The following is a 72,089-nucleotide window of genomic DNA, read 5'->3' as shown; positions in this document are numbered from 1 at the left end:
CAAATGTATCACAAGCCAAAGAACCACTGAGGCCAACTCACTGGTCTTGGCATCCAGGGGATATGCTGCATTTTCTTGTGAGCCAAGTTCAGGGATGAGCAGAAAGGAGAATGCAAGAAGAGAAACAAAATGCATCTGGGGTAAATTTAGGACAGCTGAGTTCCCAAGGCAGTTCCAAATTCAGATAACATGAGCAGGCTTTATTTGGTAGTGAATTTTGTTCTTGTTCTACTAGTATAAAACATCCACAACATCTTCTACAGCTGCTTTCCCCATATCCCACAAACCTAGATATTCTCTTACTAGTACTGAGATACATGAAAACTATGCATGAAAAAGATTTGGAGTTTGAAAGACTCAAGTTTCAACTAAAGACCTAAGCTCTTGCCTTTCTTTAAATTATGATGATATATGCTGCAAAAAGTTCTTACACAGATTAGCTGTAACACATCAAACAGTGGGTATGACACATAGAAGGGATAAAATAAATAAATTTCTTGTAATTAGTACTTAGCCCCAACCCTTTTGTCCTGCCTTTCACTCAGTACTCTGCTGCATAAATGTCAGAATAGCCAACTGTCAACAGTGATCATCCGAACTGTGACACTGGGGGTTGAGAGCACACCTGCAGTATAAATTATATTTGTAAGTTGTTATGTGCTCTTTGTGCTTGATGGGAGATTAAATCTGAGAACAAGAGACAGGTGCCTTTGCCTCGGATGTAACATGTTTGTCTGCACTGTCCCCTGAGATCCCTTGTCTCTATAACAGGGAGGAAAGAAAACAACAAAGGTCTCAGGATATTAAATACTTTGTGCCTTTGTGCTAACAAGGTGGCACAGTGACTAAGAGGGCTTGCCACCAAGGCTGATGACCTGAGCTCGATACCTGGGACCCACATGTAGAAAAGCATTATTGACTCCTGAAAGGATGTCCTCTGACATCCTTGAGTACACCATGGCACGTGAGAACACACACACACACACACACACACACACACACACACAAATACATCAAGTAAATAATATGTAATAAACATTTTAAAAATTAAGAACATCTATAAGGTACACCATTTCCAGCTGAGGTTATTATGGTTTATCCCATAGCCTGTGATGGGAATGAGGATGGTGGAGAGAACACTCTGCTCTGTCTGTAACTTACTCGGGAGCCCCCAGAATGACTGTTTCAGCGGGGCTACCCCATTCATCTCTGCTGGATACTGTAAGTGTCCACTTTGATGATGGCCTACTATCTATCTGCTATCCTCAATTTATTCTTTTACCTTTGCTTGCTATGCATAGTTAAGAAACTCAGCCATTTGAAGCTGAAAATACGATGCTCTTAGCTCATTCTCTGGAGAGAGAATGTCTGGAGAATCTTTGCAGGTCAGCAAGCCTTGCTCTAATTCTTCTTCCATGAACCTATAGTATGTTGTATGTGCTAGAAGAAACACAGATATGGACTTTCAAGAACATATGTGTGGGATTATATGATCCTGCCAGGGTGCTTCAGGTCAGTGGGATTTAGAAGCTCTCACTCTCCCTAAGAGAGAAGGTCCTCATCAATAACCTAGTTTTTGTTGATTTCCCCTGCAGTTTCCTAATATGTGTTGTCTTAGGGAGTGGCACTATTAGGAAGTATAGCTTTGTTGGAATAGGTGTGCCCTTGTTGGAGAAAATGTGTCACTGTGGAGATAGGCCTTGAGGTCTCCTTTGCTCAAGCTTCACTCCATGTGACACTCAGTTCACTTCTTATTGTCTTTGGATCAAGATGTAGAACTCTCAGCTCCTTCTCCAGCACCATGTCCGCTTGCATGCTGCCATGAACTACCATGATGATAATGCACTAATCCTCTGAACTGTAAGCCACCCAATTAAATGTTTTCCTTTACAAGAGTTGCCATGGTATGGTGTCTCTTCACAGTACCAGAAACCCTAACATACATAGCATAACAAATTACAGTAAAACTAGGCACAGCCTCTCATATCAAAGCTGGATGAACCCATCCAGTAGAAGGAAAAGGATCCCTATTGTATTAGCCTGCTTTCTTATAGGACCCAGGACCACTATCCAAAGCATATCATCACCCACAATGGGTTGGACCCTCCCCCCATCAAATCACTAATTACAAAAGTGCCCTATAGAGGCTTAACTACAGCATGATCTTATATTTTCTTAATTGAGGTTCCCTCCTATCAAATAACCATCACAAATGTCATAGTTACAATTTGTGAATAGATCATGTAATTATTTTTGAAAAGGCCCAGTTCATGTCTTGTTAGTACTTGGTAGAGCAGGTGCTAAATTAACTTTTTAAATTATGGATAAACTTGAGTTTTAAACAATCTGAGGACTTCCTAATTAAATACATACTAAGTCCGGTGATTTTACTTATTGACTCAAAATGCATTCATTACTGTCTTATATCTCATCTTTAAACTATTACTGCAAATGATTGTTAGCCTAAGGTGTTAATACTTGAATTATAATAAACTGGTCTCTAGTGATTTATTATGCAATAGCTGAATTTTCTACTTGGTATGCATAATGCAGAATTTCAGTTAAAGAGAAGAGTACTACAATCTAAACAAAGACAAATTTGAATTTATAAAATGAAAGGAAATGTTTAGAGCTACCATTATTCCATAATATGATTTTAAAACAACAGGAATAAATTTTTTTATTTAATTTATTATTTTACATGTCGATCCCAGTTCCCTCTCCTTTCCTCCCTCCTTCCCTTTTACCCTCTCTGCCCCCTCACATGCACCCTGACCACCCTCCCATCCCATCCCTCCTTCCCAATTCCACATGTAGGGCAATGCCATCCAGGTGGGGTCATGTAGATCTGTCAGGTCATTTGAAGTAGGGACTATGGCTTCTCTCCTGTCTGTAGGTCAAGGCAGTATCCCTCCATGGGGGATGTGTTCGCAAGGTCCTTTTGTGCACCAGGGATACATCCTGGTTCCACTGTCTAAGGTCCCTTAGACTGCTCAGTCCTTCCGGCTGAGACCCATATTCAGGAGAGCCTGAGTCAGTCAGTCAGATGCTGGATTCCCAACTATCAGTCTGGGGGCCCGTTAGCTCCTCCTTGTTCAGGTCAGCTGACTCTATGTGTTTCTGAAACCTGGTCTTGTCCTCTCCATCTGCATCTGGATTCTAGTTCAACTCAGTGTTTAGGTATGGGTGCTTGCTTCTGTTTCCAACATCTAATACGATGAGGGCTCCATGAATAAGTTAGTTGTTCATCTCACTATCCGGGAAGGGCATTTATGGTAGCCTTTCCACGGTTGCTCAAATTGTTAGTTGGCAGCAGTCTTGTAGGTCTCTAGACCTTTCTTTAGGTTCAGTTTTCTCTTCAAACCAATATTGGCTCCCTCTTTTATGTGCTCTCTCTCTCTCTCTCTCTCTTTCTCTCTCTCTTTCCCTCTTCTATCCCTACCCTGACTCAATCTTCCTAGTCGCACATGTTTTCCTCTCCTCCCCCTCTCTTTCTCCTACTTCTCTCTCCATTCACTGCCCCCCACCTCCCCTGTGCTCTGGGGGGGACTTGTCCCTTCCCCCTTCTGTGAGGGACTTTATATGAATCTCTTAGAATACACCTTGTATCCTAGTTCCTCTGGTGGTGTGAATTATAGGCTGGCGATCCTTTGCTCTAAGTCAAAAATCCATATAAAACGAACTCAAGAAACTAGTCAACAAAACACCAAATAACCCTATTAAAAACTGGGGTACAGAACTGAAGAAAGAATTCTCAATGGAGGAAATCAAAAAGGCTGAAAGACACTTAAGAAAATGCTCCACATCCTTAGCTATCAGGTAAATACAAATCAAAACAACTTTGAGATACTATCTTACTCCTGCATGAATGGCTAAAATTAGAAACACCAATGACAACTCATGCTGGAGAGGATGTGGAGAAAGGGGAACACTCCTCCACTGCTGGTGGGAGTGCAAACTCATACAGTCATTCTGGAGATCAGTATGGTGTTTCCTCAGGAAAACAGGAATTAGTTTACCACAGGACCCGGCAATCCCCCTCTTAAGCATATACCCAAATGATCCACATCCATGTTCATAGCAGCACTATTTGTAATAGCAAGAACCTGGAAGCAACCTAGATGCCCCTCAATTGAAGAATGGTTAATGAAGATGTGGCACATCTACACAATGGAATACTACTCTGCAGAAAAAAATAATGGTATCTTGAAATTCGCAGGCAAGTGGATGGCACTTGAAGAAACCATCCTGAATGAGGTAACCCAGTCACAAAAAGAGGAACACAGTATGTACTCGCTCATATATGGATTTTAGACCTAGAGCAAAGGATCAGCAGCCTATAATTCATACCACCAGTGGAATAATTTTTTTAATTCTAACAAAACTAATATCACTGACCTTAGACTTATTTTCTCTGTTGCAGTTTCTTTAGAATATAAATAAGATATTTGTCAAAAATTTTGAATGACTATCATAAAGTCAGAATTCAGAATTTGAACTGAATTAGTAGTTGGTAGGTTGACAAAGAATTAGATATACACAAACTGATGCAGATAAGCATAGAGAGAACACATTCTGATTTGTTGCTCAATATTGTGTACTATACATAAACTATATTTTATATGTAGTTTTGTATACCATGAATACAATGCAAAATCTAATTTTAAATAATGCATAAAATATGAAGTGTCTTTTTGTGGAAAGGTCTCTAAATAGTATAGTTTTAATGAAAATTATATAATGTCATATATGAATATATTATATACATTTGTGTATCCACAGAAGAAATTAGCAAAACTGAAGTGATTTTGCATAATGTAATAATAATATTGTTTTTTCTTCTGTCTTTCAACACTACATGTTAAAGAATGATCATTTATTACAACCTTTATTTGCACTGTTTCAATTACTATACAGCATCTCACTGTGTGTATTTACTCTATCCTCTACTGTCAGATACTAATGATATTTTTAAAACTTTATTGCTATGCAAAAGACAGTAAAGGTTGCAGGAGCTGGCAGCTCCTTGATTCTCCCATAAACAGACTTTGAATTAACTAAATAGCTATTGCTGAATTCTCAAGCCAAGCTAATTAGTCAATAATCAAACTACAGATTGGCTGTTCCTTGACCAGGTATGAATCCTGATTGAAACAGTAAGAACCAGCGAAGATCATTCTATTCATGGGTTTTGTGTGACTTCTGCTGGAGACAGGTAAAGACGGTTATCCATTCCAGATAGTGTGGACCTCTGAAATGATGGACCTAAGCAATGATTCACTCAAGTCTAGCTCAGTTGACTGTGACTTTATTTGGAGGTACTTACAGAAGCTTGGCTGAGGAGGTCACTTACAGGGTCAGATCACAAAAGCTACATCTTTGATGGTCCCTACACAACTTGGAGTCAGTGCCAGATGACAGTCTCCTCTTCTCCCAGCAATTACTTGTAGATTTTGTAACTTTGTGAGCATTCTAAGCCTTGGATCTATCTTCCTGAGTCTTGAGCTTCTTCCCACCCCAACAAACCCTCATCCCACCAGGAATATTTCAATTTGCTAGACACAGTTGCACAATGAGGTAGAAAAGTGTTACTCAAGGTCCAGCACCCACAGAAACATTCAGAGAATCTCAAGACAACTACAGGTAGAATATGAATAGCAATGCCTTTTCATGAACAATAAATTCCTATCAGGCCTGGGCAGATGGCTCAGTAGGTAAAAGTTCTTGCTGTGAAATTCTGAAGATCCGAGTTCTAACCCCCACAACCTATAAAAAGCCAGGCATGGCTGCTTGTGCCTATAACTCCTGAAGGTGGATCTCTAGAGCTCACTTGCCAAGACAGTATATCCTAAATAACAAAAGTTCAGTTAAGTGAAAGGCCTTGTCTTGAGGCAATAAGGTGGAGAGCCCTAGAGACAGATACCCACCTATCCTGCTTGGTCTTGCCCATATGTGCCACACCAGTGTGTGCACCTGTATACCCATTCACCACATGCATACAACACACACACACACACACACACACACACACACACATTACAATATAACACAGGGGAGGAACTTTTCTAGTGATGTTTTAAAATTCATTTAATGAATAAATATTGAGATGTTGTATGTATCAGGGATGCTACTGTAAACAGAATAGACAAACCTTCTACCCTTGGGAAGGTGTGAAAAACAAATAATGGAGTAAATAAATATTAAAGTTTAAGTAGTGAAGAGAAACATGGAAGGAATATCAAAAGGTAAAGGAATGAGAAATGGCTATACTGATTGACTTCAGTTCACATGATATGGTCTGGGAATGTCTTTGCTTTGAAGGCACCCTTTCTCCGGGATAAGGAAATGAGCCTCGTGAAGAACTAGGGGAGCATGATTCTGGGCAGAACAAATGATAAGCACAAAGACCTAAATGGAGGCCAAGAGGGAGCAAGCCCTGACATCTTGGTTTAGTAGACTGAACAGGGTGATTGACAGTTGAGAAGGCTCCACTGCTGTGATAAAACATGGTGACCAAGACAGCTTTAGAGGAAGGCATTTACTTTGGGGCTCACGGTTCCAAGGAGTTAGAGTTCATGACCATCTTGATAGGGGAGCATGGCAGCAAGCAGGCATGGTACTGGAGCAGGTGACTGAGCTCACATCTCAACTCACAAGCACAAAGCAAAAAGAGTTCATTGGGATTTGCATGAACTTTTGAAACCACAAAGCTGGCTCCTAGTGATACACCTCCTCCAACAAAGCCACACCTCTTGATCCTTCCCAAACAATCACACTAACAGGGGACCAAGCATTCAAATATTTGAGTCTACAATAACCCCTACAATAAGCTTGGGCAAGGACTTCCTTGTTCTTGGTTTCACAACAAGCTGTGGGAGAGTATTAAATCAAGTTGACCAAATACATTTATGTTTTGAAAAATAATTCACCCATGTGTGGAGATTTTATTAGGAATACATAGGAACAAAAATAAGAAGGTTGTTGGGCATTGGTGACACATGTCTTTAATCACAGAGACAGGTGAATCTCTGTTAGTTTGAGGCCAGCCTGATCTACAGAGAAAGTTCCAGGACAGGCTCCAAAATAGTACAGAGAAACCCTGTCTCAAAAAAGAGAAAGAAAAAAGAAAAAAGAAAAGGAAGGAAGAAAAGAAATAAGGAGGTCAGCTAGAAAAATTAATCTTACTTCACAGCCAGATACAGTAATGATGAATTGGCCTTTGTCTTAGGATTTTGCTGTTGAGAACAGACACCATGACCATGGCAATTTGTATAAAGGATAACATTTAATTGGAGCTGGCTTATAGTTTCAGAGGTTTCATACAGTATCTTCATGGTGGTAAGCATGGTAGCATGTGGACAGACATGGTGCTGACAAAGGAGCTAGGTGTTCCACATCTGGATCAGCAGGAAGCAGGAAGTGATGTTATACTAGACCTGGCTTGAGCATTTAAGACCTCAAAGCCAGCCCCACTACTGATGCACTTCCTTCAACATAGCCATACCCACTCCAGCAAGGCCACACCTCTTAATAGTGTCACTCCCTATAAGCCTATGGGGGCCATTTTCTTCTGAATCACCACAGCCTTGCACAGTAGCATCTGGGATGCAAAGGCAGGAGGATCTCTGCAACTTTGAGGCTACCCTGTTCTACATAGCATGTTCACATGCCACCCAGTGAGACTTTGTCTAAAAACAATAATGACAGAAGTGGAGATGGTAAGATGGTCACAATGATAGTATGTTTTGATGGCTGAGCTGTCAAGACTTATTGATGGAAACAATTTTAAGAAAACTGACAAAAATAAAGACTGGGGCTGGGACTCATTGGCAGCATACTGTCTACACAGCTCTGAGTTCAATCCCCAAGGGTAAAGAAAGCATGGAATGAAGAGGAGGAAAAGAGAGAGGTTGAAAGGTGGGCAGACCTAGATGTTTGAATGTTTGACTGTGTAACTCAGAGCATAGTGATGCCATGTGCTTGGCAGGGAATCTCTGTTAAGAGCAGACTTGAGAGAAACAAACAAACCACCTCTGATTAAACCATGCAATGTCCTTTATACAAACCAGTAGGTCATCATGTACTCAAACCTGTAGCTCATCCGAGAGGCTAGAGGGAAGCACCACCATGAAGATGCTGTTTGAAACTGTGAGCCTGCCCAGGGAATGAGGCCAGAAGGGGATGCAGTACCAAGAGCCTCCTGCTTGAGCACCCAACACTGAGAGCTTAGAGGGTGTTTGCAAAGAAAACTTGGAAGCAAGAATGTCTATGTGATATGGAGGCATTTAGGACACTGAGATGCCTACACCCAAAGGACGGTTTAGGAGGAAAGTGCTTCAGGGCAGTGGTTATGTCAAATTTGATGGACGGTTGCCTAAGTCTCTGAATCTTCTTCAGTTGGAGAAGGGCAGAGGGGTACAGTCCTGTCAACTGTGAACTGCAAGCCACCCTGGAGATCTCTGACTCAGCTGTTAAATGATCTGAATCACAGGACTTAGGAAATTACATTGCAATCACCTGTTCAGATGTCTGCCTGTAACTGCCCCAGCAGAATTCTTTCTCTTTTTACTCATGGAGTCCAACAGTCCAGTGCAGTGCCTGCTATGGATCAGGTGGCTGGTGTCTGATACACCAAAGTTAACTGCAGGTGAAGGGAAAGACAATGTTCTGTTGTGTTATAGTGAAATAAAGACAGAGGCAATTTTTTTATGATAGCATTTCTGGATTGTAGTTTCACCTGGTTGCAACTATTGTAAGTATGCTAACATTTACAACCATAAACTGTGCTTTTTTTTTAACTCCTGGAATGAAATTAAAATAGCTTCAGCCAAGACCTGATGCATTCATATGTGTTTAACATATAGGAAGAAATCAATAAATCTAGCCTATAGCACATATATTAAACACCATTTGATTTAAGAACACAGGCAATATATGAGATTGCAAGAAGAAATATAAATTGCAAATAAGCAAAACAGCAAAAAATTCAAAAATTAGTTTTTACTTATTGAATGGTTATATAAATGCTTCTGAAAAGATGCTTGAAATACATTGCCTGAAATATTGTGATCCAGAACAATCATTTTAGAAAGTTATAATTTAATGTGATTTCATACAAAGTTCATGTTTTACCTTTAGCAATTCTACTTGCTATGCAAAAAAAATCAATATAATTAATTCAAAACGTTTCAAGATGTTCATTCATACTTATAAAATAATAGTGTCACAGATTCTAAAAAAGAGCATTGCAATACGATCCTGTAAAAGATGAATGACAATTTTAATAGGTGTAATTCAACAACTCCATGTAATTCCTAGAGATCACACTTATGAAGTTTATATAGCAATGTGGAAAGGATAGTCAAAAATTTTTAAAATAAGCTTAAAATTGTGTATACACTGAAATTACATCCAATAAAAATAGAGACTTCTATGAAATGAACCATACTACTAAGATGATAGCTTAAGTCTGGTAATCAGGTAGCTAATATTTACTGAGCACTTACTATGTAACAGACCTTACTCTGAGAGTTTTTGGATATTTAATACAGGATAATCCTCAAGCAAGCCTATTAAATAGTATTGCATAAATGAGGAAAATGGATTGAAAACAAGCTTATGACATTTTTCAGAAAATCACGGAGAGAAATCACACTCGGCTAACCAGCCCCATCACAGTAGAACCACAGGTTATTTGCCCTTTGCAGGCTGTCCTATACATGCTTGCGGTGCTGATGAAATGGCTGGAGGTGGGAGTTGATGTTTCATTTTCAAGAATTTTCAGAGTAAAGAAAAAAACAAAAAACAACAACAAAAGGCTCTGATGTTAAGAGCGCATGCTGCTCCTACGAAGAACCTAAATCCAATTACTACCACATCTTGGGCTGCTCACAACAACCAGTAGCTCCAACTCCAAAGGGCTGGATGCCTCCTTGGAGAATATATTTTCATGTGCATGCCCACACTAGGGCATGTGCACACACACATGCATACATACACAGCAAACATATACCACACACACACAATAAAATCTTGAGAGAACTGTCTTTAACTTTTTCCAAACAGAAAAATTAAAGTGATGGAAAACAAATTTTTAAATTACATTTATTTTTTATTAATTAAATTTCTTTATTTTACATCACCACCATATGTTCCCCTCTTTCCTTCCATTCTTTCTTCCACCTCCTCCCCGGACCCCCAATCCACCTCCTTCATTTCTGTTCAGAAGGGGGCAGACCTCCCATGGAAATCAGAAAATATGGCACATCATGTAAGACTAAGCACCTCCCCATGTATTAAGGCTGGGCAACCCAGTATGGCAAATAGGGTCCCCAAAGCCTGCCAAAGCATTAGCGACAGCCCCTGCTCCCACTGTTAGGACTGCTGAAAGTAGACCAAGCTATACAACTGTCACATGTATATACAGGGCCTAGGTTGGTCCCATGCAGGCTTCCTGGTTGTCAGTTCATACTCTGTGAGCTCCTATGAGCCTAGGTTGGTTGATTTTTGTGGGTTTTCTTGTGTTGTTCCTGACCCCCTCTGGCTCATACAATCCTTCCTTCCTCACTTCGGCTGGATTCCCCAGGCTCCACCTAAGGTTTGGCTGTGGGTCTCTGCATCTGTTTCCATCAATTACTAGACGAAGCCTCACTAACGACTATTGGGGTAGGCAACAATCTATGAATACAGCAGAATATCATTGGGCATCTTTACATTGACATTTTTTTCTCCAATAATTTTTGTTCTATCCTAGGTCTCTGGGCCATCCAGCTTCTAGGTCCTGGCACTCCAGACAATGTCAGGGGCAAACTTACTCTTGTGGCATGTGTCTCAGGCTGGACTAGTTATTGGTTGGCCAGTACCACAATCTCTGGACCATTCTTATCCCAGCACATCTTACAGTCAGGACAGACTAAAGTCGGATGTTATGTGGCTGGGTTGGTCCCCCAATCCCTACAATGGAAGTCTTGCCTGGCCACAGAAGATGGCCATTTCAGGCCACGTATCCACTATTGCTAGAAGTCTTAGCTGGGGTCATCCATGTAGATTCCCTTGCACCTTGAAATGTTCCCCTTGCCAATCATCTCTTTCAGTACTCTTCCCCTCCGCCTGTTCCCCAATCTGATCTCTCATGTTCCCATCCCCACCTGCCCCCAGTCCACCCACGAGATAGATCTCTCCTATTTCCCCTTCCCAGGAAGATGCATGCATTCTTCATTGGGCCCTTTTTGTTACCTAACCTCTCTGGGTCTTTGGATCATAGCATTGTTATTCATTATTTTACAGCTAATATCCACTTATAAGTGAGTACATACCATGTTTCTCTTTCTGAGTCTGGGATACCTCACTCAGGATGATTTTTTTTTTCTAGTTCCATCCATTCACCTTCAAGTTTCATGATGTCATTATTTTTAACAGCCAAGTAATACTCCATTGTGGAAATGTACCACATTTTCTTCATCCATTCTTTGGTGAGGGACATCTAGGTTGTTACCAGATTCTGGCTATTACAAATAAAGCTGCTATGAACATTCTTGAGCAAGTATCCTTGTGGTATGACTGAGCATCCTTTGGGTGTATGCCCAAGAGTAGTATCACTGGGTCTTGAGGTAGATCGATTCCCAATTTTCTGAGAAACCACCATATTGATTTCCAAAGTGGCTGTACAAATTTGCATTCCTAACAACAATGGAGGAGTGCTACCTTGCTAATGGAAAACATACTAATAGTGCTTTATAAAGCCCCATGATTTCTCTTCGAGAATGTTTAAGTTAGAAAAGCACCTGGGAAAATATGCATTACCACTCCACTATGAGCAAAGCTCTCCTACTGAACTTCATCTGTAGGTCCACCAATGGAGGGTTAGTGCAGCTGGCTGTGGGGGACCATCAGCTCCATAGTGCCAGTCATGAACAGACTCTGGCTATGTGCTTCATTTACCTGGTGAACACTCTCTGTGCACACTGCTGTGAGAAGTCCCACTCTGGAGTAAGAACTACAGTAAAACTAGAGTCAGCCATGACTTTCCTGAGACAGAGGCATAGATTATGAAAAGGTTACGATAGCTGGGGTTTTCCCATTCATAAATTAAAAACTGTTTGGAAATTTCTGACAAGCTTGTACCTAGATGACATAATGATCAGTTTTGCTCTCACTAATGGCGCTGCCTGCACAAACACCCACTGCAGATGTGATTAGGGTACAATCATCTGATTCCCTCTCACCCTATAAGAGCACAAGAGTGGAATGACATTTTGGGGAGATCTCGGGTATTTATTCACCATTGAAATGACTGCTTTCTTACCCATGCCTAACAACAAATCCTTCGTGTTTTTATGTTTTAAGGTGTTAAGGTTTAAATATTTCAAAGGTCTTTCCTACAAGTTTTCAGCCATAACGAGAGGTCTAAGATAGGAGAAGGAAGCAGCAAATGCCCAAAGATCAGTCTGCCTTTGAGATAATTAACATTAACACCCATCAAGAAGACGAGACACCGCTCTTCCTGTTGAGTATCTCCAACTGCTTGGACTTGGCTGGTTTGTCTCTTAGACTTCATATCAGTGACTCAGAGAGTGTGTAATACCTTCAGCAAGTGGGGAAAGGAAATAATCAGTTCAACCCACTTCCGAACTACCAAGCAAATTCCCTTGCCACTGAAATTCCATAAATGCCTTCCTCACAGCACCAGAAATTAGTCAGCCAGGCTAACAGAACGAAAGTGTCTGTGGCCAGTCAGGCTAGCTTTGCTTGGCCTTGTTCACTTGGCAGAAGTCTCTTCAACTACTGTTGTTGATTAGGGGGCAGAAGAGAAAGGCAATCAAAACCTAACAGTTCCTAATACATAGAAACAATAATATTTGAAGAGATGACAATGCTAATTGCCCTGATTACTTTTGTTGTTTATTATTCACTGAAATTTTCATATATCCATATACTGCGTTCTAAGCATTTTCACATACAGTCCTTGCCCTCTCTCATCCATCAGTCCCCCTCCCTGGATCCCTTCGTCATCTCACAATAGCCCTCCTACTTTGATGTTTGTTTTTTGGCCCCTAACTTTGATTAAGGCTCCTTGCATAAGCACAAGGTGCCATTATTTACTGGAACAATTTATCAGTGGCTATGTCACTAAGGAAAATGACAGCCCTTCTATGGCACCCATTAACTTCCCATAGACCTTCAGTGAGGGCTGAGGTCTCATGAGCCTCCTATGAGTGTAATTAAATGATGATAGGCCCAAGATCTTGCAACAAGTTAAGTTCATTGAGTGTAATGGCTGTGTCATGTCCACAAAGCACTGTTTTAAAGTATTCTTCTACAATCTTAGTGTCTTAATTCTTTTTGTCACTTCTTCTGTGATGCTCCCAAGGCCTTGATGGAGGATTGATTTAGATGTTCCATATAGGGCCAAGCCCCCCCCCCCCCAGTCACTTATTCTCAACAGTTTGGCTAACAGTGAGACTCTGTGTTAACCACTACAAAATGCAAAAAGAGGCTTATCTGATGACAGCTGAGAGCTGATTTGATTTTCTTCAGACAAGGACTCTATGTAACCCAGGCTAGTTTTGAACACCAGGTTATCCTGCCTCAGCACTGAGATTACAGATGCCCATTCATACCATCAGCCTAAGTGCCCTGATTTATGCCCTAAGTGTCATATAAATATTGTATACACCTATTTAATTATACTATAATCCACAGCATATACGAATAGTATATGACAGCTAAGACATGTGTGAGAAAGGAAAGCCTACTCTTGACCTACTTATATAAAGACACTTTGAATGCTCCTGATGGTATTTCTCCTACAAAGTACAAAACAATAAATTACATCAACCACATTGAATGCTACACTGAGGGAAAATTACATATAATTTATGACAGGTTAAATTTAATATGTATAAAGTGATACTGCTGTGCTGAACAGAAAATTTACATATAAAACACATGGCATAATATATTACTTAAAGGTATATAAGCTAGACACCTGGAAGTTAAAACTTTCTTCTAGAAAGCCTAATGTCTTGCATTTACAGTTTTTAAAGTTCTACTTGGAAAGGCCATAAAGAAAACTTCCCCTAAGACAAAGGAATATTTTTCTTTTTTTCTTTTTATTTTTTATTTTACATATCAATCCCAGTTCTCTCTCTCTTCTCTCCTTCCCTCTCTCCCTCCCTCTCATACCCCCCACTACCACCCTCCCATCCCATTCCCCACCCCCCACTCCACAGGGAGGGTGGTGCCTTCCAGGAGGGGTCAACAAAACCTGTCAAGTCATTTGGAGTAGGGACTAGGCCCTCCCTCCTACCTCTAGGCTAAGGGTGTATCCCTCCATGGGGAATGTGCTCCCAAAGTCCAAAGGACATTTTTCATAATATATTATTCAGCATAAAATCTGTAACAGCTAATCTGAACAAAGATTTATGAACAGTATCCCAGACTTCAATTTTGAAGGCTTAAAGTGCATTATTTTGGGTCAGTATGTTTGTTTTCCTTGGCATGGCCATGGGAGATGTGGTTGTGTCTGCTGTATTGCAGCAGAATGGAGACATTTCTCAAAGTCCGTGGGAGAGGGAGTACAGCTTAAATTCAATGTCAGATAGAGGCTTAGACTACATTCCCACCTAGTTGGCTCTATCCAAATGTCAGGAGCCAGAATCTGGGGAGTACTGGGGACATCCTCAAAGAAAATTTGGGGGAAAATAATATTCATTCCATTTTTTCTAAAAAAAAAACTCACTCAAATTAATTCATGAATCAAAATTAGTTGACTTCTGGGGGTGAACTCTGTTTCTACCCTCTCTTCTGATCTTCTGCTTTGATTATAATAATCTGTTTGTAGTCTGATCTCCTTCACTAGATGGTAGGAACCTTGAGGACAAATATGTGACAGTCATTAATAGAAGCCTGCAGCTTGGAGGCCATATAATTTAATATCCAATTTTGGACAATTGTGAAAGCAAAAGGAGGATTTAAGATCCATTCATTCATCCATTCATTCATGTGTGTGATTGGATGAGTTTATGTACACATGATGCATACAGTAGCTCTAGAGACCAGAAGAGGATGGCAGATTCCCTACAACTGGAGGGACATTGATGTGGGTCCTTTGAACTCAACCCAGGGTCAATGCCAGAGCAGTAAGTGCGTTTAGCTGCTAAGCCATATCTCCAGACCCCAAAAAGAGGAGTTAATAAATACTCAAAAACAATAGGTATGAACCTGGACTGGCTCTAGTGGCTCAGCCATGTTTTCATCTTGCCTAGACATCTAGAAGACAAGATGCTGCATAGGACTGTAACCTCTGGGTCTAGACATAGTTGATTCAAATATGATTCTCACACCAGCCACCAACTTAGTCTTCAGATGCTGATTTTCTCCATGCTGCAGTTTCCTTGTCTGTACATTGGGTACAATTTTGATATTACTTTTTGAGATTAATTGGCTTAACTTTAGGGGCTGGGGTTCTGGAAACGAAATGGCCACCAGAGCCACCCTGAGACAATGATTTCAAGTATGTTGACTTGTGATCAAAAAGAGTAAGGAAAATGGACAAGGAAACACAGTCAAGGAGTAAGAAGGACAGGCATAGATTTATTAGGGAAAAGTGAGAAAGAACTCCCAAGAGTGTGAGTGGCTTCAAGTTAGGAAGAGCCTTCCCAGTGGTCTTTGATGAGTTTTACTGGCAGTAATCAGATGGAAACTGATTTCATCTCTATTGTGCTTGGTGGGTTTTCAGCCTATCATGGTCTGAAGTAGTAAAGAGACAGCTCACCCCATATATGCCCCTCAACCTAATCAATTCCTGCATTTTGGGGAGGAGATCACATGTTCTCCATGATTAGCGCATGACATACCACAGGCCTAGCCCCTACTGCCTAAGAGAAGGCAACTCTTGTGCCAATATTCCTACTAATAGAATAATTCAATGAGATAACTTATAAGAAATGCTACATATCATGGTGTTCCATAGTCCATTCAATACTTTTCTCGGGACTATAACCAAAACTACCTGACATGAAGCAACCTTAGGTAAGATCTCCTTTGCATTGTTGTTTTAGGGGTACAACCCATGGTGGCTGGGAAGGCAAGCTGATGATAGCATTGTGTGCAGTCAAGAAGTGCAAGAATGATAAAAGCTGCTGCCTCTGGTTTCCTCCTTTTGTGCTTCCCATTCTGTCTAGTGCCCCAGCTGTGGACTGGGATGGGACTGTTGGCATTCAGAATGGGTCTTCCCTCCTCACTTGAGCCTCTCTGGAAAACCCTATAGACACACCCAAAGGCATGTGTCCCAGATGATTCAAAATCTAGTCATGTTGACAGGATATTATAAACCTCACTTACAGCAAGGGTTGGGGGTCAGGGAGCTGAATATTTCAATTAAATCAAATCCCTTATTTCTCTTTCAAATAATTGGTTTTCTTTCAATGCTTGCTTCCTGTCCTTCATGATCTTCAATGGCTTTATTACTCTTACCTGAAAATGCTTTGGGAATTTGTGGGGTTTGTCTTTCTGTTTTGCTTTGTTATAGGAAGAGACAAATTTTAATTCATTCACTTCATGAATGCCTGCAAGGGATTGCTGGTGTGCTCCAGGCAGTAACAAACCTGTATGCCAAGAAACTTTCCACACTATAGGCCTTCCTATACATCTAGCTCTCTCATCTTTCCCACATCTCCTCTGAGTAATTCATTTTGAAGTCTTCATTTCCTAGGTATACTAGCCTGGCATTTACAAACTTTGGCTTTCTTGAGTATGATTCCTCATGGCTGTGCTGGCACAGTTCCATGAAATTGGTTTGCTGACTTAATAGACCATGAACTGATCTATGTAATCTCTACCTACAGATATAAGCAGCTGAACTAACCATACTCACATAATGTGGTAACATCATCACTATTCTCCAGTAATAACCTGTTCTTCTCTAGTCTCATAATCTTGCTTTCTCTGAGAATGAGTAAAAAACTTGTTGGAATAAATTGGTTTTGTTGGTCCACTTTCCCAAGCTCCATATAGAAAGAGAGTTCCCAGTATTAGATCTCCTGCAGTTGCTGACTACTAAGATATCTGTTATAGTGATGCAGGTACTATTGAGTCTTCAATTTATGGTCAAGTCAAAACAATGATGGTGAGGGGGGGGCCACCTGCCACCTCATGACTCAGGTGAGCAAGTATATGGGAATGGAAAGGGGGAGGGGTTGGAGAAGTGGATCAGCGCATGTGCTGTGGAGAAAGGCGGAACTGGCTAAGTGGTGGTGGTGAGTACCAGGTTGATGTGAGTGGCTGATGCTGTCATCTGAGCACATGGTGATATCCAGATCCATGCTGCTGCAGGGGACCATGTCTAGGACTGAAGCCCTCCTGCAGCTGGGGTCTGTGTTGATGTCAGTTGCCCACTGACATCTCCAAGCCATAGAGATATCCATGGTGTGGGCTGCTGCCTGAAGCCATAGAGATGTCCAGATCTATGCTGCCACTGAGAGCCATGTCTGGGGCCATGATCTTACACAGCTGAGTCTGTGAAGATGTTGGTGGCCCATGTTATCATCAAAAATTTTATGGATGTCTGTCACTAAAAAACATGTAGAAGCCCATGATCATGTCCCTGCTGACTGTGAAGAGCAGGGAAGCTACTTCTGCAGTGATGCTGATGACTGCAGATGCACAGTTGAGAGAGAGGGGCATGGAAGGCTTCTGTGAGAACCCCTCCCCCCAGCCGCCACTGAAAGGAAAATAATAGCCAAGACAGGAACTCTTAAAGGTGTGATAAGAATGCTAAAGTGTAGGCCTCCACAGTTGATGGCTTCTGGTGGGAGTATGGGAGGGGAATGACTCAGTTCTGTTTGAGGGGCAGGCCACTGAGAGCTTGACCATGCTCTAGTGTGTATAGGAATAACAAAGATTGTTTTAAACTTTCACTTTTTTGTGGGGGGGACAAAGGTAGGGACAGATATGGAAGGACTAGGAAATGAGTGTGACCTGGATGCTTGATGTGGAATTCCCAAAGAATCAATACAAATATATAAAAATAATTAAGGGCTGGAGAGATGGCTCAGTTGTTAAGATCACTTGTTACAACTGACTTAGTAAAGCCCATTCTGTATGGAGAGATAACTTGCTTAGCCTAAACACAGGGATGTGGGGAGTGCAAAGGTGCCTTGGTCCTGCCTCAACAAGATGTTGGGATAGACTTAGTAGACTTCCTAGGGGAGGCCTTACCCTCTCTTTGCAGCAGATGGAAGGGGAAAGTGGGGAGGAGGAGGAGAGGAGGGAGGGGGAACTGGGATTGCAATGTAAAAAATAAATTAATAAAAAAAGTTTTTAAAGATCACTTGTTGCTCTTGCAGAGAGCTCAAGTTCGATTACCAGAATCCACGTGATGCCTCAAAATCATCCATAACCCTAGTTCCAGAGTTGCCAGTGCCCTCTTCTGGCCTCCAAGGAGATCAGGATCACATGTAGTGCACAAACATAAGAGAGAATAATATACTCATTCACATATAATAAAATGAATGTTTAGATGGCAATGTCTCTGCCAATGCATTGGGTAAAGCAAGTAGAGGTATATGGGAAGATTTAGAGGGAACAAAGGGAAGGGAGAAATGATACAATTATATTCTGATCTCAAAAAATAAGAGAAGTAATAAGGTCTTCTAATTCAGTCCAGTAACCAACACCTTACTGAATTAGGAGACCTTATTACTTTCCATTAAATCTTAAGACAGTTATTATGTCCATTTTTGAGGTAAATTTAATATGACTTTAGAATATGGTGGCTTTGGTAAAATAGATTCAACAAGGAGTGAGTGAGTACCATATGGTGAAAACATTCAACTTCACACCAAGCTGGACTGACCACTGATATGTCTGGCTGGATCTGCTCTCTTTCTCCAAGTAACTAACACTAACAATAGAACTTTTAAGGCTGAGAAATGACAAAGATCTTCCACAAGCAGTTTCTCTATATGTGTCTAGTGAGTGTTGCATATAACTATCCAGTTGACATTTGTTTCTCAGGGAGGGGCATAGCTCAGTAACAGTCTTCCTCTCTTCACCAACCTATATCACATAACAAGTCTACACCCAGATGTGAATAGCATGCATCATTTTGTTTAAGCTATGCTTCTCAGCTGTTCATCAACAGTCTATATGTTATTGTTAGCTTGTTGTTAATGTGATTAATGTTTAATTCATCAGCCTTGGAAGGAAGCAGATTCATCTTCATGATGTGGGCAAGCTTCATGAAGCCAACTGAAGAATTTAAAAGACTGGAATCCACCAAAAAGAAAAAGGTTCTATATCCAGACTTTTAAAGACTTAAGACTTCAGTATCAGCTCTTTTGTTGGCCTCTGAAATGCTGACCTGGGACAGGTGAGATGACTCAGTGGGTTAAGGCACTTGCTGTGCAAGCATGGCAACCTAAATTCAATCCGCAGAAGCCATGTGAACATAGGAGAGAAACAATTCTACAAAGTTGTCCTCTGACCATCACATAAGTGCTATGGCATGCACACACACACACACACACACACACACACACACACACACACACACACACACTAAAACAGTAATAATAATAATTTCAACATAAAATAATTAGATACAAATAAATAAAATTCTGGCCTGCTCTACAAATTTTAGACAACTCCCACATGACCAAAACTAGATATGTGTACAAATATTTATATACACAAGTATCATGTATATGCATGTATACTATAGGTTCTATTGATTATGATAGACAGTCTCTCTGTTCTCTCTCTCTCACTCAATGTATGTGCATCCAATTGATTTCTCTTTTTCTTGAAAACCCTAATATATCTAGCATAATTCTCCCATTAAAAGCCATCTAGTGTTGTTACAGAAAGCCATATCCCTGTGGAAACCAACCAGTGTTCCAACAGAAGGCCATAGACTAAATGCAAAATTACTTCATTCCCTTCTCATCATTTACTTCCTGCCTTCCACTCACTGGACTAAAGGGAATGGATGTGCAATGCTGTATCCTGGTCTGCATCTTTCCACAACCCAATCCAAACACAACCACTTCTGTTCTGTCTCCAGGAATTCCCAGAGGCCCTAACCACTCAAGATGGGAGCCCTTTGGTATGTCTATACAGCAGTCCAGTTTAAAATAATACCTCTCCTCTACAAAGTCATAAATTATCCTAAATGAGAAGTTACCTTTACGATTAAGAGCAAATTTTAGGTACAAATATCACTCTACATGACGCATTTTACTACCTTTTAATAAATGTTGTGTTGTACCAGCCCCTCCCTTATTAAATACATCAATTCCCTTTAATCCTTTTCCAGACATATCAATATCTGAATTTTAGTTCTTCATTATTAATTCCCATGGAGCCATCTGTTGATGTTTAAAGGATTTGCCAAACTAGAATGAGACTTCTTAAAGGGCTCACATCCATCAAAAGGAATAAAATACACTTGGCTGAAAAATGGATCAATCCTCCTGTATCGCGTACTGTTTTTTCTGCCGCCGCCTGGTCTTGTCCCGCCGCTGCGCCAGCCCCAAATAATACACAGAGACTCTGTATAGATATTATACTGTTGGCCAGTTACTACTTTCTTATCGGCTAGCTCTGTCTTAAGTATTAACTCATTTCTGCTGATCTATGTATTTCTCTTACCGGGGAGCCGGCGGCATACTGCTTTCTTCAGTCTCTCCATCTTGACTCCTCCTTACTACTTCCTATTTCCTCCTTATCTCCTAGTCCCTCCTATCTTCCTTTCCTATTGGCCAACAGTGCTTTATTATTAACCAGTATGAGAAACATATACAGAATGACATCTCCCATCATCTCCTCTTTTCTGTTTAAATAAAAAGAAGGATTTTAACCTTAGCATAGCAAAATATATAACACAACAGTTATCAAATAAGAATCACAGTTAACAATATTTAGTTCATTAACATGTAGCAAGATTAAAAGAAACTATTCTATTATCTATCTTATCTTTGTGAGTCTAAAGTCTATGTGTAACTTATCTTTAATCCTAACTAAGGAACACTAACTATAACTATCTGTCTTCAACTCCTTCAAAGACCATAGAAGGATAGTATATAAACTCTAGAGATGACAGAGACAACTCACTGCCTGGTCACCCAAAGTTCTTTTGTAATCTTCCATCTTCAGCCCATAGGCCATAGTGTGTCTGGCAGACTCTTCAGCAACGCAGGAAACTTTAAACTGTCTTCTTGTATTGGCAGTTTGTCAGTCACTTTCCTCTGTGTCCTGCATACTGTCTCGAAGACTCTTCCATGAAGCAGGATCTCTGTAGCAATGTCCATCTTGAATCAGGAGTCACTTTCCTGTGGGTCCTGCATGTCCAGTTTATACATCACAAAGTCAAACAGTCCAGACAAGAGCAGTATCTTGTCCAAATGGCTAGTCTTGCCATATTGGAAGCAAACTTCATAATGCATTTCTTCGATGTCCATCTTCCTTTCTGGTGCAGGTGGTATTGCCAAGAGCAATTATGTCTCACTGTCACAAAAACCCTAAACCACTTTAAATGCCATATTCTGTAGGTCTTTGAAAGGTTTGAAGAATGCCTATCTATCTCATCTCTGTGTATCTTGAAAAACCTAACTAACTTAACTCTAAACTTTGACTATCATAGGTAATTATCTATAATCTGTACTACATTATACAATATGTTTCTGAATGAACTATATAAACACAATACCTAAACAAAAAGAGAAATATATACATCACAAAATTGACCTTAAATTGTATCAATAAATGAAAATCCATTACAAAACAAAGTAATCAATAAATGAAAATCCATTCCAAAACAAAGTATTCATATCTATACCATAATTCCCTTTTTACCTTTAAAAAGAACTGGCTGTGATCATTAACCATTTATAACCAAGTCCATTTAAATGAAACCAAACATTTATAAACAATATTTGGGAATTTGGGCGTCGTTCTTTCCAAACTACTTCCTGCTGATAGGGGGCGCTGTCATGGGGATCCTAAGAAGTTGCAGAAATCTTGGCTGTAGTCTGCGAGGCTGCTTTGTCCAAGCTGTTTTGAATGTTGGATCACCAGCGACTCTGTTTCAGGGGGCCTGGCTTGATCAAACCACATTAGTCTGGAAGGAATCCACAGCTTTTTATTTTCTGTGGAAACAAAAATAGAAATCCTTTTCCCCAGTAACTTGTCCTTGAACTTAAATGTTGGAGTCAAAGCATTTTTAAAATATATAAATTGAATTAATCCAGCAGCATTTCCTTCAACAGTTGTTTCCTCAGCAGTCAAACAATACAAAGACAATATAATACCATACAGTAACCAGATTCTGTCTGAGCTTTTCATCTTTACGTGGCTTTATTATTACTCCATTTCTTTTACTTTTTATTTTTTAAGACAGGGTTTCTCTGTGTAACTCTTATCTGTCCTGGAATTTACTCTGCATCCAGGTTTACTTTGCAAATCACAGAGATCTGCTTGCCTCTGTCTCCTGAGTGCTGGGATTAAAGGCGCATGCTACAACACCCAGTTCCTCTTTGTCTCTTTAAAACCATTTTTCTTTTCATGTCTACGTATATTTTAAAACACACTGTAAACCTTTAGAGGTTCTTCTTAATATGAATCTATCTTTACTGTAAATCTTTATCTTCGTCTGGCCACAAGTCTTTTATCTGGTAAACAACAACATTGCTAAAATGAAAGTCTTTGTTTCTGCCGCAGTTTACCAAAGATGGTGGCGGGTACTTTTACCGCCAGCACTGAGAGCTGTGCTCACCGCCTTGGTCTGCGTTGCCACCCAGAAAGCATGCTGCCGGCTTGGAGATGTGGTCACTGCCATTGCCATCTCTCATACACACCAATAAATTGTTAACAGAATTATTTAAAAGCTGTGCGGTTTTTTCCCGCTTATGCTGAGTCAGGAATCTTCCCTAAAAGGAGCCGCGCAAATATCTGCTTGTCTCTAGCAAAGCAGAGTTCAACTGAGAAAAATGCTGCTACCAAGAAACCTTGCTTATCTCTGTTCTTTTGTTTCTAAAACCCATTTTTAACCTTTTGTTAAATTTTAAGTGGAAGTTCTTACTAGCCACGTGGGCGCCATTTGTAAGGTGTACTGTTTTTCCGCCCGCCCCACGTTGGGCGCCATTTGTATCGCGTACTGTTTTTTCTGCCGCCGCCTGGTCTTGTCCCGCCGCTGCGCCAGCCCCAAATAATACACAGAGACTCTGTATAGATATTATACTGTTGGCCAGTTACTACTTTCTTATCGGCTAGCTCTGTCTTAAGTATTAACTCATTTCTGCTGATCTATGTATTTCTCTTACCGGGGAGCCGGCGGCATACTGCTTTCTTCAGTCTCTCCATCTTGACTCCTCCTTACTACTTCCTATTTCCTCCTTATCTCCTAGTCCCTCCTATCTTCCTTTCCTATTGGCCAACAGTGCTTTATTATTAACCAGTATGAGAAACATATACAGAATGACATCTCCCATCATCCTCCACAACAGTATCACAGACTACAATTTCCAAAGACTAGAATGTATTGTCTAAGAAAATTTAGCAGTAAAATGTAATGACCCTCAATTGCCCTTACATGTAAACAGCCATAACTTATCATGAAGCTTTTGTTAAAAGATTAAAACAATTTATTGTCTCTTCCTTCAATTTATCCACCAGACAAAACTATAAATCAGAAGACTGACTAAAGAGCATTCATTTCCTGCATGCCCTGTGCAATAAAAGCAGAGCTCCTTGAAGGAACATAGAAAGATCATAGATGCCAGTGTGTGGGGGACTCAAAGTAACATAGATGGCTGAAAAGGATGGGGACAGTCTGGAACCAGGTGGACATTGAGTGCCATCCATGGATACTGTGCTAGATTGCAGAATGAAATCCTAAAATTCAGGTTTTCCTACTTAAACCATGCCAAATTTCAGATGTTGACATTTCTTTTGTGAATGGGGGGAGAGGGTGCATGCCCATGCATGTGCATTTACATGTGTGTGAGCATATTTGTATGCCGGTGTGTATTCATCTTACCTTTGCACAGGCATACAGAAGCCTCAAGTTGATGCCTCATGTCTTTTTCTGTCGTTCTCCACCTCCTATACTGAAGCAGGGTCTCTCAGTTGAACTCAGAGTTCGAGATCATCTAGTCTAGCTGGCTAGTTTTGCCCCAGGGATCTGCTGTGTCTGGCTTAGAATGGCAGGTAGCTCCCACATCTGCTCAGCTTTTATATGGGCTCTGGAAATCCAAACTCCTTTCCTCAAACTCACCTGCCAAGGGCTTTATCCAACAAGTCATCTTCCCATCCCAACATTAATTTAAAACAAATAAACAAAAAAAACACTGGATGAGCCAAAGAAAACTTGTCTATTTCAAAAATACTGCCCAGGCCCCTCCCACAGTGGGCCACTCTGACCTCTGGCCACTCACAGGACTTCATTTCTCACCACCCTCTAAAAACATAGCCCACGGTAAAATTGCACTTCAATAATGGTGGTTCTGCTTCACACTTCGCTGTCTTCAGTTTGTGTACAATTGCCTGGCTTCAGTCACAGGTCTAAAAGCCCCTCTTTGCCTCTTTCTTGTTTGTGAACATATAGACAGTCTCTCTCACCATCCTTTGTGCTCCTCAGCTGTAATCTCTAGAGCACCCCAAGTTCACCTATATATAATATTTTGCTCTTAAAAGCCAATAAACTTCCCCCAAGTAGGCAAAGTTCTCTGTCTCTCTCCATATTCACAACTCTCTCCCTTAAACTTCTCTTTCTCTGTTCCTCCTTCTCCTTCAATACAGGGTTTTTCAATACAGGGATTCCTCTGTATAGACCTGGCTGTCCTCGAACTCACTCTATAGACCAGGCTGGCCTTGAACTCAGAGACCCACCTGCCTCTGCCTCCCAAGTGCTGGGATTAAAAATGTGTGCCACCACTGCTGGGTCATTTTCACAACTCTCTATGCAACTCCTGCTACGGCAGCACTGTCATGTACTTAGCAGGATCCAAGTATCTCACACTAGCTCTGTACACTCACAGATGAAGAAACAAAAGCTCAATGTGATGAGCTTCAAGAGCAGACAGCATCACAGACCACGGTTCTAGGCCAGGCTTCTGTATGGTACTTCTTCCCACAAATCCAATCTAAGTCCCTAGCACCCAGCCATTCTTCTACATTACCAATCCCTTTCTTGTATGTCTTTCAGTTGGTAATCAAATATAATATAAGCCTCAGCAATAGTCTTTCCAGGAGTGATCTTATGAAAACAGAGTTCAAAGAGTAACCCCAGCTAGCCTTCCTGAATCCACATTCACCTGATTCAGACTCGGTGACCCTCTGATAACCCCACTAGGCAGTTTCTTTGGGTGCAAACAAGCGTTTGACCAAATATGCCCTCTTGTTTTTTCTAGTGCTCTTTGTCATTGCTGTGAAATCCAAGTTGAGCTTCTCATGAGAAATCAAACAGCAAAGGCTGGGAGGGTTTTGGATCTTTTTTTTTTTTTTTAATACATAAAAACACAGCGGAATGCCTTTTATTCCCATATCAAGCCGGTATTACTTATCTACATGACTAAGGAATGGGGGGTCTAAAGGAAAACTCAGGACAGTCTGGTCTCTGTTTCTGCACTAGGATAGAAGTTTCACAGGCATGTTTGAAGTTTCGGGTCACTCTAAGAAACCAGTGTGTGTGCCTTTTCCTTTGCACTACAAGCGCTCATACTTCAGACATCACTCCTTGTTTTATCTGATTACAAATATCCAACTAAACTAGTTAAATGTTTAGAAAAGGCGAAGACCTGAGAGAACATGAGGTCCTCTGTTGACATTCAAATGATTTAGTCAGGAACAACAGGGAAGTCAGTCCACACTATTAATCACCAATCCAAGGTCTTTGTGTCTGTGCATTGTCTTTCTCTGGCTCACATCTGTGAACTACCTGGTCACAATCTGATAAAGGAATGTTCTAGACATTTATGATAAAACATAAATGACTTCCATCCATTACAGTCCACCTTTTCTAAAGATCAACCTTGACTTTTTAGTTGTCACTTGCTTCAAAATGAATTATGTTCTTGTGGTTAAAATACTACATCCCTTTGTTTTGCACTTCCAATATAAAAGGTTTAATCTTCTGTTTGATGTCACTTTTACTTCTCTAGTTTTTAAATAAAGCTTCATTCCCTAGACATGTTTTATTTCTCCCTCAATAATCTGATTTTTATTCCTGACTCGGGAGAAATGCTGCCACCTGCTGACCCATTGGTGTACAATGTCTTATGAACTTCGGTCAGGCTCAGTAAAAAACCATGGGACTGGAGCATTATTCTATAATTAACTAAAATACATTACAACAAAATACATTTACCCTTTAGAACCAGCCTTTAGGTTAAGCACTTCTCACACGATTCCTAACTAATTTCCATTCTCTTTTGCATGGGAAGCTAATATTACTGAAGTGCTAGACTATGTAGAAAGCCCATTTAGGCAAGGAGGAAAAAAAGACACACACTTTACTGCCCCCTGCTGTTCAAGCTCCCTAACATTTCACACTTCATTTTTGACTGACATGAAGTGTCATGTCATGTTTGTAGTTAGTGTGATGTATCAATGAGCCAGTACAGGGGTTATGATCATCTCCTTAGGACTGGCATGTCTACCATCCCGACATTTGTCATTTCTGTTAAGGACATTTAAAATCCCCTCTTGAAGCTATTCTGAATTATTTAATTTGTTATCCTATTGTGTTATAGAACATCAGAAGCCATTTATCCTAACCAACTGCACACCTATACATATTTTCTTTAAGCCAAAACCAAATTAATCTGTATTTTTTCCTTTGCTCAATTATTCATTTGGTGAATGAATACAAATAATGCTGAGTCTATGAACCATTAGAGATGACTGAGTTTAAAAATTGTGATCAATGTAGGGGAGAAAGGATGAATTTCTTTTATATATATATAAATGTATTTATTGTTTATTTTTATTTTACATATCAATCCCAGTTCTCTCTCCCTCCCTCCCTCTTTCCCTCTCTCCCACCCTCTTACACCCATCCCCTTTCACCCCCCACCTCCCACTCCACATGTAGGGTGATGCCCTCCAGGAAGAGTCATCTATATTTGTCAAGTCATTTGGAGTAGAGACTAGGACTTCTCTCCTGCCTCTAGGTTAAGGGAGTATCCCTCCATGGGGGATGTGCCCCCAAAGTCCTTTTGTGCACCAGGAATACATCCTGGTTCCGCTGTCCAAGGTCCCTTAGACTGCTCAGGCCTTCTAGCTAAGATCCATGTTCAAGGGGGTCTGAGTCAGTCCCATGTTGGATTCCCAGCTATCAGTCTGGGGGCCATCAGCTGTCTCTATGTATTTCTGCAGTCTGGTCTTGTCCTCCCTCTCTGCATCTGGATTCTAGTTCTGCTCAGTATTAAGTTGTGGGTGTTTGCTTCTGTTTCCATCAGGTACTAGATGAGGGCTTCACGATGGTGGATAAGTTAGTCGTCCATCTCATTATCAGGGAAGCCTTCCCATGGTTGCTCAAATTGTTAGTTGGGGTCAGTCTTGTAGGTCTCCGAACATTTCTCTAGGTTCAGTTTTCTCTTCAAACCTATAATGGCTCCCTCTGTTGTGAGATGCTAGCCCTATCAAAACAGCTCTCTCTCTCTCTCTCTCTCTCTCTCTCTCTCTCTCTCTCTCTCTCTCTCTCTCTCTCTCTATTTCTATCCCTCCCCTGACTCAATCTTCCTAGTCGCACATGCTTTCCTCTCCTCCCATTCTCTTTTACCTAGTTCCCTCTCCACTCACTGCCCCCCCACTCCCCATGTGCTCTGGAGATCTTGTCCCTTTCCCCTTCTGTGAGGGACTTTATATGAATCTCTTAGGATCCTCCTTGTATCCTAGTTTCTCTGGCAGTGTGAATTATAGGCTGGTGATCTGAGAAAGGATGAATTTCAAGACAAGAATACATGGAGATAAGCTCAAGTGTTCAAGTGTCCCTGGAGTGACCCACTCAGTGGCTGAAGCAACTTCTGGAGACAGAGAAAGAAATAAGATGGGGAAGAAATAAGATGGGGAGGAGATAGGAAGGACAGGACAGGAAATATAAGGGAAAAGGAGAGGGATGTAACACAAATAAATAAAAGACCCAGAGACTGATATTGTAGTTCAAGCTTCAAACTGAAGATCAGAAAAGCAAAGCACAGCTGGCCACTAGCTCTTAGTCTACCTCAGGCTGAATGGGCTGATCCATCCATGAGCTCTCACCAAGCCTCAGACTGCTGCCTCTCCTCAGCGTAGCTGGAGACTAATCCTGAGACTGAATACTGAAGACCCTGCTCCTATCTTTTATACTTCTCAGGTGCTGGAATTAAAAGCATGTGATCTGTTACTCTTTTAGACTGATTCAATCTCATGTAGCCCTGGGTGACCTTGAACTCAGAGAGATCCATCTGCCTTTGTCTCCTGAGTCCTCGGATTAAAGGTGTTTGCCTGGTTCCTATGGCTAACTAGTATGGCTGTGTTGCTATTTTGATCTCCACTGGCTTTAATAAATCATAAACAATATATCACCACAGAGGGAAGACTAGGATAGATGAAGTGAGAGAGGATGGGTGGGAGTGTAAGACATGATGTAGTCTGTCATGGAGAAGACTGCTTGATGCTTCCTTTTAAGTTAAGTGCATTAAATGCACTGCAGGAAACTCTTAAAATAAGGGCTAGACAGGGGTAATAAGACCAAGATCTGCCTAATATTTCAGCTGAACTATGATCATTACTGTAGGATGGTCTAGACTAAACTCTTGCATCTGCCCAAGACCTCCAGTAAGGCCTGTGAAACTCTCTGCAGCATCCCTTCTCTTTGTTTTTAATGTGTTGCCAGGAGACTCAGTTTTTACTCAGCTAGTGGTTTGGTGGGAAGCAGATACTTCATTAACTTTTCAGTTGAAGACAAATGATTTTTTTTCATAATCACTGGTCCCATGTTAGGAAAATTGTACCCACTACAAGCATATAAAAAGTCATTTAAACTTTAAAATTAAATATGTAACAAAACCTAGAAAACATCCATCATGATTTCCAAATACTTCAATGACATTTGGGCTATATATTTTACAAAAAAAAAAAAGGAAAGGAAAAACAAAATTACTAGACTAAATTCAACCAAGAACAGGTAATTTATACTGACACATATTATATGATATATATAACATATAGCATAAAATATACTTAGAACCATCAGATTTTGGTGAAAGAAATTGAAAATGACATATATAAACAAAATGTCTTTTGTATATTCTTGTTTTTTGTGTTAATTCTTGAAAGAATTAACACCACAGATAGGCCCATGCTACTAAAGGTACTCTACTAATTCAGTGCATCCATATCAAAATCCTAATGACATTCTCCATAGGAAAAGAAAAACTGAAACTGTGACGGAAAACAAAAGACCCAAAGTAGCCAAAACCAAAAACTTAAATGAAAAGGAATAAAGCTGGGACATCATAGTACAAAGTGCAATCTATATGAATGTTATCACAACACACAACACACACACAATTGAATTCCATAGCAACATCAACAAAAAGATTATTCTCTTCCATTTCTCCTGCTATTTTATAAGGACTATGTTGGTGTGTGTGTGTGTGTGTGTCTGTGTGTGTGTCTGTGTCTGTGTGTGTGTGATATGCATGTGTGTATGAGTGTTCACATGTGTGGGTATATGTTGGGAGTCTATGTGGGTGCTCATGCCAGTATGCACATATAGAAGTCAGAGGTTGGGTTTTCTTGATCTCTCTTCAACTGACATTTGGAGGCAGGGTATCTCACTTGAGTCCAGAGTGCACTGACTCAGCTAGTGGGACTTATCTTGGGGAGCCCATCTCTTTTTCTGAGTGTAGGCAATCACTACACCTGCTCAGGCTGTATGTGGGATCTAGAAATCTGAAATATGGTCCTCAGGCTTGCATGGCAGGAATTCGAAGACTGCATGTTCTACGTCATTGCTTCTCTGTTTCTGTATCAGCACCATTGCTGCCTTTGTCTACGGCTTTGTAGTCTACTTCAAACTCAGGCATGATAATACCTTCAGCATTTTTCTTTCTGCTTAGGATTACTTTGGCTATTCTTGTTTTTCAATTTCTCCAAAGAAAAGTCAGTGGAATTTTGATAGAACTTTATTGAATTTGTAATATTTTACAATAAAATCTATCTATCCATGACCATAGAAGGTCTATCTTCCTCAGTTTCATGGGGTTTTGTGTGTGTGTGTGTGTGCGTGCGTGCGTGCGTGTGTGTGTGTGTGTGTGTGTGTGTGTGTGTGTGTGTGTGTTTTAAAGTTTTCACCATAGAAATTTTTTTGCCTTCTTGTTTAGGTTTATTCCTAGGTGTTTTGTTTCTGAGCTATTATGAACAGAAAGCTTTTACTGAATTTTTTTTCCTCCGAAAGTTTATTACTGATGTATAAACAAGTTATTGACTTCTGTGTGTCAATTTGTACCTCACACCTTGGCCTGAAAGTATTTATCAAATTTGAGAGCTTTCTAGTACAGTCTTTAATGTCTATGAAGTATCGGATCATCTTGTATGCAAATAGGCACACATTGCTTTTTTCCTTTCCTTCTCTTTCTCATCTTATTGCTACAGGTAAGACTTTGAGCATTACATTGGGTAAGAGTGGGGAATGAACTCCCTTTCCTTGTTCCTGATTTAGAGGGAAATGCTCTCACCTGCCCACCATTTAGTATAATATAACTTGTATGAAGACTCTTCTCTGTGGAGATACTTTGCTTCTACTTCTAGTTTCTTTGGGGCTTTGTTGGAAAAGCATTTTGAACTTTGTCAAAGGCCTTTAGTGATTCTATTGAAATAATCAGTTGACTTCTGTCCTATAAGTCTTTATAGCATGCATTACATGATCTGAATAAATCTGCTCTGGCAGCAGAGAGCTATTTTTCCACGTGCACTTCACTGGTGGAGCCTAAGCCTCCTGCCAGGTACATTTCAGCTTATCAGTTACTCTCCTGTTCTCCAAGGCTGGCTTGGAGACTCTCTCTTGACTAGAGGATACTACTGCAGATTAAATTCAGGTTCCTTATCTCACAGAAGTTCTTCAAACCCATGCATCCAGGGAAGCTTAGATTTATACAATAGATTCTTTCCCAAGGTGGTACCCAACTCCCTACCATCTGAATCCTGAAGACTAAAAATGGGATTTGGGTTCACTGCTGACCATCTACTAAAGGACTCAGTGTCATACCCAGCTCACAATTGCCTTTGAAGCTGGTGAGGGTTATGTTCTTGGCCTTAGGGTAGGCTCTGAAGTCTCTTTTTGCTAATGCTGCCTGGCTAACTTTTTGGAAAATGCTTCTTATCCCCCTCCCAGAAGTTGGGGAACAATGTGGCTGGAATTGCGTTCCATTTGACTTCTTTCCATGAATCCATGGTCTTTTTCTTTGTACTTTCAATACCAGGCAAATTTCTAAAGTTCTTTCTCTCACTAGAACCTGTTGTTTGTTTTATTGTTGTCGCTGTTGTTGTTGTTTAATTCTGGTTTTCTTTTTTATGAGGGTGTATAAAATGAAGACATGACTGACCCCTCTGTTCTATGGCTAAGGGAAGGTTTTATTGGAAGAGAGAGAGAGAGAACACAGCCGAGAGGCTTCTGGAAGAGTCCAGAGAGAAAGAAGACTGAACATGACCACATGGCACATAGATTGTACCTGGCCAGGAGTATCTATGAGAGATGGGAGAATATCAGGGCATGGAGAATAGAGAAAACTTAGTGCAAGAGCAGGAGCAAAGTGGAGGTGGGGGAATAGCAGGGCTATTAGGAGAATGAGAAGCTACTTTGAGGGAACTCCATGAGCTGGAGGGAACTTAGAAGAGCAAAGGAGGCAAGAAGGGCTAGAATGCTAGCATGGACTTGGAAATGTGAAACTGGTACTTTTGATACTGAGGGAGCCTGGAGGCCAGCATGAGCTTTGCTATGTAAATAGGAACAACAGGTAGGCCATATGTCCCCTCGGCCAGAGGTAAGGGAAAAGGCTCCTTTTGGCATATGAGAAATGGTTCTTGAAGAATGATGGTTTTTAGCTAAGGTTGAGCTCAATTCTGGATATTTGGTCTGCCTTGTAGAGTTTGAGGAACTGGGATCTCCTTAGGACCTGACAAAGAGAGGTACCTTCTAGCCCTCCATCTTACCCAGAATTCTAGTGTGTGTGTGTGGGGAGGGGGGTTGTTTGGTAGTGGTTTTTTTTTTTTTTTTTTTTTTTTTTTTTTTTTTGGTTGGTTGGTTGCATTCTGCAGCCTGGGATGGCCTGGAACTTACTATGTAGCTTAGGCTGACTTTGCTCTTCCAACAGTCCTCCTACCTCAGCCTCCTAAAGGTTGTGATTTCATGTGGACATTTTCTACTACACTCTGCAATACTTAAGCATTTACAAATTCTACTACAGACCTCCTTGCCTTTCCACCTCCTTGCCTTTATTGAAGCTGCATCTAGCTTCTCTTCAAACAGCTCTCTTGAAGTGGATATTCTTCCTCTCCTGACTTACAATGGGACAATGGTAAGGACAACATTCACCTGGCTCCCTCTACTCATTCTAGGCCAACCTTTATAACTAATAATATTAAGGAAAGCTCAGCCAGAACCATGGTATACCTCTTGTCCCAAATTGGACCAATCACAGTAACCTAGAGATGCTATGGCTGTGGACAGCACACACACACACAATCTTCCCTATCTGATTATCTAATTCAGAGGCCCACTTCCTGTATTCTGCTGTAACATTTCAGTACAGAACTGATTATGCATCTGAAACTTTGATCTCACTGGCTTCCCTCTGGGACCTCTTCTCTTTCGACCTTTCACATCAAACCCTAACCATGTTGTTCTTAGATTTCTGAGTCCTCCAGCTCCTAAACCCTCCATCAACTTTACCTATCACCCAACTTCCTCCTGGCCTCATCATTCTCCTGCAAGTATAAAGTCGTGTGACTGTTAACATGAATTTGTACGTCCCCCAAAGCCTCAATTCCTTGAGGCCCTATCTGTTTCTGTTATAGGAAGCTAACCAAGAAGAGTATATACCTTTGCAACCTAGTGTCACTTTAGACTCATGGCCCCAAATCTGACATGTCACACAACCATGCCATGCATCTATCATTTTTCCCCTTATGTATCCCCCTACTTCCTATTTTGTTTAGAAAAATGGGGTCACAAGAACTGGTCTCTATGAGGCTCTCCATAACTTACTAGTTATATATTCTCTATCTCCTACTTTGTTTAGAAAATGGGGTCACCAGAATTGGGAATCCATGAGGGTCTCTTGAGTATTCTAGAGCTTCCATTCTTACCTCATTTCTTGTAGACTCAAGTCTCTTTCTTGGTATAAGACAATGACCTCTGAAAGTGCTTCTGATCCCATTTTTCTGTGGTTCTCTGGAATCTCATTAACCATACTTCCATGTTGGTGTCTTCCAATTTTTCCTCCATGGGTTTATTTCTTCCTACATACAAATATGTTTGAAACTCTCAGGGGAAAATTTCACCCCACTGACTCCCTGTCTTCTAGTCATATCCCAGTATCTTCACCCTTTTCATTAAAACTATTTAGGAGGGCGTCTGGCTGTATAAAGAGGTATTTAAAAAATATTTGAGCTAACTGGCAATGGGACCAGGATTTATCCCCAGTGTATGAACTAATTGTTTTGGAGCCCATTCCCTATGGAGATATACCTTGCTCAGCCTAGATACAGGGGGGAGAGGCTTGGTGCTGCCTCAACTTGATGCGCCAAAATTTGTTGACTCCCCATGGGAGGCCTGACCCTTACTAAGGAGTGGATGGGGATGTTGGGTAGGGAGGAGATGGGGGAGGGAATCGGAGGAGGGGGAGGGAGGTGGAATTGTAGTTGGTATATAAAATGAGAAAAAAAAAAACCTTTCAAATAAATAAAAAAAAAAAAAAAGTTGGGCTATAGTGGCGATATGGCTCAGTGGTTAAGGGTACTTACTGTTTTTCTAAAGGACCCAGGTTCAGTTCCCTGCACTCACTGGTGGCTAACAACTCCAGCCCCATGCAGGCAAAACACTTATATACATAAAAGTAAAAATAATAAAAATGTTTGTGTTTAGTACAATACCTTTCATAATAGCCTCAGATACCTTGGAATAAAACTAATTAGGGGAAAGAAAACGCTAAAATATAAAATTTTAAACACCAAAGAAAGATATTGAAGAAGACACCAGAAGAGGGAGAGATCTCCCATGTCCATAGACTGGCAGGATTTATATTATGAAAACCATCACTCTACCTAATGCAATCTCCAGATTCAATGCAAACTTCATTAAATCCTAACATAATTCTTCATTAAAAATTTTTTTAAAGCAACCATAAAATTTCTGTGGAGGCACAAAAGAGCACAGAGAGACAAACAAACCTGAACAATTAAAACCCTACTAAAAGTATCGCCACACCTGATTTCAAATGATACTACAGAGGCGTAGAAATAAAAACAGCATTATACTGACACACGACCAGACATGTTGATCAGTGGAATAGAATTGAGGACCCAGATGTAAGCCCACATAGCCACCTGACTTTTTATATATAAAGAAGCCAAAATCATACTTAAAAAAGAAAAGATAGCATCTTCAATAAATAGTATTAAGAAAACTGTGTATCTATATGTAGAAAAATGAAATGATCCTTCTTTCTCAGTTTTACATAGATCAATTCCATATGGATTAAAGACCTCAAGGTCAGACCTTAAATTTCTAGAAGGAAATTCTAGTAGGGGGTACAGGTCACAATACAGATTCAGGTAAAGACTGTCTGAATAGATTCCAGTAGACCCAGATTTAAGATCAACAATCAACAAGTAGAATTTCATGACATCAGAAAGCTTCTGTACTGCAAAGGAAACTGTTAAGGCACCCTGCATAATGGGAAAAGAAAACAATCTTTACCATCTGACAGATGGCCAGTGTCTAGAATACATTAGGAACTCAAAAGCCAAACACCATAAAAACAAACAGCCCAATTAAAACTCTATGGGACAGAACATAGAGTTTTTAAAAGAAAAAAATATAAATGACTAAAGATGTTCTCACCCCTAGCCATCAGGGAAATGCAAATAAAATGACTCTGAGTTTTGTTTTGTTTTGTTTTTTGCTTACCCCAGTCAGAATGGCTAATTTTTTTTTCTTTTCTTTTTTGTTTTAATGCTAGAAAAAAGAGTGGGGGAAATAGGGAACCCTCATGCACAGGATGGAAATCAGTGTGGTGATTCCTCAGAACACCAGAAAAACATATACCCTATGACCCAAATATACCACTCCTGGACATACAGCCAAAAGACTATTTCCTGCTACAGAGACACATATCCATCTGAGTTTGCAGCTGCTCTATTCTATTCCAAAGCTACACCCCTCTCTCCACGAAACATCCCTCCCCAGTATTCCTCTTTTCCAGCTATAGCACATATACTCTACTTTCTCCACTCCCTTCAGGCCTTTCTTTCCCTTTCCCACCATTGATCTAGGATGTGGAAACAGCATAGATGCCCATCAACTGAAGAATGGATAATGAGGGTATGGTTTACATATACACATCTTTATAGGAAATGGATTTATTTATAAAAATCGTATATTCAATGGATTTTCATTCCACTGTAAAGAACAAAGGGCTTTGGCATTTTGGTTATCATGTATTTGTTGTTTTTCTGGCTCCAAACATTTTTTTTTTAATCCTAACAATAAAAGTTCCTGTCTGCAGAGAACAGAGCTGAACCAAGATGCAAGAGTCTACTGACTTCTTGAACTCTCCAATGCAAGAAGCTCTCTCAGTGCCTCCAAATACCCCCTGTGCTGTGCTGCCTGCCCACCCCCATCCCAGGTCACCACCCCATCCCACCCCTCACCCCCGCAGCCAGGTCTCCAAATGCCTCCAGAGTGCAGTGCATCCAGGCTTTCAAGATTACTCATATCTCTCAGGTTTGCCACGCCTCCTGTGGTCCCCCAGTCTTTCCAGGATCCCCACTGCCCCCAACATTCAGACAGCAGTGGCAGGAATACAACCTGTATTAACAAGGAGCAGCATCAGCTCAAATAAACAACTGAAAAAGTTCGAGTACCCAACCTGCGATTTCTCCTGCCACTAGCAGTTAGGATTAGCAAGAACTAGCACCAGGTCCCAGGCTGGGAGAAGTCCAAGAATCACCATGTTGAACAGGGTATCTCCAACATCCAGAACTCCCTGTGTCAGGTGAGGTGAAGAGACAGTGTCAGTCACCCACACTGTCCCTAACATATAGGGAGGCTTGTGTGTCACACAACCAGTGTCCCTGTGCAAGCCCTGCTAAATGCAGATCCCTGTATGCCCTTGCAAGTCATCTTCACCTTCTTCCACCCAGCCCCTCAGGATCTTCCCAGCTCAGGAGCCCACCTTTTTCAGCTTTGATCAGGCCTGGAGGAATCCAGGTGTGGAGTGCAGGAGGCTACTGGCTTGCCATGCCTCAGCTGCTGCATCTGTTGGCCCTTATCACCAGGGAAAAGCTGCAGGCCCTGGTTAACTGCAGGTACAACGTATCTAACCCCAACTGCCACTCCAGACACTGACCCAGTGGAGCTACACCTGGTGCCCCAGCCCCATAAGCGACTCCAGGCTCAGCAGCAGCCCCAGATCAGCTCTGAGCTCAAGGCGTTTGAGCCCTGTCTTCTTAAGTATATTGTTGACGATGTTTGGCTTCATCTAGAATGGCTGCTTGCTAACAGGATTTTAGCTTTTTTCACTAAATATTCAGTAAGACCCTAATTCAACACACGTACTATAAAAGGGTTCAGTAAAAATGGTAAACTGAGCTGGGCGGTGGTGGTACACGCCTTTCATCCCATCAGGAGGCAGAGGCATGCAGATTTCTGTGAGTTCAAAGCCAGCCTGGTCTACAGAGTGAGTTCTAGGACAGGCTCCAAAGCTACACAGAGAAACCCTGTCTCAGAAAACAAACAAAAAGGTGAGCTGAAATCCTAGCAGATGGCCAGAAGTTCCAGACCATCTTCATCTATATAGTAACAAACTACTATAGAGTCTGCCTCAAAATGCCAAAAGTTAACTATTAAAATAGTTAAATGCTGTAGAACAATAAATTACATGGAACAGGGAATCCACAAGGGCACACCCATGTCATCAGAATTGTTAATTTGGTCCAGATAACTATGAGGCTGTGAGCTGTTTCAGTTGCACAACTTATATCATTAACACCTCCAGAGGCGGAGGCTACATGCCAAGTGACCCATCCCACACCTACACACTGGCCAGAGGCTAAGGTTTATAATTCATGACAAAGCTGATGTAGTTAACTGAGGAGACATATTTCAATTATTTTATGAATACAGCTTCCCAAGTATTTGATAGTCCTGGAATGGTTTGAGGCTGTCAAAAATGGCATGAAACTTAATTGTGTTTAAAGAAGTATGCACTGTGGCTTCTCCCCTACTAGGGACTGTGGGACACTGAAAGACTATTGCTTCAGACCTGGGTTGACAGCCACTCATAACATCACTCCACAATACCTTGTTGACTAGGAGCTAGAAACTGTGGAGGCATTTATAAAATATTAAAACAAAATTATGCAAGGTGGGGCTGGGGAAATGGCCAAGTGGGCAGGAGCACTTGATTTGCAATCTTAAGGGCTCTGGTTTGAATCCCCAACACACACTCCTCATGACTCTGTGTATTTGTAATCCTAGCATTAACAGGTGGAGACAGGGAGATACTGGGCCTATGGCCAGCCAGTCCAACCTAGCCAAAACAGTAAGTTTCCAGTGAAAGACCCCGAATCAGGCAAAAAGGCAGAAAGTGATAGCGATAACACCTAACATCCTCCTCTGTTCTTTGCATGTGTATTCACAAACATACTGGCATACTCAGATGCAAGTTCCACACACACACAACACATGAAAAGATAAGTCACTGGATGTCCAAGTAATTTCAGAAAACAGAACTGCTGGCTGGGTGTGGTGGTTCACGCCTTTAATCCCAGCCCCTCGGGAGGCAGAGGCAAGAGGATCTCTTTGAGTTCCAGGGCAGACTGGTTGCTTTACATAATGTCTTCCAAGACAGCAGAGCTACATAAGAGAGTCTGTCTCAAAAGAAAAAGAAAAGGCACTGTTATAGGGTTATTTGGGTCCTTGTTTATAATTATCTTCCAAAAATAAGTTCATAGGTTAATGGAGGGGAAATACAATAGGAAGCAAAACAAGCTAGAACAGATATTAATTACTTTCCTGTATTTGTCCTTGGGATTTCTTTTCTCACAGTATTCCCTATAATAACCCAAAAGGGAAACCACTTACTATTTAAATTTTTGTCTTTCTTTTATTACCAACTTGCTAAGAAAAAAAATGCAATGCAAAAACTTGAAAATAGGGCAAAGCTGCTAGCACCAACCTTTTTCTGTCACCATACTGACGCATGAGCCAACAAGTCTCCCAAGGGTGACCTCATTCACACACTCTGAGTAGCAGGAAGGAACTGAACATTCCATCTGCTTTCTACAGATCTTCAAGGTGACCAATAGATTACATCAACTTGAGGGGCTAGAAGAAACCAGAAGGAGAAAAATATTTTGTCATGTATGAAACTTAACTGTTAGTGTCCATACATGCACCCACATAGGAACACAGTCCTTGCCTGCGCCTTTGAGTTTCACAGGCCACTCAGTTTTTGCCAACCCTTTCCCCAAGCAAAAACTTGCTTGATTGTCTCTTATTGGTAAGGATTCAGCAATTATGGTACTAGGTATTACTTTGCAGATTGTTGATGTCACAGACTGATGAGAGATAGCTCAGTGCGCAAGGAAGCCTAATAGCCTGAGTTTAATTCATAGAACCCACATACAAGTAGGAGAGAAATGACTTCCTCAGAATTTTCTCTGACCTCCACGTGGTGTGTGTGCACACACACACACAAATAATAAATAAAAACTGGTGTCCTACTTTTCCTCAGTGATAGATGTAAATGGTATCTGTTGAAAGGAAAAGATTTCACAAGATATAAATTTATTGCCTTGTAGAAAATAGGAACCCAATTTTGTATTTCACTCTTTATTCATTTTTATGCTCATTGTTTCAGCTTATTATATTTCCTTCATTCTGCTAATTCTTTTATTATTCAATTAAATATATTTCCAACAAGGTTGGACTGGACTTGTTAGAATATTATGATTTGTGTTTGTTTGTTTGTTTGTTTTTAAGAGGAGTCGTATATGTAACCCTGGCTGGCCTAGAATTCACTACATAAACCAAGCTGGTCTTATATTCAGAGACCTGCCTGCCACTGACTCCCAAATGCTGGTATTAAAAGCATGCATCACCACGCCTAGCTCAGAATATTCTGCTTTTAAATGTCTAGAAATTCAATTTGACATGGTCTTCTAGAGTAAATTACTTGACCTAACAAGATAACTCAGGGGTAGAGGCCCTTGTACGCAGAACTGGTGGGCTGCATTGGATCCCATTTCCCACAGGAAGCAGAAAAACAATGACTTCTGTGAGTTGTCTTCTGACATCCACATGCACAGCTAGAACTTCCAACCATCCTAATCACAAATGCGTGTGTGTGTGTGTGTGTGTGCGCACACACACACACACACACACACACACACACACACACACACATTTTTTAAATAAAATAAACTTTTATTTGGAAAAATCCTATGGTTGCCATTATAATGTCAAATTGTACTGTTGTCCCTTTCTGTAATGTACAATGAGGGTAGCTGCAAGTCTCTTGGTGGGTAGACTGAACAAATAATACTTGACCAGCTTGTAAGAGAGTGTCTCATTTCTTAGAAGAGTACAGAAATATGGTTTCAATTTTGTTGAGAAGCACAAACATCTTCCCTGAAATGTAACACAAGCTCTACCACTGAGAAAACCTGAGTAGGCTGGGAACAAGTCCATCTTCACATACTTGTTGTAAAGTGTGTGAGATGCTTGAGTGTGACCTAAGTGTGAAGTGTGAAATGCTTGAGTGTGGCCTGCTCATGACAGATTGGAAAGCCTGAAGGGCAGTCTAGTCTACCTCAAGCTTCTCCTGGGTCTAGGGATCTTTCATGCTTATAGGATCCAACTTGTCTACGAAGAACCTAGATATGCTGGCACAGAGTTTAAGATCCATGCTTGTCTACAGATTATAATCATTGCATCCTGCATGCTGTGCAATGGGTGCACACTGAGAGGCAGGCTTCCAATGGCCCAATAGACCCTTAGCAGAGATGGAAAGTTGCTTTCATCCATCAGGTATTCTTAGGCTCCTGACTTTGTTCAGTTTCCGTAAGTAAATTTATTTACTTTGTGTGTGTGTGTGTGTGTGTGTGTGTGTGTGTGTGTACATGCCTTCAAGCATGCATGAGGAGGTCAGAGAACAATGTGTAGAGTTGGTTCTCTTCTCCACTATGTGGGTTCTGATATCAAATGCAGGCCATCAGGCTTGGCAACAAGCTCCTTTACCCACTGAGCCATCTCACCACCCTATCTTGACCTAATCTTTCATATTCCTTTTGCTGTTATGTTTTAGTTTTTTAGCTTCTGAGGCAGTGTCCCACTATATTGCTCAGGCTGGCCTCAAACTGACAGCCCTCCTGCCTCTGCCTTCTGAATGCTAGAATCACAAACTGACACCACCACACCCAGTTTTCCATTGCATCTTATAACCTAAAGTAGGGTGATTGTAACGGGGGGGGGGGGGGAGCTTTATATTTTGAGAAAACTTATACTCAGAGCAAATAATGATAAAGAGTGAGTCTTCATAGCTTCAGGAAGTATCTATATTCACAGAAGATGGAGATGCTGTGAATGGAATTGCACAGCTGTTGCCTTACTACTGACACAAACACCAGCTCTCACCTCATAGTGAGTATGAGGATTTATTTTGGATCCAAGATGAGTGGCCATGGCAGGGAACACAGACTTATTTTAACCCAAATATCACATTCCAGGACAGTAAGTTTCACTAAGTTTTCATAGGGGCAGAACAAAGAAAATCTTAAAGGATGTCACTTTGGATGCATTTGTGAAAATACCACATAGGTGAATTGAAAAGCAAGAAAGTCTGCATATACTAGCTGATGATTCTTAGCTGTGGGGTTGGTGGAACTAGCTTAGTACATTCCAAAACTATTTACCCAATAGGCAAATTATGATGTTAAGGCACACATAAAGTTAGGCAATAAATACTACTTAGTGGATTCAAGACAGCCCAGAATAATTTGGCTCAGAACCTCCAACTGTCCCACTCTCCAGTCACCAAAGTTCTGACTAGTCAATCAGCCTTGTAGAATATTATAGAGGTGGTACTTTTTCTCTGGGAACTTCAACTAACACTGATAAAAGGAAGAAGACAGTATTTCCTTCCTTGACTCCCAACCACAGAATAATTTGTAGCATTTGTATATCTCAGGGACCACCCTTAAGATAGCTATCATACAAGGTTGAAGAGATGGTTCAGGAGTTAGGAGCGCCTACTGCTTTTGCAGAGGTGAATTTGATTTCCAGTGTACCTATATCAGGTTGTTCACTATTGCCTGTAACTCCAGTTGCAAGCTGGATTCCACAGACAGACAGACAGACAGACAGACAGACACACACACACACACACACACACACACATACACACACACGTAAATAATGAAATTAAGCTTAAAAAAATGATAGCTGCCTCCCAGCACTTTGTTTGGGACAGTTTAGTCCATCAAAGGCTGTGATGAATCTTAGTGGAAAAGGGATGGGCCTCTGAGAATGAGTGAGCATCCAGGGAAAGGGCACTGAGATCAGAGAGGGTACTGCTAGTATTGCATCATGGAGACACAGGTCCTGACTCTGAACCCTGCTGTATTGTATGATGTCTTGGCATTGGAAGTTTTATTTTGATTTTTGTTTTGTTTCATTGGACTGGGGAATTGAAGCTAGGACCTCCCTAGATGCTAAACACTCCAGTGCTGGGCTAAAACCAAGTCCTCTTTTTTAGTTTTTGAGATGGGCGCTCACTATAGCTCATGGTGGCCTTGAACTCACTCTGTAGCCAAGTCAGGCTTTGAATTTGCCATACTGCTGCTTCAATATCAGGAGTGACTGGGATTACAAATCTGCACCACTAGGCATTGTAGGAAGCATTTAAAATGCCCCTTGCATGGTGGTAGCAGGCTGAGTGTTGGGCAGAGTCCTATTTCCTTAAAAAGCCTCCCGCCACACTGAAGATGAATAAACCAGTTTGTAAATCAGAACGCAGGGGGGCGGGAATCTCGGCTAGCACCCTTTCAGCCTGCCTTCGCCCACCCAAAAGCCTGGCTGGAATGCGGCAGGGCCTGGTTTCACAGCCCTGGCCACCGAGGCAGCCAATTCGGTGCAGAGCTGGAAGTATTGCGCCACATCACGAAGTTCTTATTATAAAAGAGTTAAAAGACAAAGTGCCAAGCACATCCTAAGTGGCTTCATTTCTACCTTGATCATGGACCCGCCATCACGCGGCAAGACAGGAGAGTCACTGAGAAACCGAAAAGTCCGCAGAAGGGTCGAGAGGCGGGAACCTGATTTGAGGAGGAGGAGGGTGACAGGAGAGCAGCCAATCCCGCGCTCTCCGGGAGGAAGAGGAGGAGCCAGGGTCCGCGGGCCCCCGCACTGCTCACTCCCGCGCTGCGCCGGCCCCGCAGTCTCCTCCCGGTCCAGCGCTCCTGCTCGTAGACGACTTCCCCCGGTGCAGACATGGCCTCGGGTGCCGCCTGCGCGCCAGTGAAGGTGAGATCACCCTACAGGCTACAGATGGGCCGGCCCTGCCGGGTTTCTTCTCGCCCTTCCGCAGCGGCCGCGCCTCCCGGCTGTGTCCCCCCCCCCCCCACCTGCGCACGGCGGAGGGGTGCAGCGGCGCGGCACTAGCCCCCAGCATACTCCAATGTCCTCAGCCTTTGAATTCATCTGCATCCCGGGCCTCACGGTGGTAGCCGGTGCTCTGGTGGGGGGCGATGGGTGAGTTGCTCCCCGCTGCCAACCTTCCTCAGTACCACTCCCCTCTGGAGATGCTCCAGGCGGGAGCTGACACGTGGCCCAGCTGCTGCGCTGCTCCCTCCTGCCTTGCTGGACTCTCGCTTCCGCTCTCTTGACTCGGCCCACGTGGGAGAGCTGTTCACTTGCTCTTTTGCACGCTGTTTCTCTCCTCTCCGTCCTCTACCCCACCCCACCACCGCGCCACCACCGCGCTCGGAACTTAGATTTCCCTTTGCTTTGTTTTACCCCGGTAGCGCAGAGGTGTGAGTGCTCCAAGACTTTTCTAAACACTGAAAAGGAGTGCAGACCTCAGGTTAGGGCCGCTCCATGCCCGGAGGCCTCTGTCTTTAAACTGCTTTGCAACCTTGAAAGTTAGAGTTATTTTCTCAGGCCTTGGGTCCCTAGAGAGCTCGACACAAGGGATTCTTGTACGCAGGGAACCGCTGGCCAGAAGAGAGCATAAGTTCTTAGAGTCGTTGTGAGCCTCCTGTGGGTCTTTTAAATACATCCTGATTGAAGGATAAAGAGTGGAATCGAAGAGGAAAACTGGTGGAAAGGGCTAAATCTTTCTAGGCTATTTATTATTAGCCAAGAACTCAGTTAACTTAGTTAGGAATTTCTGGCACTGGTTTCTCTCTTTAGATTCCCCGCAGCGCCGTTTGATTCCCTTGAAAGAGGCAAATCTCTGCAGTTAGTGTGCAGCCAACCTGGGCTTTCTATACTGGAGCCTTGCAGGGCTTCGTGAACCACTCAAAAAAAAGAGGAGGGGATGAGGATACAGGCTTACTGCCCAACTTTTTTTTTTTTTTTTTTGGAGGGGGGAGCATTTTGAAAAGGATTGTTATATTTATAGAAAGCCTCCAGACAGCGGGGACTATGCAGAAAGGCTCTTCATAGGCAATGTATATGACACGTATTTATGAAGTGGGAATTTTTACTATAGTGTAGCCTGGGAAGGCTAGAATTATGTCTGTATTGGGCATAATTGAATTCTTAGGAGTGGAGATAATTATTTCCAGAGGTATTATAAGACTTTACACCTTTCCCTTAACATCATATTAGGTGGGGGCCAAATTTCATCATTTGACCATGACCAAAGAAGGCCTATCTTGGCGATTAGAATCCAAGAAACTTCGCCAGGTACAGAATGGCTAGTACTTCTCATTCACTTAGTCCAAATGGGATAGTACTATCCATGCAGAGACCAGCATATCACAATAGAAGGAATTTGCTTTAATCTGGTTAGCATTCAGCCTGACACACAAGTTTCCCTGAATGTGGTACACTTAAATGTAAGAGAAGAAAGAGCTATGTAAATATTGAATGATGTGTATTTTTTTTTAATCTTGGCAAGCTTCTAAAATAAAACTTAGAGATATAAATGGTGCTAGGAATATGCCTGCTGATTGCTCTTCTTGAGACTGGGACAGATGAGAGAGCATTGCTATTGAGAACTCATGATGCCCACCCCATAGTCCACAAATGGCTCAAGCAACATCTTATCTAGAAAATATGAAGTACCTGCATCCAGAGCAAATCTTAAAGCTGGAGAGTGACGTGCTCTAGAGTGCTACCAAGTGTGAGAGTATGAATTTGGACTCAGCACCCATGTAGGGGAAGGGGGGAGGCTGGTTGCTAGGAAGGCAGGCATGGGCAGACTCTTGGAGCTTGAAGAGTGGCTGGCCTAGCCAAATGATGAGCTCCCAGTTCAGTGAGAATGCCTGCCTCACTGAAGGAGATTACAGTTAACTGAGGGAGGCACTTGGTGTCAATTTCTGACCTCTGCACACACATGTCTGTTCATAACATCTGGTGATGGTGTTCTTACAGATGTAAAGCTAAGGCCGAGAGGTCAACTCAAGTGTCTGCTGAAACTGCAGTTTCAGCCATTATTGGGAACTCAGCAGTCACTGGCCCACCACAGCAGGACTTTTATGACCCCTCTTGCTGCTGCCACCAAATGTGGTTTTTAACTAAATCTCCATTGTTCTGTTTACCAGAAAGACTCAGGAGTCAGAGGCTGGGATGCAAACCAGCTAGCTCAGAGAAGTTGAAGAGCAATTAGCCAACCTTCCCTTTTAGCCAGTGTCTCTGAAATAGATCTCCAGGCTCTACCTCAAAGTCCCATCCTACTACTTCTTCCTCTTCCAGGTTCCCTCTGACTCTGTGATTACTTTCTGTCAACTAGTTGCTGGCTCCACCTCCTGACCCAAGGTTGCTTTTACTTCACAATGTGATTGGATATCCCACAACATACAGGGGCTAAATAATGACAGACCTTAAACCTGGCCTTCTCATCAAGTAGATGTGAGACATTTCTCAGACCTGAAACATGGTCTCTGTTGTTTTACTGTGTGAGTGAAGAGGGCGTCCTACCTTAGGAAATAGAGAGAGTGGGCTATATGCATGCAGGGGCCACCTCTCCAAAAACCACTGGGCATTTTCAAGTATGGGTGTAGGAGGCACATTTGTGTCTGGCCAGTGGCATGCTGCCTGACTCACTGTGCCATTTCATCTGTTATTGAGAAGCATCAGTTTGATTAGGCACAGCAGTAGGAATATTCCCACATTGGTGTTGAGAGCCTGGCCTTCTATTCCAATGCTACCTGCCTACCTCTTTCTATCAGTGTCCTCTTAGGGCTAATCACAACTAACTCAGAGAGTTGTTAGATTTAAACACAGTAACATACTGCACACCTAGCTCAGTTCTTGTTCCATTAATGACAGCCCGAGTGCCTTCCTTTGTAAAATGGAAATATTACCAGGGGCTTGTGCTTCAAATCGATAACCTCGATTTAAGAGATACAAATAGAGCATACAGATGGAAAGCCTCTGGTTTTGTATGGGCAGTATAATATTCGGCATCTGAATGAAATCTAGCTGTCTGCTGGTAGAAACCCATCCAAAAATACTTCATGGAAGACCTGCCAAGCTCTGTAAATACATAATTGAGTGAGACAATGTCTCTAAGTTTGTCTTGTATTGGAGCTGGGAGACTAATATCTGTGGACTAGTAAGAGTCATGGAAGGGGGCTGGAAAGGCCTTCAGGTTTTTAAGTTCTGGCCCCAGTGTGGTTGTTTGAGAGGGGTTGGTTGGAGGTGATGATCCTAGAGTTTCCATAATAGCATCGTTGTTAAAGGGGTTGGGCTTCGACAGCCACCTGGTTCTGTTATCTAAGAGACCATCTGTGAACCAAAGAGCAGGCTCTCCCAGGCACTGAATTCACCTTGGGGCCTGCTGATTATGAGAAATAAGTTTGTTAAGTCTTGATCTTATTATAGCAGCTTGAGCATGTTGAAGAGAGGTTAGTGGTTAAAATTGTGATAAAGAACCAGAGGTTATGGTGATCAGCTAGGACTTAGGAAGGCCAGGGAAAGAAGAACTGAACACGATGGCTGTGCTTATGATTCTGAGAATTAGCGGGATGTGGGTCTTCGGGATATAAACCATGGTAAAGATTTGGACTTGCACACGCCTTTAAACCCAGCACCCCGGAGGCAGAGGCAAGCACAGGCAGATCTCTGAGTTTGAAGCCAGCTTGGTCTGCGTAGTAAGTTCCTGATCAGCTGTAGCTGCATATTAAGACCCAATTCCAAAAAGGAAGAAAGAAAGAAATGAATTTGGATTTGGTTCTAAATGCTTTGGAAGCCATTTAAGGATTCTGAATAGAGAGGTAGTGTGTGGTTTATATTTTGAAGTGATTGCCTGGCTGAACTGTACAGAATGGCCTGTTCTGGGTGCAGGACTACATCTGGCCAGAAGCCATGGCACTTGTGCTCCAGTCTGGGCTGGCAGCCATTGAAGTAGCGAGGCTCTGCAGGCAGAGTAGAGGTAAGATGTGGGGAGTATAGCAAGAGGGAAAGGGTGGTTTCTGTGTATCACTTCCAATCCCAAAGGTGCTGAGGAGGAATCCTTTCCAAACAAAAGCAAGGATAATAAATACAAGATTCCTTCTGCTGATACATTTGTGATTAGGGGCTAAAGCATGAGGTATGAGGGGCTCCTTTACTGTGGTAACAAGGTAGCTGTTTAATGCTTCTGCGTTTGGGGCCCAGTTGTCTCCATTATCTTAATGGTTCCTTTATGTGTTCATGCCCCAAGAAGCAGCAATGGGTGGAGTCAGGCCATAGATTAATATCTGGCATTGTCCAGGAAGACTTCAGGGGAACATTGTCTAGCTTCAGCCATGGACTGGTGGGTGCTTGGCTGTACAGACAGCAAAGCAAACCTTTGGCATCCAGAGAGGTGGGTATTTGGAAAGCTGCTTCAGGGATCTGTAATGCCCCTGACTAGTTTCTACTCTGGGAGATTAGGGAATAATGTTAATCATGTTAGAGTGATAGTGAGGGACTATGGTCCCACTGCAGGTCACTAGTTGACTTCAGATAGTGGTAGTAAGGCAGGTAAAGATGTCCTGGTTTGGAAGATGGCCTTTAAACCTCTCCTTTGGGCTGTCTCAAGCATGGTTGGCATAGTTCTTCTGTAGGATTATCCTAAGCTTTGCAGTACAGAGAATGCACCCTCATCCCCTCCTTACAAAGGGCTGATAGTACCTCCTCCCCTGACCCTGTGGAAGCCACATGTATTGTATAATCTCAACTGTCCCTAGGAAAGCTATTTCATATTTCATTAAAAACCCCTCAGGCCACTGACTGAGAGATTGCCTGATGAAGAGGGGTAAAATACCCCTCATTGGTGGGGGGGGGGGAGCAAGGAAATGGGGGACCCGAGTTGCCTAGAGGAAGTTACGTTTGGTTCTGTGTATTTTGCTAGGAGTGGTAGAGTATGGAACAGGGATTGATATAATGCAGTAGTACATTTGATTTCCATACAAGTTCTACAGGCTAATTAAAAACCTGAACCACGAAGGAAAAGTTGAGGAAACAGACAATATACATACTTGTAATGTGGTGGTCCCCAGATCCTTAGCTATGGTTATAACTATTCTGAACTGTGCCTCAGTGGTTTTCAAAGTGTACAGTGCATCCGCCTCATCTGGTACCTTGTTGGAAATGCAGAGTCCTGGGTCAGTCCCTGCTGAACCATGAATCTAACCAGCCCAGGATATTAGATGTCCCCTGGCTTTTGCAGCACTTACGTCAGGAAGCATTGGAAAGTGTGGACATGGTTCTTTCTCATTGTATTCGTTCTCTATGGCTGCAACAAGAATTAGTTCAAACTGAACGCCTTCAGGCACCAGTGTATTCTCATAGTTCTAGGGGCCACGAGTCCAAAACGAGGTCTTAGAGCAAGAAGTCAGTAGGGCTGGCTCCTCTTGCAGGATCTCAGTAGGAAGGAAGGATTCATTGGCTTGACTCTAGCTTTACAAAACACTCTACTAGCCCTATAGGCCCACATCCCTCCATCATCACATGACCTTCTCCCTCTTAATTTCCTGTTATCACAACCAACTGGAGTCCTTTTATGACCCATCCAAATAGTCCAGGATAGTCTCCCATCTCATTTCAATTTACTTTCATGGAATAGCATTTATAGGTTCTGGGGTTGGGGTATAAATGTGAGGAGGGGGCTGTTCTAGTTTGAATCCTAAATACCCCTTTAGAAACCACATGCTAATGGTCACAGCCTGTTGTCCTGTCGGGAGATTGTACACACAGGAGGCCAGCCTTGTTCTGGAAGTTAAGGCATGTAAGGCATGGTGTTCATGAGGGCATTGGAGCTGCACACCTTCCCTTCCAATTTTGCTTCCTTGCTATGATTTGAGCAGTTTGACTCTGTCCTCTACACCTAGATGCTCTGCCTCACCCAGCCATGGGGCCAGACTAAACCTAGGAGCCAAAGTAAACTTTTCTTTAAGATTGGTTTTTCTCACATTTGTCTCCCAGGGCCAGAAAGCTGGCTGACGAGCTAGCAAAGGGGGTCATTATACAGCCGGCCATACTCAATTAGCTCACATTTTAGACATTTTTGTTTCAAGTGGAACCATACAAGCTTTGAGTACAATGTATGCCTTGCCCATTAATCAGATCCTCTGCAGTTTGGGGCTTTGGCAGTTGGGGCTACTGATAATGGTCAGCTGAGTAGCGAGGAACTTGGGCTGTATCTTGCCTTGTTCCACAAGCAAAGGAAAATACGATGAGTTTTGAAGAAAATGCTCCTCAGAAACTAAGTCAATTTCAGGCGTGAAATGTATGTTGTCAGGGAATCTAGAGACTGTGACATTTAAGTCTTGGCTTTTCTTATCTTCCAAGCCACCACACTTCTCTGATTGTAACACCTGCATTAGGTTACTAGGATGGCCTCAACAGAGCTCAGTAGGCTGGGAAGCCTGAGCAACAGACTACCTCACAGTACTGAAGGCTAGTTATCACAGATAGCATGCCAAAAGGGTTGGTTCTTATTTCTATGATAACCCTTCTTGAATGGCCACTTTCCACATGTTTTGACCAAAAAATAAATATAATTAATTAATTTTATAAAAACCTCAAAGAGAATATGAACCATTTGAGCCAAAAAGAGTTGTACCCTAGGATTTAAGTTACGCAAAGAAAATGTTTTGTGAAGTTTATTTTGTTACAGAATAGAATGAAGGCAGAAATCGAGGCATTCGTAAATGCTTTGGCAGGAGCTTGAATGGGATAGCTTACAGCAACCAGGGCAGGAAGTCTCAGATTCTCTGACATTCTTAGCTTTTAGCTGGTAGAACTTAGTGGTCTGCTAAATTCAGAGATTCCAGAAGGTTTCTCCTGCCAGTAGCTAGGGTGTTAGATAAGACATGGGTGGGCCAGAGAACCAAAAGCATCACCTAAGATTGGACTCTGGATCTGCAGCATTCCAGCTATTTACTGTTGTGATAATCTGATTGCATTCTGACAATAAAGTTTGCTTTGAATCACAGAGCGGAACTAGCCAACCAAAACTAACCGGAGAGGTTTTGGAGGATTGAGGAAGTAGTAAGACAGGACTTAGAGAGGATCTCTGCCCTTTTGGGGGAAGGGAACAGAAGAGGTAGGAAGTCACGGATGGCTTAGCCACAGCTTCTCTGATCATTTAGTTTCTCGCCCCAATATCTGACTCCTGCTTTTCAATGATTAAGAAAAATTAGATAAATGCTTCACTTTATAATCCACAAGTTTTGATCGTTCCATCATTTTAGAACTTTTAAAATGGGAGTGGCCTCTTTCTGGGACTTTTCACGGTCTTTCTTCTGTGGCTTGTAAGTGCACCAGTGTGTTTGTTTGCTTTGTTGTTGTTTGGTTTTGTTTTTTTTTAGGGTTAGACCCTGTCTCCAAAAACAGTCACTAGTACTGAGCATCACAACATCCAATGTGGCCCATAAGCATCCCTGTGAAGGACACTTACTTAGGGTATATGTTGTCAGAGGTAGAGCTACCCATGACATGGTCCCTTTGGTTCATAGTACAGGTTTTGTACAAACTTCCCAGACTGGGGCATTTTGGCCTCTTTGTCCCCATGAATCTGGGCCTCCTGGGTTCTGTGGGATCCTACATGACCACACACATAGCCAGGTTGGCTCCTGTGGTGAAGGCTTCAGTCAGCAGTACCTGCCATGTGTTGGTAGTAACCAGAGCTGCAGGACTGAAACACCAGATGACAGACTGTGCCCGATTCCTCCTGGCTAGCTTTCCTCATCTTGAGCTTGATGTACTCAAAAGCCATCCATCTTCCTGTCCTGGGCTCCTCTGTCTTTGGCATTTGAGAGTGCATCTGGGGACATTTGTGAGGCAGGGAATCCAGGGCTCAGAAGGATGGCTCCAGAGACCAAGTGGGGTTGGTGAAGTCCCTGGCTTTTAGCTACTAGAGAGGAAATAGCAGGCACCTTCCCAACCTTGAGACAGATTGGGTAGGTAACATCTGTTTCAGGTGCAGGGAAGTAAGGTGCCATAGTGGTTACCTTCAGTCTCGCTGGAAGCCGGCTTCTTTTGTGGTAGAAAATTGGGGGAGAATGATGTATCCCTGTTTCAGAACCTTGTTTCATGTAGTGAAGACTTCCAGGGTGTACCGAGTTGACCCTTCAACTCTAACTCAGCCCTTGAACCCATTTTTTTTTTAAGGCATTCTAGAGTTGCCTGGACTTGGGACCTGGCAGAGTCTTCCTGATTCCTGAATGTGGGTAGGGCTGTCAATGAGCTCCTTAGATCAGTGGTTCTCAACCAGTGTTGCCTATGGAAATTATTTACATTATGATTCATAACAGTAGCAAGACTACAGTTATGAAGTAGCAATGAAACAGTTTCATGGTCAGGGGTCACTATAGCATGAGGAACTGTATTAAAGATTCGCAGAATTGGGAAAGTTGAGAACCACTGCCTTAGATGCTCACCTGGCTATCCAGAGGCTGTGTAGTGTGTTCTGTAGTGTGCTGTGTCACCTTGAGCAAACGGTTGACATGGCCAAAGGAACCAGTTTCTTTATATCCTAGTAGACTGAACTCCTGAAAGGCCCCAGAGGATACTGAGAGTTGTCACATGGTGTTTCTCTTTTGTACAGTGGGGCTAACACTGTAAGTAGGGCCTGACTAAGAGAGTGGCTGTGGAAATCAGATACAAGGAGGCCCATGAACCCACTAAGCTCTAAGCTGTGCTTGGGAGCTTCATCAAGCCGTACTTTGCCTGTACAACCAGCAGGTGGCGACATTGTCCACATACTGACACTGCAGGCCTCCATCCTCCAGGTTCCATTTCCTGGTGGCAGTGGTATTCAGTTGCTTCTTTGGTTCTGTGTCAGGTGTAGGTTCCCAATAACAATGTGAGCCGGCTGCAAAACAGGATGGGCTTTCCTGTAGACTGCTGTAGCTTCCTGGTCCGTTTGCTGCCGTTGAAGTACTGTCGCTGCTTGCAGAGGGTTGAGTTGCCAACTTTGTAAGGCAGCCACAAGGATTTGGACTGAAGTTCAAGGTGGGAACTAAGGGAGTGTGAATTTCAGGAATTACCTTGTCCCAACTGCTTCTCTCATGCTCTACTGGCCTGTCTGCATTCTGAGGCTGGATTGCAAAACTAAATGAGATCTGCTTTGCATTCAAGCCTGAAGGCTCAGGGTTGAGTCAGAATCTGAGATGCTTTTGGCCCAGGGAACATCCTGAAATAATGGAACAACAAAGTGGTCATAAATAAAAAGGTCTGAAGTCTTTTGTTTTTATTCCTTTTTTTTTTTTTTTTTTTTTTTTTTGGCATTTGTTTCATGTTGTGTGGCTCAGGCTGGCCTCAAACTCGCTATAGACCTGAAGACAACCTTGCGCTTTTGGTCCTGATGCCTCTTTGATTCCTTTGTGCATCAGGTAGGTAAATTCCCGAAGAGTCTAGTGATGGTCATTTCATATGCTATTCTTTCTAGCCCAGATATCTAAAGTTCACCAGCCGAACTGAAGAATTTAAGTAATTTTAGTGTTTGATTTGAAATGACTGTGTTGATTAGGTCATACCTGTAGAGGTGATATAAAATACAAAACCTTTGTAATTTCAGTATTGTGCCTGCCACAAGGTAGCACCAATGTCAGCTGTCTTAGTCACCAGGAAGTGTAAGTCAGCCATTCTTACAGCAAAATTCCACAAATTCTTTGCTTTGGAACTTTATTCTCTGAAGTCAGGGAATTTGATTCCGTGACAATGCGTTTGCACATTTTCATTTTAAAAACTGCTAAAGTTGTTTTCTATGAAGTTTCTCCCTGAAACCCCACATCATAGGCATCTATTGATGGGTTTAAATTCTATTTCCTGTATCTTTCCACAGGAGAAAGTTCCTAATGATAATGTTGCTTAATTTTTAAAAAACTATTTATTTATTATGTATGTAGTGTTGTGCCTACATGCCAGAAGGGAACACCAGATCTCATTATAGGTGGTTGTGAGCCACCATGTGGTTGCTGGGAATTGAACTCGGGACCTCTGGAAGAGCAGCCAGTGCTCTTGACCTCTGATCCATCTCCCAGCACCATGTTGCTTAATTTTTAATGTCAAGACTTTACTGTTTGTCATTGTTTTTGCTCTTGTTTATTTCCTGACTTCAAATTAGATCAACTCGGTTCTTATAAGATTTATTTTTTTATGTGTGTTGGTGTTTTGCCTGCACATGTGTCTGTATACCATATGTGTACATTGTCCTCAGAAGCCAAAAGAAGGTGTCAGATCTCCTGGAACTGTTGTAGTTTTACAGACAGTAGTGAGCCACCGGGTGTTTGCTGGGAATCCTCTTAACTGCTGAGCCATCGCGGCGACCCTAGATCAACTCTTCAAAAATTAGGTTTCTTTCTCTACTTTTCCAAGAACAAGGATTTCTGGATAATCTCAGGAAACGAAAATAAAATGTTTGAGCCTAAAAAATTAAAACTACGTTTGAATCAATCGCTTATTTTTATAAGTGTTTAGATTATGCAGTATATGAACAACTGTCTACTCTGTGTGTATACATTGCTTATTTTTATGGCAATTTGAACTAGGTAGTATATGAAATACTGTACACTGTATATGTGTACACACAAAAAGCCGTTTGATTTGGTAAGTATATGCATCAGCGAGGGCTTGTCATGTCCCTCGTCTTTTACCTGCATTCCCTTCCATGTCTGTGACTGGTGGCATAAAAAGGAAATTTCTTGTTTTCTAACACGGTGTAGTGAAAAGAAACCATTGCCAAATAAACAGACCTAAGTTTCTGTATCAAGCTTTTTTACTCCACAGTAAATGTGGTAGAGAAACAACCTTGGTCAGAAAGATCTTTCTGCAACCACATTTGGGCTCAGTTTCTAACCTAAAAGTAACTCTATTAGTAATTCAGCTGGAGTAAATGTGATCTGGTCCACAACAGTGGACTGTGTTTGGCTTTTTCTAAAGTCTAGAAGACTATTGGGTTTTGGTTTTGGTTTTTTGTTTGTTTGTTTGTTTTGTTTTGTTTTTTGTTTTCTTTTGATTCTTTATTTCTTTTTAATAGAGGGCTTTTAAGTGTTTACTGTTAATCACTTTCAGAATCGTTTTCTTTTGGGGCTTGGTAGGAATGGAAAGGGCCTATGAATATGGATAAATATATTTGTTTAAAATGAAGCATGGCCAGATATGACAACCTTCTTTCTTCTCTTTTCTCCCTTAGATTGGAATAATTGGTGGAACAGGCTTGGATGATCCAGAAATTTTAGAAGGAAGAACTGAGAAATATGTGGATACTCCATTTGGCAAGGTTAATGTCCAGCTGACAACACTGTTGGCTTTGGCATTGCTTATTACTTAGAACAGCGGTTGGTTTTGTGTGGACAGCCTAAAGCTTGGTCCAGGCAGAGGGCCCCGAGTTGCTGCTGATAGGTTTCATCAGCTGAATTGTCCTTTAGGGTGCTTGAGGCTGCTGTTTGATGACATGGTTTTCAAACACACAAGTGACGTCTCAGTTTGCATTCCTAGAAGTCAAGATGCTCCTTTTAAATTCAAATCTGTTTCTAATTTAGAGCCCAGTTCACACCACACTAACTTAGCAAACAGGCTGGTGGCTATAGAGAGTCATTATGAATTGGCATCTTCTGACCCAGATGAGTCCAAGATTCAGGAACACAATGTTAGGATTAGGAATAAGGGGATTCTAGGGGAGGCGCTTATTTTCCGGCCCAGGCCGGGTGAGCCATCTATATTTCTAATTCCACATTGCCTCATCCCAACACTGGCATTCCTCCCTCTGAGGAGAGCTGGCATCCCAGCCCAGCCCTTCTTTTCAGCTAAGTTCTTAGCATGGCCTGGGGTTTTCCAAATCCTTTCCCCATCTCACCCTTGGCCTCAGGCTTTCTTAGTAATGTTGGTTCTTGGGTTTTTTCCCTTTATCACTTCCATTCATCCTGTGGCCATCTTAAGCCTGGTTGCCACAAACAGGTGGTTCAGCCACTGAGTTCTTGGTGCCGTACAGTGATCTCCCCAACCTTTCAGCTTTTGACTCACAACATTTTTGAACCTTTCAAATGTCCTTGACACATGTAAATTTGATTAGTCTACCATCAGAGTTTCCTGGGACACTTGCTACAAAGCCCCTGCATAGCCTGTGGAGTCTGTGCTAGCAGAAAGCTAGGTCAATACTTAAACTGGTAGTAATGTTGATCAGTAAAACCTAAACTCCTTGCCTAATGTATATCTTCAAACTCTAGATTTCTACCAGTTTGTTGTGGTTTAATGATTCAGATTTTTAAGAACTGTTTATACACGTTTGAAAATTACTAAGCTGTGACTGTTTACTTTTTATTTGCATGCAGCCATCTGACGCCTTAATTTTGGGGAAGATAAAAATGTTGATTGTGTGCTTCTTGCAAGGTAAAGTATTTTTAAGTTTTTTGTTGTTGTTTAGTATTAACTACTTCAGGAGAATTTTAAGTCCAGAAATAGGTAATACTGTAGGTATGAGATAGGTGTCCTGTAGAGTCAGAGCATATCAGTTCCTTTCTTTACTGCATATGGCTCTGAAACCAGCTCAGGTTATCGGTATTTAGGGACTAAAGATCTCTTTCCTCACTTTGGTTTGGAAAATAGATCAGTTGGGTGACACTGAAGCTCCAGTTTCTGCCTAACTACAAAACAAAATACTTCGTTTGTTAATTTTCTTTCTTCCAATCATCAGATAAATAAGATGCTCTGTTTGTGACGAATCCATGTCTAGTAGCATCTGGAGTGGTGGGGGAGGAGGTCTCAGTCCCTGGACTAGCCTGGATCACTTCTTGTGCATGCTCATCCCTTGTTCCCTAAACAGGCCTAGGGGGTATAAGCTGCTGCACAGTAAGCAGCATAGTTAGAAATTCCCCTGACCACAAGTGGCCTTTACTACAGTGAAGGCAATAGCAAGCAGGTTCTCATACCAACAAGGTAGCACCTAGTCGCAGGAGTGACTTCTAGAGGCTTTACATAGTCTAATGTTGGGGAATAAATCTCAGGCTGACCCACACAAGGTGTTTAGATTATATAGGATATGAAAAGGAGACCTAATATCAGGTTCTTGGGAGCCAGCAAAGGTAAAATGTAGTTTTAAGCAGTCCTTGCTGTGGATTTTTCAACAACTCTTCTTCCTATATGCGCTATAGTCATTGCTCGAGGAATGCCTGATTTCCCCCTCCATCCCCCCTACCACCCCCCCACACACACACACACACACACCACCAATACCAAGCTCAGGGGGAAAAAGAACCAGTTGTTTAAAGTGCACAGGTGTTTAATTTCTTCTGGGAAACCTGCTGAAAGCTTTGGAGGCCAGCCCTGGGAAAATATAGGTATATTTGGATAGTGGGGCCTCCCTAATTTATTAGAGGTTGTCTGTGAACTCAGGGGTGGAAACCTTAGTATCGGCCCATAGTTTGTTGGTTAAAAAAGAGAAGACATCAAAAGTTAAATACAAACAGGATGGTAGTGAGGTTTTATTTGACAGCTCTGTAGAATAGGTAGATATTTGATTATGTTCTACTGATGAGGGGAAAAAAATCCTGGCTCTTGAGTGGGTTGGGTGACTTTGTGGGGGGAGGGGCCACAGGGAAGTGAATGAGTTAGTCTTAAAAGGCTTTTTGTCAGATGTTACTACTGTACTCCATTTGGTGTCCCCATTTCTCATTTCTGTTGCCAGCTGAGAAATGTTCATGCCATTTTCAGTATAAAATTCGTGGCCTTCTGAACCTGTGGTTTAAGTTGCCATGCTTCTAGAAAGCTGTACTTTCCATTTCTGGCTATTTACTACTTCCTTGGGGAAAGTAGTAGCTCTCTCTGACATTACCAAATAATAGTGGGACCAAATTTTTTGGCATTAAAAATTGACATCATATTAAACAATACATTGAGAAATCATTCAAAATAAATTTTTCTTTCAAAAACAAAGGAAGAACCCTGTCTCCAAGTACAGCCACTGCCTGTGATCCAAGATTAAATTAAATCTACAGTTCAAGAATTTTGATTCAGGACTGGGCCATGATGGTGCTCACCTTTAATTCCAGCACTTGGGGGGGGTGGGCAGGGGTGGGCAGAGTTGTTGAGTTCGAGGCCAGTCTGGTCTACAGAAGAAGTTCCAGGATAACCAGGGCTACACAGAAAAACCCTGTCTCAAAACAAAACAAAAAAGGAACTTTGATTCCCGTAACAGTAGTCATGAAAGAGCTGGTCTGTCATCCAAAGCCAGCAGGAGCTCATAGATTGATCCAGTTTCGTAGTTTACCTGGTTGGGCTAAAGGGGTGGGCGGGGGTCTCTGTTTCCCTTGTAACTGTTAAAAGATCCTGCCCTGGTGGCTGATATCCTACGGTGATCTCCTTCCTTAGACATGGGAGACAGCATACCATCATGCCTTCAAAAGTCAACTACCAGGCAAACATCTGGGCTCTGAAGGAAGAAGGTTGTACACATGTCCTAGTGACCACAGCTTGCGGGTCCTTGAGAGAGGAGATCCAGCCTGGTGACATGATCATCATCGATCAGTTCATTGACAGGTAAAGGTTGTAGCTCACCTTTTCAGCTCTGGAAGGAAGCATGGGGAGGGAAACAGACCAGGACACAGAATCACTATAATTATACATTAATGAACATAATAATTGATATGTGTGGGCATTGCATGATTGTTTATATATAGTTTTCACCTCACAAAATCAGTTCCCACTGCAAGCAATGATTTTCATTATATAACAGATACACCACATCACCATGCCATATAGGACATCTTTCTCCTTAACTGAAACTTCATATCCTTTGACCAATTGTCTCCCAAGATTTTGGTAAACACCAGTTTATCTATCCTCCCTTCTGAGTCTGTGTTTTAGATTGTTCATGTGAGTTCATGCATCGTCTTTCAATGTCTTGTTTATTTTGCCTCACAAAATCCCTCCAGGTTCACTAATTTTGCTGCAAATGACCTTTGTCTTATGATTGACTAAGTATATCACACTTTCTAATGTGTGTATAGGCATCAGGGTTGAGTCTCTGACTTGGCTATCATCAGTGATAAAGCTGAGTGTGCAAGGGTCTCTGTAATATGCTGACTTAGATACTTCAGGTGTATGCCCATGGACCAGTAGGTCTTGCGGTTGTCACTTTGAGGAACTCCAGGTTGATTTTCATATTGGCTGAACTAATTTACACTCCCACCTGCAAACAGCTATTAAGGGCTTGTTGTCTTCCTTCATCTCTACCAACCTTATTGCCTGTTTCTTGATAAGAGCCATTCCTAAGGTAAGGTAAGGTAAGGTGGAATCTCACTATGCTTTTGATTGACATTTCCCTAAAGGCTAAAGGTAGTGAACGTGTTTCTACTTCCAGAGAAGATGTCAAGCTATTCACTTCTCTTCGTTTATTGATTGGATTGTTTATTATTTTAATTTTTTTAGTTCTTTTATGTATTTTAATGTTTAATTCCTTGCCGGGTGAGATGTCTGGCAAAGATTTTCTCCCCTACTTATGAGCACTTTTAGTAGTTTGATTGTTGTATGTGTGATTTTTTAGCTTGAAGCAGTCCTATTTGCTATTACTTCCTGAGCTACTGGAATCCTGCTTATGGAAGAAATTGCCTTGCTTGCCCTGGTCTGTATCTCATCGTGCTTTTTCCCTCTGCTTTCTTCCAGCACTTTCAGGGTTGCAGCTCTAATCTTGAGGTCCTATCTGTTTTGAATTGACTTTGTGTTTGTGCAGCACAAGGAAGGGGGCTCTAGTTTCTGTTTTTCCTTCCATGTGTCTACATGTGAATATCTCATTTTCTCTGCATTATTTATTAGAAATTGTCTTTTCTGTCATTTTTATCAGGAATGGGATGACTGTTTCCTCTGGTCTTTGTTATTCCTTCTGCTATTTTGGGTTTGCCTTATTCTCATCTTCCTCTAAGACACTGGTATGTAATTGGGTTATTTGGTTGCTACCTTTCTGAATTTTTCATACATGCATTCGGGACTACAAGCTCCTTCTTAGAACTTTCTCTGCTGTATCCCCCAGGTTCTAGTAAGCTGTGTTTGTATTTGAGTGTAGGAAATTTTTTAATTCCTTCCGTGGTCCCCTGTGATGACCCACTGGTTGTTGAAAAGGCCGTTGTTCCATCTCTGTGTGTAAATGGTTCCCGCATTTTCTAATATTTTTTCATTATGAGCTGATAATATATAAAGTATTTGCTCACTTTCTTAGTATTTGGGGAACAATTAATTGCTCTGTGGCTTGCAGTGTGGTTCTGGGTGGGGGGTCAATTCCAAGAAGAGTATGCATTCCTCAGCTGCTGGGCCGAGGGTCCTGCAGTTCCTAAAGTCTGTTGGGTCTGTAGCATAATTAACTCTGAAGTTTCTTTGTTGACTGTTTCTTTTGAAGTGGTTAGAGGCCTGGATGCTATGTCTGTTGATGAAGCTATTCACACCACCTGCTGTTTGTGTATCTGGATCTGTCTGTCCTTTATGTCCAGTGAGTGTTTGTGCTATGAAGTTGGGTACACCAACATTTGGTGCATATGTATTCACAGTCATTATATTGTCTTCATAGGTGGTTTCCTTGTCAGTGTGTAGTCAGCCTCTGGTAAACATTATTTTTATCCTCTGCTTCTGCGTTACATTGTGGATGGTTGCACATGTGAGTGAGTTCCTTCCGTTGTCTCTTTTCTGTGTCTAGCTTATTCCACTTCACAAAATTCCTCCCATGCGCATGCATTTTGTCATAAGTGACCTGTCTTTTCATCTGTTTAGTGTTGGCTGCTTGTTAGAGTTCTCCATGAGTTGTCAGTCCTCTACGTGGTGCTTGATATCTAGTGTGACTCAGAGTTGAGAAAAACCATTAGAACGATATATCTGTAGTAAAAGAAAAAGATACGAAATAAGACTTACTAAGAAAGTAGCGTTTAGTGTGGTTAAAGTATATGAAAGAAGGAGGATGAAGAACAGGGTAGGAAGAAAAGGAAAACATGTGTCAGAAACAAAAAAGAATAGCCAGGTATGGTGTTTGCCTTTAATCCCAGCAGTTGGGAGGCCAGCTAGGGCTACGGAGTAAGGCCCTGTCTCAAACAAACAAACAAAAAAAAGGTAGCAAGTGGGATGGGGATGGGGGGACACAATAGAACAGATCCAGAGAAAAAGTCATGTTCTGCTCCTTGCTGTGGAGGTGGGGGTCTTTCTATCCAGGTTTGGCGATGAAGGGGAAGTGGACATAGCTAGACCCAGATTGTGTGGGGGAATATGGAGCAGTGCTGAGCCTACTCCACTTTGCCTACCAGCATGAACTAAGAAGTGACTGAGCCTAGAAAATGTGGATTCACGGCTCTGTTCGTGTCAGTAACCTTGTTGTGTGGACCCTGGGAGGTAGACTTCAGTCCTTCTGGCTTGCCACAAGTGTGGTCTACTCGGGTGGTGCTTGGCCTTCACACTCAAAGGTACATTTTCAGTGTACCTGTGTGCATGAGTAACCAGCGCTTGTTAACAGTGAGCTGTGTGTGAGGATAGTGACCAAAACCAGGGCGTCCTGCACTGAGCAGGCGAGTTTTTGCAGGCATGGCATTGGATGGTTTGCCTATACTGGCCACACTGGTCTCTGCCCTAATGCACACATGAATCTTCACATAGTTCCTCTCATGCCTCAAAAATCCAGCACTGTGTTTGTTGAATAGAATTGCTTTCCCCTTCCATGTGCAATGCATCGGGTAGCTTACAGCAGGGAATATCATTTATCGTGAAGTCTCAACTTACGTTGCTTATGTATTAGTGATTAAAGTCATAGATGTGAAGTTTGTATGTCTACAAATTTATGGAAGTCACAGCCAGTTTCCTGAACCTGTACACACTTTATTGGCTGGCTACCTGCTGAGCCAATAAAAAGGAACATAAGAACTTGAGGTATAAAGTGAAGGAGCTTTGGTGTGCCCGACCAATGAAGACAGCAGCCCTGTCTTAAGGTGTCTTCCCATTGCAACACCTCAAACTATGCCAGGAAGTGCTGAGGACTCCCCCCAGTGCCTCCTTGTTGTGCAGAGCACAGGTAACCTGCCTTTCACTGGAAGTGCTAGACTCCCCAGGGCTTCCCTTGTAGAAGACCCTCCCCTCTTCCCACCATGCAACCATATACTCCAATCTTGGCTCCCAGTTTCTATTACAGTTTTAAAGTCCAGTATTTCTGGTTTGCATGGGGTCCTTGACTCTGCTGCTGTATTGTTGTGCCTTTCCACAACACCATTACTTTTCCTTGCGGTTACATTCCTGTTCCAACGCCATGAAAACGCTGGGCGGTGCTGACACTGGGCAGTGCTGACGCTGGGCGGTGCTGACGCTGGGCGGTGCTGACGCTGGGAGGTGCTGACGGTCTTCAATAACCGCCTTCCAGTCTCTGCATCTGTTTGTCAGGAAGATAGAATATTGGAGAGTCTAGCAGACATCACAACAAAATCTCAAGTGGTTAAAATTTTAGGTATATCAAGTTTGATAAGGCTTTCTTTCCCTTTTTTGATGTGGCTGCTGGAAATTTCAGAATTACATATGAGACTCACATCTGACTTGTGAGCACGCCTACATGCTCAGTTTGTCAGAACTACCTGGTGGCTTCTAAACTGCAGGGTATGGACAGGAGCTTGCTCAGGTCAAGAGAAGAATCTGAAAACTTGGTCCGACTTCACTTCCTCCCTCCTTCCCTCCCTCCCTTCTGTCCTTCCTTCCTTCATGTATACAGAACATTTAACTGTCCTCGGTTCCCTTCAAGCCATCAAAGACATGTGATTATATTGGCCATTGCCACAGGTTGGAGTTGGCCGCTGTGATTTCTATTGTTAAGTTCTTCTTGCCAGGCACCTTTTTTTAACATCTGGCTCTGTTCTGAGCATGCCCAGCTTCTCACATGGAATCAGTTCTGTGTGATGAATTTCCAGGGAGTTGATCAAGAACATCAAAGGCTCTGTGTACAATACTGGTAACCTGACTCGTGGAGTGTAGCCCATAGCCAGTCCCAGCAAACCAGTCATCTTCTTTGGCATACCCACTGTGCTATTTTCTTTTTCTTGGTGGTCATTAAATAGTTCACTTGAAAGGGAAAAGAATTGGAACTTTTACTTGGTCTAAGAGAATCTTGTTAAGTGTTTATGTTTTAAAAGGACTTTTGTAGGACATCCAACATTTATAATTTGAAGTTTGTCTCCTGTAGTGCATACCCTCATGTGTGGGTATGACTTTGATCCTGCCACTGCGGGGAACCAAAGAAGCATGTTGTTGTAAGTTGGGGTTGGGGTGGGTAGCTGTCACACAAGAGTCAACATGGCTTCCCAACTCTGCCTTTGCCATGTGGATAAAGATGGCTCAGCTGCTCTCAAGGTTCCACAGGGGCTTTTAGATGGTGGTTCTTCCTTGACTTTCCTGTGCTTTCATCCCAGCATCTCCTGATCTTTAGTGTCACTTTGTCACTTATGGTTCAAGCAGCAGTCCTGTGAACCCCACCTACTTGCTGATAGGGTCTGTAGTTACTTCTTCACTACATGGTAACCATTCTTTTTTACTGTTATTTTATATGCATTGGTGTTTTGTCTACATGAATGTCTGTGTGAGGGTATCAGATCTTAGAATTACAGACGGTTGTTAGCTGCCATGTGGGTACTGGGAATTGAACCCATATCCTTTGGAAGAGCAGTTTTAATCCCTGAGCCATCTCTCCAGCCCCTGGTAACAAGTTCTTTTTACAAATGTCTTTGGAAATGTAGTGTCCTAAACCCAACAGTATCTCTGATGAGCCCTCTCATGATATCCAACGCTTGTGATAAATACCTCTTCCCTGTCTGTAGTTTGGCAAGGGTCCTGTGTAAACAAAGCAGATGTCTCAGAAGAGACTTAAACAAATTTAGAGGCGTAGATAGTTGTGCAGTTGCTTAGCCTTTGTTGTGTTGCTGCTTATCAGCTCTGTAGCTGATAATTACGTTTAAGGGTTGACTTGGAAGTGTTGCATAGGGATGGCTTCTCCTGAGGGGCTCTGCTGGCCTCTCCCCAGTGCTTCGGTCATCAAAGCCAGAGGCATTCTGTTGTCTCTTCCTGTGTTACTTGTGACTCTTGTTCCCTCCATTGCCTAAGCTGATCAGTTAGATACTATTACAGATCTCTTGTGAGAATTCAAGAGGCCCAAGGATGGGAACTTCCAGACATTTCTATATGTATCCTTCTTCCCCGTGCCATCAACTTCTGGGACTCAAAATACCAGAAGAATGCCAGTGAGAAAGAAAATGGAGTGTGTTTTGTTTTGGGTTTTTTTGTTGTTGTTATTGTTGTTTTGTTTTTCTTAATGCTTGCCCTAATCGGGAATGTTTTACAGTTTAGGGTTTTGTTTTGTTTTACAGTGAAAAAAATAATGCAGCCCAAAACCCCAAAGATGAAAGAAAATAAAGCGTGATTTGTAGTGCTAGATGGTTTCTTTGATGCGTGGTTGGCATGTTGGCCAATAGGACCTCTGGACCCTGATTAGGCACAGCTTAAAGAATGCAAAGAGCTACCCAGTGAGCAGTGAAGACACCCAGAGTTTTGCTGGCCCTTCCCTCAGATGCCTTTGTCCTTCAGTATCCTTGTCTGTTTACAAGTTCTAAGGGTGTGGGTTCTGCTTTTTTCTTTTTTCTTTTTTCCCCAGCTTATCCTCTTTCAGAAAGAATAGGAGAGGCCTGGTTTTACCATTGCATTCTGACTCATCAGGAAAGTCCCAAAGTAGACACATGGGCTGATAGATTGTGCCTGTTCATTTCCCCTTCCCAGAGATACAGCCCTGCCTTGGGCTTCCCCCATGAAGTCATTGGTTAAGGCTGTGGTCCTATGGGGGTATGCTCTGGTGTCCATTCCTCCCTGTCGGGCCTCTTTTCATCTTAGGTGTAGGTAGGGCCTATAATTAGAAACAGACTCTGAGTTGAGCACTTTGGCTTGCATGTGTGACCTCAACCCTCAGGAAGCCACAGCTGGAAGATTGTGAGCTTGAGGACGGTCTGGATGCCTGGATTACATAGTGAGACAGACCCTGTCTGAAACAAAAAAGGAAGGAATGGAGGTGAATGATGCAGTCTCTCGGGGAGTCTTCACATTGCTCAGCACCACTCCTTCCAGAGGAGGCAAGTACAGACGGGACCATCCTGTTCCTACAGCTGCTTGTGTGTCTTCCTCAGTCTCTGTTCTGCGCTGAGCACGTCACCTTCAGTATAAAGGAAGCTGGTACTATTGGTCATACGTTAACTACCTGCCTTCACGCTCCTCCCCTTTCATCTGTACTTTGTGTCTTGAGTTCTCCTTTATCTAAATGTGCTTAAAGTGAAGTCAGCAGCCACTCCCCCAAAGTAGTTTGTCTTTGTATTCTGCTCTGGAATCTAGTTTAGGTCTAGATCCTCATAGTATTACCATGTCCTATTGTAGAGACAGCTGTCTAGTTGGGTGCTGTGCTCAGTTAATTGCATGGGTTCAGTGATCCTTCACCAAGTTAAGCTTGAAGGAACCTAGGTAAAAGAGATGCTGTTACATGCTAGCAAGTGAGCCCTGGGGGATTTGAACTTAGATGACTCTCAAGCCTGTCACCTCAGCTGCCCCTCATCCACACGCTTCCGGTTCTGCCCACCCCCTGAGAGACCTCAGGTTTTGTAATTGTCTGCTGGCCCCTTTGCTCATTTGTCACACTGCTAGTGTTATCCTCTGATCCTGTCTGGGACCCTCTGTCACGCTTGTGTCGTTGAGTCTCTACATCACAGCATCTTGTTGTCTCTGCATACTTGAGCCGTCCTTCTCCTGCACCCTTTCCGGACAGTATGCCCCTATTCTAGCTGACAACCTTTAGCTGTTTTCATACATCTTTTGGTGTAAGTTTGACATAAACCAAGAAGCAGCTACAAGAGTCCCTGGGGGATCTCCTCGGAACTTTGAGCAGCAGTAGCTTAACCAGGGGAAATGATGTTCTGGTTAGCCGTCCTCATAAACCGCTGCTCTTCTTGTCGTTTAATGTAACTTGTCCCAACTTGTGGGTCTGTGCTTCAAGATCTCTTCCTTTTGAAGGAACAATTTTTTTCTGTGAGTTTATATTTAGAGAGCCCAGATCCTCTGCTTGTTTCCCTCTTTCCAGCAGAATATCAGTGATTATGATGTGGTCACATCTGGTGTTCTGAACAGATAAGTTACCTGTGAGTAATTCTATAGGGAAGAAAGTGTCACATCCTGCTCAGAGGACCTGAGAGTTACTTAAATATAATCATTGCTATTAGAAATGAACCTTTTAAAAGGGTAATCTGACCCAGTGGTGGAGTTTAAAATGCCAAAGCCCTCCCAGACAGCTTTTCCCCACTTTTACAGTTTGCAGTCCTAAACATAGTATGGAGTGGTACTTTTTTTTTCTGCATAGTCTACCTATGTGTGGCAATTGTTTCTGGGTAAAAAGCCTGGGACAGTGATTATACAACCTGATAAAATTCTTACATTGACCTGGACCAAGTCTGGGATATTTAGGAATTAGCAAAAGCATTCCTCTTTCCTTATTGCCCCCCCCTTCAGGATGAGCAGACATCACCTGTCTTGAACAAAATCCCCGTTGCTGTGGTCTGGTCTTCTATGACCCTCAGACTTTGTGTTAAAATCCTAACCCCTAAGGACAGCCATTTCTCTTGCCGCCTTAGCAGAGTTAAGATTTTGTTTTTGTTTGTATTTGGGGTTTGTTTGTTTATGTGTACAGATATTGTGTGTGTGTGTGTGTGTGTGTGTGTGTGTGTGCGTGCGCGCGCACCACATGCATGTCTGGTGCCCTCGGAGTTGGATCTTCTGGAACTAGAGTTGTAGATGGTTGCGACCCTCCATGTGGCTGCTAGAAGTAAAACTGGGTCCTCTGTAAGAGCAACGAGTGTTCTTAACTGTTGAGCAAGATCTCATAAGATATAACAGAATAAAGAGGAATGATGAAGCCCCTTTATTGAAGAATCTCATCACTGAAGTGTAAGCATCCATTGGGTGATTCTTTTCTCCATTTGTTGATTTGTTGTTGTTCTTGTTTTTGCCGTTGTTATTATTATAATCAATTAGTGCTCCTGAGATTAGAATGGAACAGTGGGAGAATTCTAATAAGCTGGGAGAATCCCCTTCCCCAAAATTAATCAAATTGGTGTTAATTGGTAATCAAAGTGGTAAGTTAATTGACTTGTGTGGATTCATGCTGGGGCTTGCTAGGCATAGAGGCTACTTTGGGAAATCACCTCAGAAGTGTTTGTTTCCTAGGGGATGGTGTTTTTCCTCAGTGCCCTTCCCCTCCCTGTGACAGGGTTTCTCTGTGTATCAGCATTGGCTGTCCTAGAACTCACGATGTAGACCAAGCTGTCCTCAGATCTGCCTCTACCTCCTGAGTGTTGGGACTAAAGGTGTACCACCATCACCCCACTCTGGTGCATTCTTTTTAACTCCACGTTTCTTTAGGGAGGGTATTATCTAACACATGTGCCAAGCTAATTCAAGGGTCTCTACTTAAGCCTAGTCTAATGGTCAGTTTTTCTCTGGGTTTTTGTTCTGTGTCTGGTAGAGTACCTTGAATTCCTATCTCTTGGCAGTGCAAGCTTGTTTGTCTCCTTTACTCTTTCAAAGAGATGTTTTATATCCTTTTTTTGTGTGTGTATGTGTGGTTGTTATGGTTTGTTTGTTTGTTTTGGAGTGGTTCATCTGTGCTGGTTAGTTTAGTTTTAACTATCAACACAACAACCATCCTGAGAAGAAGTCTTACTCTCTTATCAAAATTAAGTTGGCCTGTGGGTAGTTGTTATCTTGATTGTTAATTTATGTGGGTAAAGCTAGTCCACTGTGAGCTGCACCATCCCCTAGTCAGGTGTCCTGCGTGATGTATGAGGGAAAGCTGCCCAAGAGTGAGCTAGTAGGCGTGCATTCTCTCTGCATTATTACGTGGCTATAATATGACATGCTTCCTCAAGCTTCTGTCGCTGTGATCTCCCCACAGTGATGTGTATATAAGCTGGGAGTGTGGGCAAAAACCCTTTCTCTCCTAAGTTGCTTTTTGTCACCAACAGAAACAGAGCTAGAATAGTATCTACCCCTGCCTTGCCAGCCTCAGCATTTTCAGAGGTTTCCTTGATTTGAAGGCCATCCAGAATACCAAACTCCCGCGTTGGCAAAAGAGAGTACAGAAGATGTTCCATGTGCAGCAGTGGCCAGTGCCAACCCCTGTGTTACATTATCTCATCCCACCCTCACATAGCCAGCCCATTTTGGGATAAGTGACTTTGTTCATTCCCCCTCCCACCACCACCACCTTAAATGTAGGAAGATCTAAGGTATAGAGATCAAAGTGCTTCCCAGAAGCAAACAGCCAGCGATAGTAAAGCCAGCTTAGTGGTCATTCCTTGGAAATCCATGTTTAATCAGGAGGCAAACTTATCTCTTTGGTAGAGGAAGTAGACCTTGGGTGGTAGTTCTTTACTGCTGTAGAAGCCATACATAACTGGGTTGATCGGATTATCAAACTATGGAAACAAATGTATCAGTTTCCTATTGCTTCTGTAACAAATTATGAACTTAGGTGCTACCATGGATTTATCATCTTGTTATTATTTGGTTAGTAGTTTAACATGGGTCTCACTGGCCCTTAAAAAGAAATAAAAGCTGTTGGCAGGCCATATTACTCCACTTAAGGTGGAGTCCATTTCCTGACCCTTTGTCCCCTATACTCTTTGGCTTATGGCCCATATCCATCCAGTGCCAGCAATGATGGATGAAGTTCTTATCTCTGTCATCTATACATCTGCTGCCCTCTTGCACATGTTAGGACTCCCTAACGATAACATTGTTCCCACATAATTAATCCAGAATAATCTTCCTGTTTTGAAGTCAGTCAACTTCATACTAGCCATCTGCTACCTTTGTTGCCCTTTGCCATGTAAGATAAAATAATCGTAGGCCTCCAGAGGTTAAGGGGACCTCTGGTGGGATATATATTACCCAAATGAAACATTGAGAATTGATTGCATCTGAGTGTATTGAGGGGTAGCCACTGAAGTTTTTGATGCTGTTTCCTTCTTTAACCACGGGTGCAAGTATTTTTAGTCTACTAGCTTCTAAACAACAGGGAAATTTCTGTTGGAAGGCTGAAAAGATCAGGAGAGGTGTAAATAGATCTGGCATCTGCGAAGAACTTACTTTCTTGGCGTCTTCTTGCCATGTCCTTGTGTAGTTTAAAGGGGGGGAACTACTTAATTCCCTGGCTCCTCTTTGTAAGGACCCTTGTCATGTGGTATGGGTGCTCCTCGTGACCTGGTCTTAGCCTCCTGATTGTAGAGATTAAGGGGTAGGATTTCAACATAGAAATCTAAAAAAGGTTGTATGAGCCATCTATGTAGCTGTGAGGATTTTGCTTTAGGTGTTAAAGAGTTTGTACAAGACATTCAGTTTTTTTTTTTTTTTTTTTTTTTTTTTTAAATACAATACAGCACCTGCCCATATCACTCAGACAATGACAGTTCAACTATAGTTGTGAATCTAGGCAAGCTGGTTTGGTTGGGAATGGAAAGTGACCTTTCAGCTTTGTTAGCAGCCTATTTTCTGAGGTTTGTGTAGAAGACTTCTCCAGGCTTTGACTGAGATCTAGAATATCCAGTTTGTCTGACAGGTTCTCAGAGGAAATCAAGTGTTTCACAGATGACATGCATTTTGCTTTAGGATTTCCTTTGGGTGTACATTTCTCAGCTGTGGTTGTAAACCCCTTACTCTGTCAGAATTCAGTTAGTGTAAACAACTGTATTTATAGTGATTTAGGTTTTGATCATTAACCACTTCACTGAAAATGGTGACACTTAGGTTAGTGGTGAAGATGCCCCAGGCAGGGTGAGTAAAGCATTGATTTTTTTTTTAATACTACTTTTCCTCTCTTCTCTGTGGGGTCCCCTGCAGGGTCATATTCTCCTGACCTCAGCCCCTGCCCTGACTCTTGGATGTCTCTACTATGAGTTACCAGGGCATCTTCATTGACTTATTTCTCCTAATGCCTCTATAAGTGAAGAGATGAGCTCTCTGGGTTTTGTTGTTGTTGTGAGTATGTTTGTTGTGTTTTGGTTTGGTTTTATCTTGTTTTTTGAGACAGAATCTCACTATGTAGCCCTGGCTTTCCTAGAACTCACAGACATCTACCTGCCTTTGCCTCCTGCGTGCAGGAATCAAGGCTATGTGGCACCAGACCTGGTGAATGCTGTATTTCATTAAAAATTGGGAGAATAAAGAAGTATACAGAACTAGCTATAACTATGTAACTTATAAATTAGATACCTTCACATTTAGTAGGAAAAATGTAAAATGTTCCATTTGGAATTGGTAATTAAGACTAGTCAGTCAGTATTGAGTGTCATGGCATGATGTGGGCACATGTTCTTCCGTGTGTTTGCCACAATGCAGAAATGGATGTGGGGAGCCAGAGAGGCAGTGGACATGTGGAAGAGATAGGTGTTCCTGCATGGACATCTGTTGCCATAGCTACTGGAGGGCATCTCTGTTTTTATAATCCCAGCTGCAAGTGAGGACGTTGTTGTGACTTGACTCATTAGAGACCAAAACCAGGCAGATCTGGAGGGTGATAACATGGCATCGTTTTGTTGGTCAGTCTTTGAGGGGAAACCCCATTGTAGGCTAGTAATGTCCCTGGACCCATTCTTCAGTCTCAGCTGGGTTTGCTGGAGGCCTAACTCCGACTTCTCCTTCTGGTGGGCACATGAGAAAGACTCTGGAACTGTAGACATGAGGTATGCACTCCTCCACACCAGTAGTGATTCTTCCAACTCCAAGAGAGGTGACTTTGACACCAGCTAGGGTCACCGATCGGTAGCGTAGCGTCTAAGAAATGATTAATTTGGGGCAGTAGATATACAAGCTGTGTCAATGGAACCAGCTAAGAAGTGTTTCCATTCTACCCCTCCCCCCATCTTACCTTCTGTAGGAAATGGAGTGTGGGGTTGAAGGGGTGATTTCCCTGAGTTACTCTCAGCCCGTTAAGTTTAGAAAAATCGATATGCATAAAAAGTGGTTTGTATTTGTTTTTCTGAAAACTTCCACAGAAGTTGAGTGAGCTGGGCAGTAAATTCGTTTTCACCTGTCTTATGAATTCCAAAAAGGTTTTAACAGAACGATTGAAAACTCTTCCAAAGAGTAGTTCAAGTGGGTAGAGAAGCAAGCTGAGCAAGGAGACTGATTCCCTTGTGGAGCAAGACAGTCCAGATGCTTTCTTCAGTGATCAATGACTGGCCTGGAAAAAAAGTGTGATCAAGGGTTGAAGCAGGAATTATTTGTACTTTAGAGATATGACAATCACATGTGGGTAAGTGATGTTGTATGGACTGAAGCAAAAGCCATTGTTTAAGAAGTTAGGGTTTTTTTTTTTTTTTTTTTTTTTTTTTTTTTTTTAAATCTTAGGGAGATCGGGGTATAGTTTGAGTCAGTACTTACAATTTACATTTATGCAGAAGCTAACAAATAAAATGAGTCATGCAGTTTTGGAAATCTAGGCGGCAGCATACATTGCACTCCTGCAGTCTTCTGAGGATGTGATGAAGTGTTTCAGGTGACTTGGGGCTTTCCCGCCCTCGTTGAGATCCCAGTGAGGTGTACTTGACCATCTCAAATGGGTATACTTTTATTCTGGTTAGGAGTGTGTTGCAACTTAGCCCAGAGCTCCGAAAGGCCCAATTCAAACCTGAAAATGCTCTATGACCAGGCTATCTTCACATATCTACAGCTGTTGGATATGGGGGGAGCCCACAGAGGACAGATGGTGCTGTAACAGAAGTCAAAACCTTGCTACTTTTGTCTTTCTAGGACATCCCTAAGGCCTCAGACCTTCTATGATGGCAGTCACTGCAGCGCCAGAGGGGTGTGCCATATCCCAATGGCTGAACCGTTTTGCCCCAAGACAAGAGAGGTTTTGTAGTCTGTCTGACATCAGAATAGATTATAAGGTCTGGATCAGTTGACTGAGTAGGTATTGCTCTTCCTGTGTCAGTTTTAGTGTTGAAATGCAATGGTTTCACCGGGAGTCGTTTCCCATTGCTGATAAGACCTCCATTCTCAGTTATTTTAAACAGGAAGAAGCATTTTACCTGCTGAGCCATCTCTTCAGCCCTCAGAACTGTTTATGATGAAACTGAACGACTGTTTCTTTCATTTTGATTTGTTCTTTGTTCGTTTTTTTTTTTCAAGACAGGGCTTCTCTCTGTATAGCTTTGGAGCCCTGTTCCAGCACTTGCTCAGTAGACCAGGCTGGCCTTGAACTCACAGAGATCCACCTGCCTCTGCCTCTGACAAGCAGCTGGAATTAAAAGTGTGCACCGCCCCCACCTGGCACTTTAATGTTTATTAAAAGGAAAGAAAAAAAACCATGTATGCCTGGCCCTGAAGAAACAAGTAACGAATGCCCAGATAAATTGGTCTTGGGACAGAAAAAAATCAGGACAGCCAATACCATTTCACCATATGTCCTTAGAGAGACATCAAGCTAAAGAATAGTGACTTTTCTAGAAGGCTTTCAAAAGGCCACATAGTCTGTAACTGAACAGCCCCGCCACCTTGGGAAGTGTCACTTGGCCAGCAGTTTGGTCTGTATGTGACAAATGATACCTCAGCATGAGCAAGTCATGTAGGGTCCAAGACACAAGTTCTTAAAAAGTGAGTGAAATTCAAGTACACAAATCTCTCTTGTAAAAGCTATGAGCTGTGTGTACAGTGGACCTGGACTGCAGGAATGTGTCAGTACAGAGCTAGACACTATCTTTCAGTGATCTAGGTTTCCTCTAAGCATGCTGTAGTAAAAATGTGCTTTAGGTAGTTTGCTAAACATCACAGAAAAAAATGAAATCTTGAAGACTTCCTGTGGTTTGTGTGTTTTGAGACTGGTTCCTCCTTTTGCAGGTCCTCATAGAAACAGCCAAGAAGCCTGGTCTTCGATGCCATTCCAAGGGGACAATAGTCACAATAGAGGGGCCTCGTTTCAGCTCTCGGGCATTTGAAAAAGCTTTGTATTCCGTACTTGGGGTGCAGATGCTATCAATATGACTACAGTTCCAGAGGTGGTGCCTTTTGCCAAGGAGGCTGGGATTTTCTATGCAGGCATTGCCATGGCAACTTGATTATGATTGTTGGAAGGAACATGAAGAAGCAGTAAGTGGGA

General features: G+C 42.2%; 1 pseudogene; it reads left to right on the top strand.

Moving 5' to 3' along the window:
• The first annotated feature begins 42,713 nt into the window (after window positions 1-42,713).
• On the top strand, window positions 42,714-72,079 carry LOC127226034 (S-methyl-5'-thioadenosine phosphorylase-like; annotated as a pseudogene).
• The last annotated feature ends 10 nt before the right edge of the window (window positions 72,080-72,089 follow it).

This window comes from Phodopus roborovskii, unplaced genomic scaffold (genome assembly GCF_943737965.1).
Source record: "Phodopus roborovskii unplaced genomic scaffold, PHOROB, whole genome shotgun sequence".
Taxonomy (NCBI): Eukaryota; Metazoa; Chordata; class Mammalia; order Rodentia; family Cricetidae; genus Phodopus; species Phodopus roborovskii.
This window is presented reverse-complemented; position numbering and strand designations above follow the sequence as displayed.